Source organism: Bubalus kerabau, chromosome 6 (assembly GCF_029407905.1).
Source record: "Bubalus kerabau isolate K-KA32 ecotype Philippines breed swamp buffalo chromosome 6, PCC_UOA_SB_1v2, whole genome shotgun sequence".
NCBI lineage: Eukaryota > Metazoa > Chordata > Mammalia > Artiodactyla > Bovidae > Bubalus > Bubalus kerabau.
Genome location: NC_073629.1, coordinates 17,877,494 through 17,949,582, shown reverse-complemented (window position 1 = coordinate 17,949,582; position 72,089 = coordinate 17,877,494). Strand labels below are relative to the sequence as shown.

Sequence of the window (72,089 nt, the reverse complement as noted above, 5' to 3'; positions counted from 1 at the left end):
AGGACTATAAACGAAGAGATGTGTTATTGGGACAAGGAATAGCAACTTTATTTAGAAAATCAGCAGACCAAGAAGATAGTGGAGTAATGTCCCAAAGAACCATCTTGCCTGGGTTTGGATGCTAGTTTCTCTTATGGAACAAATAGGGGCAGTTGAGGACATAGTAAAAAAAGGTAATAAGTTGTTGCTAATATTTCCTGGTTCTGGCCAGACTTGGAAGGAGATGTGTTCATTTCTTTCTTTCTTGAAGCTATTGACAGGTGGACCTATTCAGAATATTTCCTGTGAGCTGAACAAAGGAATTTTTGCTTAATTGTCAGGCATGGGAGGCAGGGATCCTGGAGAGGGCCACTATGTATACTTGAATCTATCAGCAGCATCCTTTTACTAATTAACTTATAACAAAAGCAATAGAGTACAAAGATTAAAGTAAAAGAAACGGATCCAAGATGGAGTCAGACTTGTTTCCCGATTACATTTCCAGTGCCATCTTCTCTCCCTTCCCAGGCCTCTCAACTCTCCAGCCCTGTATTCCAACTCTCAGTATCTACATCCATCCCATGACTGTGTGCCACAGCTTCAGATAACAGGCTAGCTCCAATATCTTCTTGAATCCTGAGTCCACTAAACAACTGACAGCCAACCAATGCTCCATGAGAGAAGACTAGGAATTATTCCTCACTCTGCTTTACTTTCCACCTTCCAGAGGCTATCAAGATTCCTTGACTTACAAAATTGTGCTCAAATCATAAATGTAGAAGCTATGATCTACTTCTCCAAATGACCTCACTTTACTCTTTTCCAGTAGCCATTTTTTTAATTTATTTTATTTATTTTTGACTGCACTGGGTCTTCTTTGCTGCATGTGGGCTTTCTTTAGTTGTGCCAAACAGGGGCTACTCTTTAGCTGTGGTGTGCAGGCTTCTCACTGTGGTGGCTTCTCTTGTTGGGAAGCCTGGACTCTAAAGTGTGGGCTCAGTGGTTGTGGTACATGGGCTTAATTGCCCTGCAGCATGTGGGATCCTCCCAGACTAGGGATCAAACCTGTGTCTCCTGCATTGGCAGGCCGATTCTCAACCACTGGACCACCAGGGAAGTTCCTCTAGTATCCCTTTTTATCCTTCAAAATCCATATAATTCCTTTCTGACTATACCAGCAAAGTACAGGGGTCTGGATTCATGGGGCTTACTTTTGCAAAAGCATTAAAACATAAGTTAAACTGGAAATACAAATTGTTTTGGTGGGGAAAAAAATGTAAGTTAACATCTTCCACTTACTTATGAGGCCCCTCATGTGCTCCTCCCTCTCCTCAAAGGTCCTGCCTCCCTTGGCCCATTCATCACACCTTCCCATGGTTACTCATCACCCACTGAGAGCCCAGCCCCTGTGTCCCATTCCTCCCAATTGCCCTTCCCAAGGAGATGGAAGCATTGTTAGTCACTCAGTACCTGCCAAACTGGAGATTTCTAAACAAAGAAGTAGTTTCACAAGTCATTTTAGTACCTGAAGGGAGACACCTAAGAAACAGGAAACTGGGAGAAACCCTTTTGTTTTCCTTAAGTCTGACTGAGCTTGGTATCAGAGGTACAAGATTAAGGCTGTCCTCAATGCCTCTCGAATCCTCTGAGGCAGGAAGCAGACTGGAGAGGTAGGTGATAAAGTCTCTCTCTCTGCAAAGAGGGAAGAGTCCCCTTAGGGACTGGTATGCTGCTGCTGCTAAGTCACTTCAGCTGTGTCTGACTCTGTGTGACCCCATAGACAGCTGCCCACCAGCTTTCCCCATCCCTGGGATTCTCCAGGCAAGAACACTGGAATGGGTTGCCATTTCCTTCTTCAATGCATGAAAGTGAAAAGTGAAAGTGAAGTCGCTCAGCCGTTTCTGACTCTTAGCAACCCCATGGACTACAGCCTACCAGGCTCCTTCGCCGTGGGATTTTCCAGGCAAGAGTACTGGAGTGGGTTGCCATTGCCTTCTCCGTAGGGACTGGTATAGCCCCTTCCTTACCTGGATGATCCTGTGGTTGAAACTAGAGTGAAGTTTCCTTTGAGGTAGAGTTTTAAAGGAATAGGATAGCTAGGTATATAGACAGATAGGCAGACATAATGTTAATTCTAGGATTAACTTTGGAAATCTTCATATCCAAATCTTTCATTTTAGAGATGAAGAAATCAAGTTATGAAGATATTGAGTGTTTTGAGTAAGATCACACAGCTGGTTAATGTCAAAGTAAAGCTAACATCCAGATCTCCTTGTTTATATCTCATGTTCTTTCTATAATATCAAGAAGCTTTTTTTTCACTCAGATTTGAGGCCAAAGTCCAGCTGTTGGGAAACAACAAAAAAACAGTCTTCAAGTGAGGACACAGATCTGACAATTTGAACTCAGGCCTTGGGATAGAGGATAAATATTCTGGAAATCCTACATTTGTGATACTATGTCACTACCTGACTCCTCTTTCAGGGCTTGTAATTTGGTAAATGAAATGGAAGAGAGAATTTATAAAATATCCTGTGGCAGATTCATTTTGATATTTGGCAAAACTAATACAATTATGTAAAGTTTAAAAATAAAATAAAATTTAAAAAAATATATCCTTAGGGTGAGTAATTACAGTTTGTCCTACTGAAAGAGGAATTAATAGAAGAAGACGGAGGCCCTAGAAGGAAGTCAAAAACAGAAACTAAGTCTCAGGAGAGACAAGGCATCACAGAACCAGAAGCACATTTTGCACAAATATCTGCTCCAAAGTACCTCCTAAGAAATAGTCTTTCCTCCTCTGCTCGAACCTTGCCAGCAGCAGGGGATTCAGTGTGTTGTAAGCTGCTGGTCTTACTGCAAATAAATTACTCAGGAGCTATGTTCTCAATTGGACTGAAATGTGCTTCGCAGTCACTTCTGTTTCTTTAGGAGACTTCTGCTCTAAGTACACAACAGATTTACTTTCTATTCCTGTTATTTACACATAGCTCTCAGTTCAGTTCAGTTCAGTTCAGTCGCTCAGTTGTGTCCAACCATTTGTGACCCCATGAATTGCAGCACGCCAGGCCTCCCGGTCCATCACCAACTCCCAGAGTTCACTCAAACTAATCTCCATCGAGTCGAATCAGTGATGCCATCCAGCTATCTCATCCTCTGTCGTCCCCTTCTCCTCCTGCCCCCAATCCCTCCCAGCTTCAGAGTCTTTTCCAATGAGTCAGCTCTTCACATCAGGTGGCCAAAGTATTGGAGTTTCAGCTTTAGCATCAGTCCTTCCAATGAACATCCAGGACTGGTCTCCTTTAGGATGGACTGGTTGGATCTCTTTGCAGTCAAAGGGACTCTCAAGAGTCTTCTCCAACACCACAGTTCACAAGCATCAATTCTTCGGCACTCAGCTTTCCTTACAGTCCAACTCTCACATCCATACATGACCACAGGAAAAACAATAGCCTTGCCTAGATGGACCTTTGTTGGCAAAATAATGTCTCTGCTTTTGAATATGCTATCTAGGTTGGTCATAACTTTCCTTCCAAGGAGTAAGCGTCTTTTAATTTCATGGCTGCAGTCACCATCTGCGGTGATTTTGGAGCCCAAAAGAATAAGTCTGACACTGTTTCCACTGTTTCCCCATCTATTTCCCATAAAGTGATGGGACCAGATGCCATGATCTTTGTTTTCTGAATGTTGAGTTTTAAGCCAACTTTTTCACTCTCCTCTTTCACTTTCATCAAAGGGCTTTTGAGTTCCTCTTCACTTTCTGCCATAAGGGTGGTGTCATGCACATATCTGAGGTTATTGATATTTCTCCCAGCAATCTTGATTCCAGCTTCTGCTTCTTCCAGCCCAGCGTTTCTCATGACGTACTCTGCATAGAAGTTAAATAAGCAGGGCGACAATATACAGCCTTGACATACTCCTCTTCCTATTTGCAACCAGTCTGTTGTTCCATGTCCAGTTCTAACTGTTGCTTCCTGACATGCAGATAGGTTTCTCAAGAGGCAGGTCAGGTGCTCTGGTATTCCCATCTCTTTCAGAATTTTCCACAGTTTATTGTGATCCACACAGTCAAAGGCTTTGGCATAGTCAATAAAGCAGAAATAGATGTTTTTCTGGAACCCTCTTCCTTTTCCATGATCCAGCAGATGTTGGCAATTTGATCTCTGGTTCCCCTGCCTTTTCTAAAACCAGCTTGAACATCTGGAAGTTCATGGTTGAAGCCTGGCTTGGAGAATTTTGAGCATCACTTTACTAGCATGTGAGATGAGTGCAACTGTGTGGTAGTTTGAGCATTCTTTGGCATTGCCTTTCTTTGGGATTGGAATGAAAACTGACCTTTTCCAGTCCTGTGGCCACTGCTGAGTTTTCCAAATGTGCTGGCATATTGAGTGCAGCACTTTCACAGCATCATCTTTCAGGATTTGAAATAGCTCAACTGGAAGTCCATCACCTCCACTAGCTTTGTTCATAGTGATGCTTTCTAAGGCCCACTTGACTTCACATTCCAGGATGTCTGGCTCTATTTGAGTGATCACACCATCCTGATTATCTGGGTCATGAAGATCTTTTTTGTACAGGTCTTCTGTGTATTTTTGCCACCTCTTCTTAATATCTTCTGCTTCTGTTAGGTCCATACCATTTCTGTCCTTTATTGAGCCCATCTTTGCATGAAATGGTCCCTTGGTATCTCTAATTTTCTTGGAGAGATCTCTAGTCTTTCCCATTCTGTTGTTTTCCTCTATTCCTTTGCATTGATCGTGGAGGAAGGCGTTCTTATCTCTCCTTGCTCTTCTTTGGAACTCTGCATTCAGATGCTTATATCTTTCCTTTTCTCCTTTGCTTTTCACTTCTCTTCTTTTCACAGCTATTTGTAAGGCCTCCTCAGACAGCCATTTTTCTTTTTTGCATTTCTTTTCCATGGGGATGGCCTTGATCCCTGTCTCCTGTACAATGTCATGAACCTCCGTCCATAAGGGACTAGATCTGATAGACAGAGTACTTGATGAACATAGCTCTCATATCAGCTCAAATTTTGATTCCCCAAGTTAAACATCTTCATTTTATTCTCTCAATCTAAAAGCTGCAGCACTCAGGAAGCTCTAGTCAATGCTGGCTGAACAAAAATGGCACAATTTCTGGAACTTTTCCATCCTACCCCAAGGACTAGTCTTGACCCAGGAGTCAATGTTCTCCTGAGAGTGAGGGGTCAGATCAGAACACCAGCAATCTGAATGGGTCTGATGTAATCAGACAAAGGAATACCCCCAACCCCAAGCTACGTAAAGAGTCACATTTGAGCAGCCTAAAGAAAATCTTTCTCCTGACAGCCCCTCAGGACAGTCCTGAGAGGCTGCTGCTGCTGCTAAGTCGATAGAGGCTAGGGGTTGACATTTGCTAGAAAAGCCTAGGGGATATGTGAATGTTAAGAGTGCTGGCTCTGAGGTAAGGGAATTCAAACTTGGTTCCTGGTTCCACAAGTTACTAGTTATTACTCTTCAGGTAGGTCAGTTAACCTTTCTGTAACTTTTTTTCACTATGTATAAAATGGAGGCAGTGGCTCTTCTCATCTCATAGGATTATAATAGGGTTAAATTAGAAAATCATGCAGCATGCTGAGCATAACACTAACTATATAAACACTCAGTAAATGTTAGAAATTATTGCTATTATCATTATATTAAACTGGGAAAATCTGAATCATAGAATATGATAATGGAAACTATAGGTCAAGGGGGTTTTGTCTACTCTCAAAGTTAGAATTTTGGGGGTAATTGCTCTACTTTATCTGAATGCCAAACATGAAAATAGTTCTTTCTTGTTTCTTTCAGGTTCCCTTAAACTTGGGTATGATGTCCCATCTGTAGGGGCAACAATGCAAGCCTCCTCCCCATGGCCCTGCAACCTGCCCTTCTCCTGGGCAACAGAAGTGCTCTCTGCTCAGTGCCGCCCATGCCAGCAAGAATACCTGGAAAAGCAGAAGTCACATCTGAAACAGGCTTCTTTTCCCAACTGGAACAAGGATTGTCTCCCAACCACCCAACAGACACTGCCACCATGCGCACCATCTCCTCTTCTTCACCACTTCTACAGACTTCTCCCTCCAAAGCTTGGAAGTCACCAAGGCTTGAAGACAAAGGTTTTACTACCCCTTATTTTGCAGAAGCTCCAGTTCTGAAGGAACAAACTAAGGATGGTTGACAAAGGTTCTTTTCAAATGACTTAGAACTACCTAGACTCTACAGATACCTCTTCTTCTAACATATATGTCCTTGGTGAAACCATTGAAGTTGGACCTGACACATCGGTCCTTCTCAACACTTCTACCCTTCTCCTCAACCCTTCTCCCTTATCAATGTGAAGAAGAGCTGATCCCTCCCTCTGAACTTTTCCTCTCTATTCCTTTGATGAAAACATGTATTGCTGAGAGACCCTAGACAGTCCTCACTTGCTAGAGGTGAGGGATGCTATGAGCAGAAGGAGTAGGGAGGTACCCAGTAAGGGGAATGGATAAATCCCTGGAGGGGTAACTCTAAGGGCGGAACAGGAGCCACAAGGAGTAGGAGTGTGTTTGAGGATGAGAGACTGAGTGGTGTTCAATTCCTGTCCAAGAGCATCTGTCCCGACTGCCTGCTTTCCATACCCCACCCAGCCCATCACTGTCACCCTTGCCATTCGAGGGGTACACTACAGGTGAAAGAAGTGAGTGTCACCAGGAAAGCAGTAGCACCAGGGCTGCAAAGAGGGCTAACAGGGAGGGACTTGTGCTTTCCTTCTGGGGCCACTTAGGCCACAGCAGACATTAGAGAGAGGCTTGTGCTGTGCTGTGTGTTGTGTGAGGTTGCTTCAGTCATGTCTGACTCTGCGACCCTATGGACTGCGGCCCGCCAGGCTCCTCTGTCCATGGGATTTTCCAGGCAAGAATACTGGAGTGGGTTGCCATGACTTCCTCCAGGGGATTTCCCTACCCAGGGATTGAACCCACATCTCTCACACCTCCTGCATTGCCAGGCAGGTTCTTTATCACTACCAATACCTGGGAGGCCCCCAGAGAGAGGCTCACTGATAGCTTTTTAGTCACTTATGTGAGCAGTCCTTCTTCTGAGCATCAGTTCAGTTTGATACTTACTAAATTCTTATTATATGCCAGATTCAGTGTTCCCTTCTGAAACGTCAAAGTATTTCTGCATAATTCTAACAATAGCAGGGATAGCCTAGGCACTAGAATAGCCGTTCATTTATTGCACTGTCACGTGTTAGGCTTTTGAGAAGCAGACATTGTAATGGAATTTGGTGTGTACGATATTGATTGGCTATCAGGGCCTGTGAAGGCAGGAAGAGAAACCAGGACTGGGCAGAGGGAGAAGTCAAACTGCCATATAAGGCTGATAAAGATTCAGCTAAATGCAAAGGAAACCTGAGAGCCTATACAGCTTAATCATTGTCCTGGCCTAGATGGCCAGGCTGCTATATCTACATCCTGAGCAGTCACTGGGTGTGGCCCAGCCTGGACTGGAATGTTCTTGAAAGAGGCAGCTCTCTGAAGCTGAAGCCAACCCTGAAGAAGCTGAGGGCTCCCAATAGTTGGAACAACAAATCATTTCTTTAAGGGAAGTCTGGATAGTACATCTTTGTTTTACCACGTTCATCTCTCCTAGTAAAGATTTTTGTGATTAAATTGTGATAAAGATTTCACAATTTTATGAGTCAGATAATCACGTAATGGTTGATCAAGTAATCCTCATGCTTCATATGGTATGAACTGGAATTCCTTGGTGGTGTTCACCTGTTAGCTGATCAGCTCTGCAAGGTTCAAGACAGATTCATCCACATTCACCCTGCCTGATGCCTTGATAGAAGAAAGGCTAGACTCACCTAGCCTCCTCTTTTTCCCTAGGTAATTTCAAGGTCTCTCCAGGACAGTGGTCAGATTCTTGCACTTTGACTCAAGACATCAAAAGAAAGAAAATGGAAATTGACCTAGTGTCACTTCTGTCAAAGCGATCATAAAACTGCCCATATTCAAGAACTGAAGACATAGACTTCCTCCCTTAATACACACACACATATCTAAATAGAGAAATATTTAATAAACTGTGTCCATCTTTAATGTCACAGATTTTCACCCTACAACTCCAAACCCTGCTATCTTTGTCCCCAATATGCTGAGCCCTCTCCCCCATAACCTGATTTTTGGCTTCCACAGAACTTTCAGCCCAGTCCCTTACAGATCCCACATTCCTGACTCTTGTCTTCCCCATACCACAAAACCCTGCCCTCAACATAACCCTCTCCCCACTGCTCTCCCAACAGTTTCAGACACTACACTCCCTGAAACCCAAATTTTGCCATCCACATATTCCTGAGCTGTACCCTCCCAAAGAATTTCTCTCTTCTCCAAAATCATCCTTCTTTGCCTGTACCATGATAAGGGGTCTGGGCTTTACAAATATTCCTCTTTTACCAGTTGTCAGCTATTCAGTTTTGTCAGTAGAAGGCACTGGAGGGACATTGCAAGAAAGTTTCTCTCTTTCTGGTTTTAATGTGTCTCATTTACAAAATGGGAAAGGAGGAATAACAATTTGACACTACAGTCTACTCATCTGTTAAGGTCAAAATAACCATATGTGTCATGAATTTCAGACTTTTTACACCCTGCCATATAATCAGCAATAAGACTATAGGTTCTAACCCTGTTGCTGTGCTTTTTCCCTTTTAATTTCCTTTTAATATTTCAATAAAATCTTACATAGAACTGCAACATACTGAAAGGTCGCTGCTGCGAGCCATGAATGATGCCAGGATTTGTGGCCTCCAAGGAGAAATTCGATCTGGGGCTAGAGACAAGGCTTGATCACTTGGAGCTTTTTATGTGAAAGAAACTTGGACTTCCCTGATATCTCAGCTGGTAAAGAATTCACGTGCAATGCAGGAGACCCTGGTTTGATTCCTGGGTCAGGAAGATCCCATGGAGAAGGGATAAGCTACCCACTCCAGTATTCTGGCCTGGAGAATTCCATGCATTGTACAGTCCGTGGGGTCACAAAGAGACACGACTGAGTGACACTGGGATTTGTGGCCTCCAGAGGAGAGGAATTCTATCTGGGGCCAGAGATGATGCTTGATCACTCCGAGTTTTTTGTGTAGCAAAGTTTTATTAAAGTATGAAAAGAGATAGGGAAAACTTCTGACATAGACATCAGAAAGGGGCAGAAAGAGCATCCCATTGCTAGTTTTTAGCAAGAAGTTATATACCTGTTAGCAAGCTGCTAATCAAATAAAGCAAACACCTCAAAACTGATCGAGTTGCACCAGCCACTCGCCCACAACATGCATTTTCAGATAGCATTGGCCCAAGGTGAGCCAGCCCCAGCCATATAACAATTGGCATGAATTTTGAATAAAGGCAGATTTCCAAGTAAATACATAGTTCATTAACGTAGCTTAAGAAATACATTTCCACGAGAAAAAATGCATTGGTTAGCTCAAAGTTTGAGATAAAGTTAAGTTCAGGTGGAATGAGGCATTGCTATGACAACACAGGATCAGAAGAGGAAAGAAAAAATCAAGTCTGCCACTTGCAGTTTATTTCCTCCTGCCATTTAGGGACCTCTGGCCTCCCTACCGAGGTTGTTAACACTCTCCACACAAAAGAGTAAACTTGGGCTACTCAAGCTGAAATTCATAGAAGGGTGATGTAGACCTGCTCTGTTAGCCTGTGAAATATTTCTTAAAATCTCATTTCCTTAGAACTTGGATTGGAGGCAAATACTCTAAAATATGACCTTATTTTGTCTACTTTCCTCCATTTTCACTGACAAAACCCTAAGGCAAGCCAACATCATTTCTTATTTGAACTAATGAAATGGCCTCTTAACTAATCCTGCAGCTTTCTTGTCTGTCTCCAAATAATTTATTCTTATTCAGAATTCAAAGAGATTATCTATGATAATCTCTTTAAGTATAATTATATGATGTCACTTAAATTATCTAAAAGGCCCTACATAATCTGTTCCTGCCTCTTCCATCTTGTCTTCCCCCAACCCATCCATCCAACTCATTATATTACACCAGGCTGCCTCATTCCCACTTCTCCAACAGGACAAGTTCATTTTCTTTGCATTTCCCTCTGCCTGGAATATTCTTCCCTTGAAGGATGCTCCGCATCACTCAGGTTTTGGCTCAGATGTATTTTTAAGGATATTATACCAAGGAAACATTTCATGCAAAGATGGACTCGATAAAGGACAGAAATGGTATGGAGCTAACAGAAGCAGAAGATATTAAGAAGAGGTGACAAGAATACACAGAAGAACTGTACAAAAAAGATCTTCATCACCAAGAAAATCACGATGGTGTGATCACTGACCTAGAGCCAGACATCCTGGAATGTGAAGTCAAGTGGGCCTTAGGAAGCATCACTACAAACAAAGCTAGTGGAGGTGATGGAATTCCAGGTGAGCTATTTCAAATCCTGAAAGATGATGCTGTGAAAGTGCTGCACTCAATATGCCAGCACATTTGGAAAACTCAGCAGTGGCCACAGGACTGGAAAAGGTCAGTTTTCATTCCAATCCCAAAGAAAGGCAATGCCAAAGAATGCTCAAACTACCACACAGTTGCACTCATCTCACACACTAGTAAAGTGATGCTCAAAATTCTCCAAGCCAGGCTTCAGCAATACATGAACCGTGAACTTCCAGATGTTCAAGCTGGTTTTAGAAAAGGCAGAGGAACCAGAGATCAAATTGCCAACATCCGTTGGATCATCGAGAAAGCAAAAGAGTTCCAGAAAAACATCTATTTCTGCTTTATTGACTATGCCAACGCCTTTGACTGTGTGGATCACAATAAACTGTGGAAAATTCTGAAAGAGATGGGAATACCAGAGCACCTGACCTGCCTCTTGAGAAACCTATCTGCATGTCAGGAAGCAACAGTTAGAACTGGACATGGAACAACAGACTGGTTGCAAATAGGAAGAGGAGTATGTCAAGGCTGTATATTGTCACCCTGCTTATTTAACTTCTATGCAGAGTACATCATGAGAAACACTGAGCTGGAAGAAGCACAAGCTGGAATCAAGATTGCCAGGAGAAATATCAATAACCTCAGATATGCAGATGACACCACCCTTATGGCAGAAAGTGAAGAGGAACTCAAAAGCCCCTTGATGAAAGTGAAAGAGGAGAGTAAGAAAGTTGGCTTAAAACTCAACATTCAGAAAACTAAGATCATGGCATCTAGTCCCATCACTTCATGGCACATAGATGGGGAAACAGTGGAAACAGTGTCAGACTTATTCTTTTGGGGGCTCCAAAATCACTGCAGATGGTGACTGCAGCCATGAAATTAGAAGACGCTTACTCCTTGGAAGGAAAGTTATGACCAACCTAGATAGCATATTCAAAAGCAGAGACATTACTTTGCCAATAAAGGTCTATCTAGTCAAGGCTATGGTTTTTCCTGTGGTCATGTATGGGTGTGAGAGTTGGACTGTGAAGAAAGCTGAGCACCGAAGAATTGATGCTTTTGAACTGTGGTGTTGAAGAAGACTCTTGAGAGTCCTTGGTACTGCAAGGAGATCCAACCAGTCCATCATAAAGGAGACCAGTCCTGGGAGTTCTTTGGAAGGACTGATGCTAAAGCTGGAACTCCAATACTTTGACCACCTCATGTAAAGAGTTGACTCATTGGAAAAGACCCTGATGGTGGGAGAGATTGGGGGCAGGAGGAGAAGGGGACAACAGAGGATGAGATGACTGGATGGCATCATCAACTCAATGGACATGAGTTTGGGTAAACTCCGGGAGTTGGTGATGGACAGGGAGGCCTGGCGTGCTGCGATTCATGGGGTCGCAAAGAGTCAGACAAAACTGAGCAAGTGAACTGGACTGAACTGAAGTACATATAATAGAATAAAACCTGAAAGTCAGTTATTTAAACTTCCATCTCAAGAAACTAAAAATAGAACAAATTTAACTCAAAAAAGTAGAAGAAAAAAAATAAATAATATAAATAAGGAAACTATAAAGCAAACAGAAAACAGAAAAATCAGTAAAGCAAGAAGATGGTTTTAAAAGGTGTTAGTAACAATAATAATTTCTTAGACAACTGACAAAAGGAAAAACATAAGTAACTAATATTAGGAATGGAAAAAGTGGTATCACTACAAACATTCAAAAAATAGCAATAGAACATTATGAGTAATTTTATTCAAATAAATTTTTAAAATTGAATTAAAACAGATCATAAAATACAAAAACTAGTACAAAGATAAACTTAAAAACTGAAGAGTCCATAAGTAGGTGAATCAGTTATTAAAATTTTTTCCACAAAGAATACTGACCCAGTAGTCTTCACTATGAATGCCTCCAAAATTTATTTTTAAAATTTGTATTATAAAAATGTATCACACATTTAGGAAAGTATATAAGTGTATATATGGAGGAAAAGTACACACATTCTTTTTTTAAAAGTATACACATTCTTTTTAAAAACAAATGAACATTCATATATCCAGGTTAAGAACATGGTTCCCTAAGATGCCCAGTCTCCTATTCATTTGGCATCCATCCACAGCATGATGTCTTACAGAAAAGCAAAATTTAAGGCTAAGAAGGGCAGATACTAATGAGGAACGAGTGCCTAGTCAGGGAAGAGAGATGGAGAAATGACATAGGAGGGACCATAAGGGACGCTAGAGATCCAGTTTAAAAAGAAAGAAAGAAAAAGGAGGAAGAAGAGCACTCGTGGAGATAGAATTGAGAGCTTGATGGAAGAACTTCTGCTGACTGCAAGGTAGGGCAGGTGCCAAGTCTTGATGGACAGATTCGAGAACGTGGTGAGAATTGTGGCAAGTCACTTTGTATTGCTCCTGCTACTACTACCGATAAAGAAACTTCCCCCACGATAAACAAAGAAATTATTAAAACCTTTTTTATTTCAATTAACATGTTCTCATTTAAACTGTATTAAGCTTAAATATAAACAGCACTCTGTTCTTTCACCTCCTTTTTCTGTCTCAGAGACTTAAAACCTCTCTGTCATGACCATTAGCCACCTAGGAGCTACCACATTCTGGGAGCAATAATGACATTCTGACTATTGTTTTTGGAGCTCTTACTCTGAGCTAGGTCTTTACTCATGTTAAATAATTTAATCTTCACAATCACTAATGATTGATCTTTTAAATAATTTATGGCTTTGCATTAAATAATTTAAGATAAATTACACATGTAGAAAAGGTAAGCTTAAGATATGAATCAAGTAATGGGCTGGGAGCATATTGCCTTTCTAATAAATGCAATTATCTTGGAGATTAGGTTATTTGACCTAGGTTATGTATCTAATAAATAATATACAGTGTCTGACTCCAACTCTGTCAATACTCTCTGGGAGGAGAGAAAGGTCATCAGATTGGGTCATATGTAGAAATGCAAAGGCAACAGAATTGCTTAATCTGAAGAAAAGAAGATTTTGATAGGAAAGAGAAGAGAGTCTGATGCCTAAAGTAACTGTAGGGAGATGCACAAGTTCTTGATGAGGTGCAAGTGGTAGATGTAGGAAGAGTGAGTAGAAGTTAGAGGATACAGGTTTCAGTTCTGTACAAGACAGACATTTCTCAAAGCAGACCTTCTCACAGTGGAGCTGCTGCTAAGCCACTTCAGTCGTGTCCGACTCTGTGCGACCCCATAGACGGCAGCCCACCAGGCTCCCCCATCCCTGGGATTCTCCAGGCAAAAACACTGGAGTGGGTTGCCATCTCCTTCTCCAATGCATGAAAGTGAAAAGTGAAAGTGAAGTCACTCAGTCGTGTCCGACTCTTAGCGACCCCATGGACTGCAGCCTACCAGGCTCCTCCGTCCATGGGATTTTCCAGGCAAGAGCACTGGAGTGGGGTGCCATCGCTTTCTCCACACAGTGGAGCAGCTTCCTTAAAAGCAGTTACCCCTTGTCACTAGAGGTGTTTTAGCAAAGACTTGTAGTCCTGAGTCTGAGATGCTCCAGAGGGCTCCTGGGGGTGACGGTACCTGAACTGAAGTCTCTCCTTGGCTTCTAGAATTCTTCATGGATCTTCCCCACTGGGGCCACTCTCTCACTTGCTCATGACTTCCTCAGGAAATTTCATAGTACCTTCCTCACCATACACACACACATCCACACACACTTGGCAAGAAAGATTCACTTTGTAATTCAGAGATATGTACATTTTTTGTTTTGCTTTATTTTTATTTTTAGCAGACAGGTTCAGGAATTTATGTGATGGCCCTTTGAAATAGTTTCTTTGGACTCATTCAGAGACGTGCATTTCTCTTATTTGTTATAAATGTTTGCCATAACCCTAATGTGAGCCAAATATGAACAGAAGCTGTGATTAGACCTACTTTTCTTGTTCAGTCATACCTCTGAGGACCTCAATCTCATGATTTCATTTCAGGGAATGACTTCATACTGTGTGATTAATAATGTCTAGTTTTATATCAGTTGGGGATATTAATTATAAGCAACAGAAGCTCACTCTGGCTGAGTAAGCAGGAAAAAAAGAGCTTATTAAAAGGCTATTGGGTGGATTACCAAACTACTGGGAGGGCTTAATGAAGAAGTTTGAAACTGAGTATCAAAAAATTATGCCCAAAACCACACCTGGTAAGGAAGCTGCTGCCAACACCACCTCCACTCCACCAGTGCAACACGTGTGCCAGGAACACACCCTTGCATCCTCAGCCAACAGCAAAAGGGAGCCACCACCCTTGTCAGAAAAATATGTTCTACAAGGAGACCCCCTTCCCACTGCTCCTGTCTACAGCAAATTCTAATTTGTAGAGCCAGATTGTAAAAGGCCCTGTGAGACTGGTTTTCTGGGTTCTACTTGGGGAGAAGAGATGCATATGTTTATAACATAGACCATACATAGTAAGACATTCAAAGGGTATTGGAAAATGAGGAGAGGGATTACATATATTTGCCACAAGCTCAAATTGGTACTGGGTTTATATCCAGACCAGTTGCGATGACACCTAGCAAAGTCAGATATTTGAAACATCTGTCAGGGAGTTCAGTTTTGCTAGGTGGAAATCACCCTGATAAGCATTTGAAAACAAAAATGGAACACTGAATATCTCAGGCAGGCTGCACCCATGTAGGACAGTGAGAGAGTGAAAGCAATAGAGTCATGTCCAACTCTTTGTGACCCCATGGACTGTATAGGCCAGAACACTGGAGTGGGTAGCCTTTCCCCTCTCCAGGGCATCTTCCCAATCCAGGGATCGAACCCAGGTCTCCCGCATTGCAGGTGGATTCTTTACCAGCTGAGCCACAAGTGAAGCTCAAGAATACTGGTGAGTAGCCTATCCCTTCTCCAGAGGATCTTCCTGACTCAGGAATCCAACTGGGCTCTCCTGCATTGAAGGCAGATTCTTTACCAACTGAGCTACCAGGGAAGCCCATATAGGACAGATTTAACTATATTTTTCAGTTGTGTACTGGAGAAGGGAATGGCAAACTACTTCAGTATTCTTGCCTTGAGAACCCCATGAACAGTATGAAAAGGCAAAAAGATAGGATACTGAAAGATGAACTCCCCAGGTCAGTAGGTGCCCAATATGCTACTAGAGATCACTGGAGAAATAACTCCAGAAAGAATGAAGGGATGGAGCCAAAGAAAAAACAGTACCCAGTTGTGAATGTGACTGATGATCTGAAGTAAAGTCTGATGCTGTAAAGAGCAATATTGCATAGGAACCTGAAATGTTAGATCCATGAATCAAGGTCAATTGGAAGTAGTCAAACAGGAGATGGCAAGACTGAACATTGACATTTTAGGAATCAGTGAACTAAAATGGGCTGAAATGGGTGAATTTAACTCAGATGACCATTATATCTACTACTGTGGGCAAGAATCTCTTAGAAGAAATGGAGTAGCCATCATAGTCAACAAAAGAGTCCGAAATGCAGTACTTGGATGCAATCTCAAAAACGACACAACCATTCAGGTATGACCTAAGTCAAATCCTTTACGATTATACAGTGGAAGTGACAAATAGATTCAAGGGATTAGATTTAATAGAGTGCCTGAAGAACTATGGACAGAGGTTTGTGACATTGTACAGGAGGCAGTGATCAAGACCATCCCCAAGAAAAAGAAATGCAAAAAGGCAAAATGGTTGTCTGAGGAGGCCTTACAAATAGCTGAGAAAAGAAGAGAACTGAAAGGCAAAGGAGAAACATAGACCCATCTGAATGCAGAGTTCCAAAGAATAGCAAGGAGAAATACGAAAGTCTTCCTCTGTGATCAATGCAAAGAAATAGAGGAAAACAATAGAATGGGAAAGACTAGAGATCTTTTCAAGAAAATTAGAGATACCAAGGGAATATTTCATGCAAAGATGGGCTCAATAAAAGACAGAAGTGGTATGGACCTAACAGAAGCAGAAGATATTAAGAAGAGGTGGCAAGAATGCACTGAAGAACTGTACAAAAAAGATCTTCATGACCCAGATAACCATGATGGTGTGATCACTCACCCAAAGCCAGACAGCCTGGAATGTGAAGTCAAGTGGGCCTTAGGAAGCATCACTACTAACAAAGCTAGTGGAGGTGATGGAATTCCAGTTGAGCTATTTCAGTCCTAACAGATAATGTTGTGAAAGCGTTGCACTCAATATGTCAGCAAATTTGGAAAACTCAGCAGTGGCCACAGGACTGGAAAAGGTCAGTTTTCATTCCAGTCCCAAAGAAAGGCAATGCCAAAGAATGCTCAAACTGCTGCACGATTGCACTCATCTCACATGCTAATAAAGTAAGGCTCAAAATTCTCCAAGCCAGGCTTCAACAGTATGTGAACCATGAACTTCCAGATGTTCAAGCTGGCTTTAGAAAAGGCAGAGGAACCAGAGATCAAATTGCCAACATCTGCTGGATCATTGAGAAAGCAAGAGAGTTCCAGAAAAACTTCTGCTTTATTGACTATTCCAAAGCCTTTGACTGTGTGGATCACAATAAAATGTGGAAAATTCTTCAAGATGTGGGAATATCAGACCACCTGACCTGCCTCCTGAGAAATCTATATGCAAGTCAAGAAGTAACAGTTAGAACTGGACATGGAACAACAGAGTAGTTCCAAATCAGGAAAGGAGTATGTCAAGGCTGTATATTGTCACCCTGCTTATTTAACTTCTATGCAGAGTACATCATGAGAAACGCTGGGCTGGAAGAAGCACAAGCTGGAATCAAGATTGCCGGGAGAAATATCAATAACTTCAGAAATGCAGATGACACCACCCTTTTGGCAGAAAGCAAAGAAGAACTGAGGAGCCTCTTGATAAAAGTGAAAGAGGAGAGTGAAAATTCTGACTTAAAACTCAACAGTTAGAAAACTAAGTTCATGGCATCTGGTCCCATCACTTCATGGCAAATAGATGGAGAAACAGCAGAAATAGTGTCAGACTTTATTTTCTTGGACTCCAAAATCACTGCAGATAGTGACTGAAGCCATGAAATTAAAAGATGCTTGCTCCTTGGAAGAAATCCATGACATACCTAGATAGCATATTAAGAAGCAGGGAGACATTACTTTGCCAACAAAGGTCCGTCTAGTCAAGGCTATGGTTTTTCCTGTGGTCATGTATGGATGTGAGAGTTGGACTATAAAGAAAGCTGAGTGCAGAAAAATTGATGCTTTTGAACTGTGGTGTTGGAGAAGGCTCTTGAGAGTCACTTGGACTGCAAGAAGATCCAACCAGTCCATCCTAAAGGAGATCAGTCCTGGGTGTTCATTGGAAGGACTGATGCTGAAGCTGAAACTCCAATACTTTGGCCACCTGATGCGAAGAGTTGACTCATTGGAAAAGACTCTGATGCTGGGAAAGATTGAGGGCAGGAGGAGAAGGGGATGACAGAGGATGAGATGGTTGGATGGCATCACCGACTCAGTGGACATGAGTTTGGATAGACTATGGGAGTTGGTGATGGACAGGGAGGCCTGGATTGCTGCAGTCCATGGGGTCACAAAGTGTCAGACATGACTGAGCAACTGAACTGAACTGAACTGATCAGTTGTGTTATAATTTTGACTGTGTAGATGTTATCACAGGTTTCAGACTCATGGAATTATTAGAATAGTTAGAGTTAATATTTTTATCTTAACAGTTCTACCTGATATTGCCTCTATTTCTCCCATCCATCTTTCTCCATCTCACTCATGTTGCTGCTGCTGTTGCTGCTGCTAAGTCGCTTCAGTCGTATCCGACTCTGTGCAACCCCATAGACGACCACCCACCAGGCTCCCCCGTCCCTGGGATTCTCCAGGCAAGAACACTGGAGTGGGTTGCCATTTCCTTCTCCAATGCATGAAAGTGAAAACTGAAAGTGAAGTCGCTCAGTCGTGTCCGACCCTCAGCGACCCCATGGACCGCAGCCTTCCAGGCTCCTCCGTCCATGGGATTTTCCAAACAAGAGTACTGGAGTGGGGTGCCATTGCCTGCTCCAAAGAACACTGTTACATTCATCCAAATACCCTCACTTCTTGCCTGGCCTAACTGTAAGAGCATCTCAAATGGTCTTCTTCAACCCCTGATGCCCTATAAACCATTCACCACACTGCAGCCAAACTACACGTGAGACTACATTATTTGCTTGATATCCTTCTGTGGCTTCCTTTTAGACTTAAAAACATTCTGACCTCCCTAACATTGACCCATAAGGCTCTGATTGTTTGACTATCTCCTCATATTTAATTCCATGAAGCATGAGTCGCAACATGCTCCCCTGGCCTGGCTTAGGAGCTCTGGTCACATTGGCCTCTCTGCTCCTCATGTGATCCAGGTTCCTTCCCTCTGACCTCTTCCCTCCTCTCAGCCAGGAGCTGTCTTTCCCTGATTGACTTTGATGCCCTATACAGCATTCAGGCTAACTCTGATGGATTATTCTGTTTGGGCAAGGTTAGTTCCTCCTGTTTTATGCTCTTTTTACCCTGAATCACTCTTTCATGACACATGTAGAATTATTAAAGAATTATTCATGTTACCACTTGTTCAATGTCTATTGACCTTGATGAATTTAAGTTTCATGAGTTAGTCACTGTTTTATGTCCAACACCTAACAGTTTCCAGGACAAGTGAGGTCCTTAATTAATATCTGTGGAATCACTCTTTTCCTCTTCTCTCCCCTCTGGAAGCTAAGATTAGGCCAAGCATGAGATGAAAACTGATAATGCCTCAGAAAGAATAGGGTTCTGTCAACCAGGATAGTGAAACTAGAGTGTGCATGCATGCTCAGTCATGTCCAACTCTTTGCAACCCCATGGACTGTAGCCCACCAGGCTCCTCTGTCCATGCGATTTCCCAGGCAAGAATACTGGAGTGTGTTGCCATGCCCTCCTTCAGGGGATCTTTCTGACTCAGGGATCAAACTCTCATCTCTTTTGTCTCGTGCATTGCAGGAGGATTCTTTACCACTGAGCCACCTGGGAAGCTCCCAGCCAGGATACTGGGTTCCAATATTCACTGTGCAGCCCTAGACACATTACTTCATATTTCTAGACTTTGATTCAATGGTTGGAACATAGAAAAAGCAAACTTTGACTTATTGATTGAACTTCCTCTATAGTCTATTAGTTCATTGCCTACACATAATAATACATTTATCCATCCATCCATGTCTGCTTATCTGTCTTAATTACCCCCCAGGTATTCTGTCCCATACCTGGCCAGAAAGAATCACTCCATCCATTGTTCTGTCTAAACTGCCCTTGTCCTCAGAAGATCCCAGTACATGAAGAAGACTGACTTGATGCCTCCCAGCCCACGTGTAGCCGGGGTCTGGAGCAAATAGCTAGTATTTTCACAGCAGTTCTGATTCATGTCAGTTCCTGAAAACTAACTCCTGATTTTCAAAGGAAACTCCACTTTGGTGGCTGAATAGACGCTAACATTTTCCTCTCACCAGAAGAGCACCCATGAAGGAGAAATAAAATAATAAGACTCCTTTTTCCAGAACCTCTGGAGCTTTCCAAGAAAGCACTCATTGATGGTCAGCAAAGCTGATTCCAATTTTATACAACCAGTTTTTGCAGCCACTGTAAGTAAAAGTGAAAGAATAAAGCAATAATACCAATACATCTTTTCATTATGACTAATGTGGATAATCAGAGAAGGAGATGGCACCCCACTCCAGTACTCTTGTCTGGAAAATCCCATGGACGAAGGAGCCTGGTAGGCTGCAGTCCATGGGGTCTCGAAGAGTCGGACACGACTGAGCGGACTTCACTTTCAATTTTCACTTTTCACTTACATGCATTGGAGGAGGAAATGGCAACCCACTCCAGTGTTCTTGCCTGGAGAATCCCAGGGACGGGGGAGCCTGGTGGGCTGCCGTCTATGGGGTCGCACAGAGTCGGACACGACTGAAGTGACTTAGAAGCAGCAATGTGGATAATATAATTCAAGAATGTAGATATCTAGGGAAATAATTTTAGAACTTAGCACGATGTGTTAAGTGGATGGATAACCTGATCTTATCATAACAGTCCCTGTAATATCCGAGAGCGAGGAGAATATAGAATACTTGCAATACTCCTTTCTACTTACTTCTTCCCAAAGGCATCTCCTGTTCAGATTCCTATCACCACGGGTGAGTTTTGCTTACTCTAGAACTTCATGCACACTGAATCATACAAAACTCACTCTGCTCTGTTTGACTTCTTTTGCTGAACCTGTTTTGATATTTGTCATGTTATTGTTTAATCAGTAGTTTTTTTAGGTATTTTTTAATTGCTTGGCATGTTCTGCTGTGTGAATTATCTACAATTTGTTCATCTATTTGTATGTTGACAAACATTTGCATTGTTTCGGTTTGGTGTTATGCAAACAAAGCTATTATGAATATTTATGTACAAGTCTTTTATGAATATATGTTTTTATTTCTCTTAAATAAGTATTTAGAAACAAAGCTTCATGGTCATAGCAGAGAAATATGGTTAACATTGTAAGAAACTGCTAAATTGTTTCCTAAATTGACTGTGTCATTTGCATTCCCACCAGCATTGTGTGAGGCTTCCAATTGTTCCACATCCTTATCATGCTTGTTTTAGTCACTTACTTATCTTTAGCCATTTTCATGATCTGAAATGGTACCTCATGGGGCTTTTTAACTTCATTTCCCTGATTAGTAATGTTGTTAAGCATGCTTTTTGGTATTTATACATTTTACTTGACCATAAATGTTGAGTCCATCTCTGGATTCTTTATACAGTTCCATTGATCTATATGTCTATTACATGACAAAGCCATGCATTTTGATGGATGGACATTTGTAGTCTGTCTTGAAATCAGATAATGTGGGGCCCTCAATTTTGTTCTTTTCCAAGATTGTTTGGTTTAGTTTATGTTCTTTGTATTTCCATATAAATGTTAAATTTGGCCTGTTGATTTCTCCCCAAAAAGTTAACCAGAATTTTTATTGGGATTATAAGAACTCAATAGCTCAACTTAAGGGGACTGATATGTTTTAAAGAATGTGTTATCCAATGTATAAATCCTGTATATCTCTTCATTTATTTACATCTTTTTGAAAATTTCTCTGGATTATTCTATAGTTTTCAATATAGACATCTTGAACATTTTTGTTAAATATATTTCTAATACTTTATGACTTATATGCTATTATGAGTTTATTTTTTACTTTATTTCCAATTGTTTGGTGATGGTATACAGAAATAGATTGGCCTTATATTCTGTGGCATTGCTAAAATCACTTAATTCCAATATATATTTGTGTAAATTCCTTAGATATTTCTACATAGGGAGACTGAAACTCTCTGTCATGGTCTGAAGTTATTGTTCATGCATGGAATTTCTTCAGGGACGCTTCAATCCTGCTCTTAAGGTCTTTCAACTATTGCATCAGACCAACCCAGCTTATCTAGGATATTCTCCCCTATACAAAGTCATTTAATTAGGAACATTAGTCACATCTGCCTCTGTGCAACACCTAGATTAGTGTTTGAATAACTAGGGATTGTAGCCTGGCCAAGCTGACACGTCAGATCATTACAGGGCTATTCAAATTTTCTTCATGTGTTAGTTTTTGTCACTTGATTTCCAAGGAGTTTGTCCCTTTACTATAAGTTGTAGAATTTATTGTTATGAAGTTGTTTATGATAACTGCTGATTATCTTTTTTGTAATAATCTCATGCCTATCATTTGTGGAACATTTTCTATCCATCTTCAGTATACACAGCAATGTCACCATGTGTATAAAGACGCTCAAGACACAACTAAATAATAATAATATTTTTTAAACCCTAGGATTCATCTCTGATTTCTTGTGTTATCTCACACAGATAATTCCTTCCAAAGCCCTCAAGTTCTGTACTAAGAACGGAATCACTTCTCATCTTTTCATTACCTCCCGTGTTCTTATCCCAGTTGGAGTCAGCATTATTCTCTCTCTGAGCCACTGCAAAAGTCACCTGTCTTGTCTCTTTCTTCTTATCCCGTGCCACAATCCCTTATCAGAACTGCAGCAATCATATCAAGACATAAATAACATAATGCTCTCTCTTTACTGAAATTGTCAAATATCATCCCATTTCAGAATAAAATCCAAAGTCCTTACTGTCCTAAAAATATTCCATGCTACGGTCCTTAATATTTTGCTATTCTCATCATCTCTCACTCTCTCTTTCATTACATTGCAGGAATATTGACTTTAAAATTAACATTTAATTGGACTAAATTTGAAATATAAATAAATAAAATTACAACTTAAGTACACAGCTCAATAAACTTTCACTAGCTAAATAGCCATCTAACCAATACATAGACGAAGAAATAGCTTGTTACCAGCATCCCAGTGGTCCATCCTATTGTGCCCCCTCCCAGTCACTAGCTACCCATAAATAGAACCACTCTCCTGACATCTAACACCACAGATTAGCTTTCCTTATTTTGAAATCCATAAAAAGGAAATCATACAGTAGAAATTCTTTATTGCCTGGATTTTTTTCCTTCAAAACTGTGTTAGTGAGCTTCACTCATTTCCCAGTGTGTAATTGTGGATCATAGTTTAGTTCTTTCTCATTGTATAGTTTTTCACTTCCAGAATATACCATTATTTATGTATTTTTATTTACTGTTAACAGCCATTTTACTAGTTTCCAGTTTAAAAAAAATTTAAGTGGTGCTACTGTGAACATTCGTGTTTATATATTTTTGTTACAATATGCATATACCTCTGTTGGGCGCTCTGCTCTAGTAGATACTGCTAATTTTTCCAAAATTTTAATACAACTTTTACTCCTGTCAACAGTATATAAAAGTTTTAACTGTTCCACACACTAAGCAATCTTGATGGTGTCTTTTTCACATTAGTCATTTAAGTGGTGATATAGAGATAATATGATTTCAACTTTCAATTCTCTTGTGATTGATGAGATTGAGCACATTATTATACATTTATTGGAAATTTGAAAATACCCTTCCATCAACTCCCTGTTCAAGTTGTTTGGACAGTTTTCTATTTCTGCTTCTTGTTTTTTGTTGATCTGCAGGAGTGTGTGTTTGAGTGTGTTGGGTTGGGGGGGGTGGTTCTAGACACAAGTTCTTTGTGAGATATATGTATTATAAGTAGCTTCTCCATCTCTGTGGCTTGCGTTTTTACAATCATAATGGTGTATTTTAAAAACCAGAAATCTTATAATTATGCTTTTTATGCCTTGTTTGTGGACTCTTTGCTATTGACAAGATCATAAAGATTTTCTTTCCTTTTTTTTTTGAGTCTATCATTTTACCATTCAAATGTAGATCCATCACCAAAAGACAGCAGCATTCTAGACTTGGGCACTACTTCCCACCATGTATCTGAAAGTATGACTTTTCAAACCTTGAGATAGGTAGAAAGATAGCTGAAGGTGTCACTTTTATTGTTGGGTTTCTATTTTTTAAACTAAATATTAATTTCGCTTACTTTAAAATAAAATGATTTTTAAATTTAACTTGAACAGGTAATAAAATCATCTTTCAAAAAGAAAAAAATGTAGATCTATAATCTACCCAGAACTAATTTTCATTTACGATATAAGGTAGAGGTCAAGATATATACAAATCTAAATTCTGCTGAAAGACCAAGAATATTTGAAGAAAGTACATTAATCCCTATATCCCTCTGCCTCACTCATCACACACACATATTAAATCCTTTCAGAGGAAACAGAAATGTGGTTATTCACCCTAAAGCTGCCAAACCAGAGTTTTTAGTGCAAAGAGAGGATCTAGCAAGTGTTTTCAAGAACCAAGTGAGACATCGTTTACCACGAAATGGTGGGCAAGCCCCTTTGATCTCCTGCCAGGCTGAGCCCAGAATAAAAGGACCCTGTTCCAAGCTTCTTCACTGCATTTGAATTCCACAAGCCTGGAACAAGCCAGAGAGGCAGGTGAGCAGGGAGACTCTGCTCTGTGGGAAAGGAAGCCCTCCAGGATGCCATCCATAGGTTCTGGTAGGAGGGAATGAGAAGGTTGTATAGAGCCATGGGTTGGGATGGAATACAGAAAAAGAAAGACAGATGACAGAAACAGCAATCAGTTCAGTTCAGTTGCTCAGTTGTGTCTGACTCTTTGCCACCCCATGAATTGCAGCACGCTAGCCCTCCCTGTCCATCACCAACTCCCGGAGTTCACTCAGACTCACATCCATCAAGTCAGTGGTGCCATCCAGCCATCTCATCCTCTGTCGTCCCCTTCTCCTCCTGCCCCTAATCCCTCCCAGCATCAGGGTCTTTTCCAATGAGTCAATTGGAACAGATAAATAAAACAAACCAGAAAACAAAAACCAGCTGGGACAGACCTCGAGCAGGGAGAAGTGTGATACAGAAAGTTGGGGTCTGAATCAGGTGTCAGTAAACTAGAGCTCACCTATTTTGGGAAATAACATTTCATTGGAATACTCTCATGCTCATCTGTTTACATATTACCTATACCTGCTTTTAGTTTTAGTATTTTTTATTGATGTATAGTTGTTTTACAATGTTGTGTTAATTTCTGTTCTAGAGCAAACAAATTCAGTTATACATATGTATATATTCTTTTTTTATATCCTTCTCCATTAAGGTTTGTCATAGAATATTGAATATAGTTCTGTGTTATACAGTAGGACCTTGTTATTTATCCATTCTATAAATAGAAGCTTTTATTTGCTAACCCCAACATCCCACTCCCTCCTTCCCTCAAGCCTCTTCCCCTTCACAACCACCAATCGGTTCTCTATGTCTTTGATTTTCTGTTTCACACATATGTTCATTTGTATCATATTTTACATTCCTCATATAAGTGATGTCACATGGCATTTGTCTTTTTCTATCTGACTTTCTTCACTTAGTATGAAGTGAAGTTGCATCAGTCTAGTTGCATCAGTGATTCTTACCTATGCCTGCTTTTATGTCACGATGGCAAAGTTGGAGAGTTGTGACAAAGCCTGGTCAGAAAAGCCTAAAATTTTTATTACCTGGCCCTTTAGAGGAAAAGTTTGCTGAGTGCTGTTCTAAAACAGAAAATAATTTGAGATGAATTTGAATAAAGTTACAGATGAGAAAGCTCCAGATCAGCCTACCAAATGCTGATAAAGCTGAGGACAGAACTTAGCTTACATAGCCCCCAGGCTTTGTTCTTTCTTATGCTCCACCTTGAATCTTCCTATTGTTTCAAGGTCAAGCTTTTGACCCCAGGCCAGAGCATGATTTATCTAGTGAGGACCTGGGCCAGATGCCTGCCTGGGGTTTCCTACTGAGTCTGACCCTGCTCTGGATTCTGATTTTAAGACAGCCAATGCAAAAGAGCAGTAATTATCCTTGAAGAAGCAGTGATCAAGTTTAAATTAGTCAGGAATAATACAAAGGACTAGAGATGTTGCCAAAAATGGCAAACTGAGGGGAAGAAGAGCCTCAGCAACAGATAGGGGCCCAGTCTCTGAGAAAGGAACTACCCCATGGTATCTGGAAACAACATAATCTAAACTCTCCAAATTCATCTCTCTGCTTCAACACGTCTTATAAACTTTAGCAAGTGCTCTCATGTCCTCCCAAGCTTTTTTTCTTCAAACTGACTACTCTAAAGACATTTTGTCTTTTATTTTCAGGCACATTTTCCAAACCCATTCTTTCCCCTGACTCTTTGCAGAGTCGGAACATGCTCCTTTTAAAGGAAAGAGTACACAGTCCAGGCACCAGTGCTCGGGTGCAGCAGAGTAGGCATTGGCAACTGCAGGCCAGCCCCCAAGAAAAGTCCCTTTTTGGCCACTGTGATCTGTGGAGGCTCCTGTAGGGTGGGAAGAATAGGGAGGAAGTGAAATAGGGTGGTTATAGTGTTGATCTTAAAGAAGAAAGTAACAAGTGACAGTACTTCTCTCTTGTGTGTGTTTGGAAATAATCTCCTCCACTGATGTTGTCTCATTCTCAGTTCAGTTCAGTTCAGTCACTCAGTCATGTCCGACTCTTTGCAACCCCATGAATCGCAGCACGCCAGGCCTCCCTGTCCATCACCAACTCCCGGAATTCACTCAGACTCACGTCCATCAAGTCGGTGATGCCATCCAGCCATCTCATCCTCTGTCGTCCCCTTCTCCTCCTGCCCCCAATCCCTCCCAGCATCAGAGTCTTTTCCAATGAGTCAACTCTTCGCATGAGGTGGCCAAAGTACTGGAGTTTCAGCTTTAGCATCATTCCTTCCAAAGAACACCCAGGGCTGATCTCCTTCAGAATGGACTGGTTGGATCTCCTTGCAGTCCAAGGGACTCTCAAGAGTCTTCTCCAACACCACAATTCAAAAGCATCAAGTCTTTGCCTCATTCTAAATGGCTTTTTTTTCTTTCTTTCTTTCAATTTATCTTCAGTAAAAGGAAAAGGTCCTGTCAGCAGCAGCAATAATACAAAGTCCCCTGCCAGGTCTACCCAGGTTCCTGTGAACTGCCCTCCCCAGGTTCCTTCATGCGGTCCTCCCAGGTTCCTGTGCCCTGCATTCCCTAAGTCACTGTCACCTGCCCTCCCCGGGTATGCGACCCTCCCCAGGTTTCTTGGTACTGCCCTCCCTGAGCTCCTGAACCCTGCCCTCCCAAGCCATGTCCCCCTTCCCCGCCAGCAGGAATACCTGCCAAAGCAGAAATGACACCTCTGAAGTAACACCACCCTCTACCACCTGATCATGAAGACACTGCATCCAGCACCATCCCCTCACTTCCAATAAACAACTGAGAAGACACTGCCTCTCTTCAGACTCAAGGAGAAAGGTATCATTACAGTGTATTGGATTTTCCTCTCCAGTACATTCCTCCCAGCTTTTCCACCAGGAGATTGCATGGTGTGGCCAGAAGTGCCATGCTCTCCAACTCTTCCCTAGAGGCCAGACCTGTTCCTGCCCCTCTCCTCCACTCCTTCCACTCCTCCTCCACCTTGTCCAGGTCAGGACAAGGCCACACTTTCTACCTGCTGTCTCCTCTACCATGCTTCCCCCGGCTGGTCATATGAGGTACCTACAAGGACACAGATATTCTTGATCACCAACTGGCCTCACTAGGAGTTGTAGTTGTAAACTGTAAAGTTTTCCAGGAGCAAACACAGCTGAAAAATTAACAACAACAACAACAAAATCTGCTTAAGCCAATCAGAACTTCTCCAGACTTCTTCAGAGCAGACTCCACACTCCTCAGTGAAGACAATGGACTTTTCTGTTTGTATTTCCTTCCTACACTCCCCACAACCCCTAAGAAAGCTCACCCTGCCTGCTAGACTCCAAGTCCATTAAAAATTTTCCAAACTATTTCATGTTCTTTCCTGCATGCTTCTCAAAAAAATATCTTATTCCCTTATTTGCCCTGTCTCTGTGTTATCGAAAGTCGGGGTATGGCTGCTCTCTCCTCAAAGCCAATAAAGAGGTCAGGTTTGTGCAAAACGAAGTTTGCTTTATTTTGGATGCTGGCAACCGGGAGTGGGGGCGGTGAGGGACATAAAGGCCCATTCTCCCCATCCGCTGACTCCCCCCTTCCTGATTCTACTCCAACGATGGGGGGTGGGGTGGTGAAAGGTTTTATAGACAGAAGGAGGGGCTGCTTGCAGAAACAGCAGTCAGCCTTGACAGTCATCTTCAAATTGGTCATCAGTGGTCTGACCAGCATCAGCTTTGCTGTTTTAGGTGCAGTTAACCTTCAGTTCCAGGGAGAGTTTGTTTCCAGTTCTTTGAGGCCAATTCTCAGAATTATGGCAGCTTATGTTGGTGGGTACAGTCTGGTCATTATGTAGTTAACTTATTTCACCCGGTAGGGGCTTCAGTATCTATAAAACAGCTCACCAGATATGGCTCAGAATATTATTGATAGCCCTTGAGGAGGAACTAAGGGTCCTTAACTACGGATCAATGATTACATTATTATTATTTGGTCTCCTTTGACTGTTTTCCTTTGTTTCTGCATTTTCTAACTCTTGTGATTAAACTTATTCTTTGGCTAAAGTTTCTCCACAGACAAAAGGCAGGCTGAGGACACGGCGGGGAGAAGGGCAAGCCATAGGATCCTGCTCCATTTCTCTACTCTCTTACTGGGGTTGGGAGAAGGACACAGAGGGACAAGTCTGGGCCTGAGAAAAGAAGCTTCTGAGACCGAGTGGAAAATCACTGGGAGCTCCAGAGAGCCACTACGGGGCAGGCATGGGAGGTCCCTGAGTCAGAGACAGCAGAGTAACACAGGTGAGGAAACATGAAGGAAGTTCTCCTGGGGGTTTAGCCTCAGCTTGCTGGGAGGTTACTCCATCAATCAACTACTTCACTAGTCAGTCTCTGTACTTTCATTCAATAAACATTGATTCGTGTCAGTACAGTGTCTTGCACTAAGACCTAGAGGAAAAAAAGAGAAGGAGATAGAAGCTTTCTGGAGAAGACTGCTCAGTGGTCTGCTGGGTGGGCACGGACGTACCACATGGACCATTAGATTGCATCTGACAAAGGCACATCAGTGGTGATGTACACTCACTCACCCAGGGCTGAGGGGGTGTATGAAACCCACAGAAGATGAGGAACCAAGTACATTGGGGATGACTCCTTGATTTCCTAACCAGGCTCCTTCACTGGCTGCTTATGTAACTCAGGCAAGACCTTCTTTGAAGCCAATCATATTCCGTGATTATGGATTTTTTAATCTAATCATAGTCCATGAATATCCCAATTTTCATTTTCCCACCAATCACACCACGCTGCTGCTGCTGCTAAGTCGCTTCAGTCGTGTCCTACTCTGTGCTACCCCATAGACAGCAGCCCACCAGGCTCCCCCGTCCCTGGGATTCTCCAGGCAAGAACACTGGAGTGGGTTGCCATTTCCTTCTCCAATGCATGAAAGTGAAAAGTAAAAGTGAAGTCGCTCAGTCATGTCCAACTCTTCGCGACCCCATCAACTGCAGCCTACCAGGCTCCTCTGTCCATGGGATTTTCCAGTCAAGAGTACTGGAGTGGGGTGCCATTGCCTTCTCCGAATCACACCATAGAGCCTCTCATTTTCATGAAGGTCCATGTCATACACCTGAAGGGTATGAAATTTTAAAAATAAAAAGTAGGTGTATAAGAGAGAAGGAACTAATGTTTGCCTACAGTAGGAAGACTTGTCAGACTTCCCCAGTTTCCATCCATTTCCTTTTCTTTCAGTGGATTGTAGGTTCCTAGGTTGTAGATTCCCCTCACTGTGCCCAGGAATGTCCCCACTGGTTGATTCCAGATTCTGAAACCGGCCAAAGGCCAACCGGTTCTCTTTTTTAATCTTGATATAATCTCTTCCCTTGTTCCTAAATGTTTCTCAGGTTACCACTGTTTTGTAGGTGTACTGAATATATTTTCTCCACAATTTTAAAAGATTGGAGTCTTTTATAAACTATTAGCAATTTCTTAACATCTTAACTTCCAGGTAAAAACTATTGGCTGGTAGGTAAAGGCTTCCATTCATTCACCTCCCTGCCCAAACCACAGAGGTGTTTCATCACATGGGAACTAGTATTAATAATAGCAGAAGCTCAGAGACTCCTGGGCTATGCCTAGGTAAGGATCACAAGGTGAGTGCTTTTTGTGAAGCAGACTAGGGTGAGGTTTCCACTTCTTTAGGTTGCATTATTGGGCATAAGAAACCTTCTCCTGGTCCCCTGTCCAGTCCAGGAATACTTCATGGTGAAATGAAAGAAAAAGGATGCATTGTCCCTGTGTGAAGCCAGGAGAACGGAAGACTGGGTAAACTTGCATGAGAGGGTAAACACATTAAAAAGTTTTAGGAAGAGACATAATCCCCTCTCTATCATCCCTGGATGATTCCTGTGACTACCTACGCACCCTAGCTGGGCTTGTGAAGTCACTCAGTCGTGTCCGACTCGTTGTGACCCCATGGACAGTAGCCTGCACCAGGCTCCTCCGTCCATCAGATTTTCTAGGCAAGAGTACTGGAGTGGGTTGCCATTTCCTTCTCCAGGGAATCTTCTCAACCCAGGGATCGAACCCAGGTCTCCCGCACTGTAGACAGACGCTTTACCATCTGAGCCACCAGGGCATGTTAATCATAGTCTTTGAAGAAAACATGATCCTGCATCATGTAAGTGGACCTCATTCTATGAGTTGAAAGCCTAAATACAAAAGAAGCCCCTGGAGTTGAAGAGGTTTAAAAAAAAAAGTTAAGAAGTTTTTAAAAAAACAAAACCCATGGACTATACAGTCCATGGAATTCTCCAGGCCAGACAGAATACTGGAGTAGGTAGCCTTTCCCTTCTCCAGGGGAATCTTCCCAACCCAGGGATCGAACCTAGGTCTCCTGCTTTGCAGGAGGATTCTTTACCAGCTGAACTATGAGGGAAGCCCAAAGTTTGGCCTGCTGCATTGGCCAGGAATCGAACCTGGGTCAGCTGCTTGGAAGGCAGCTATGCTCACCACTATATCACCAATGCTGAAGAAAACATGATCCTACATTATGTAAGTAGAGCTCATCCTATGAGTTGAAAGCCTGAATACAAAAAAAGATTGACCTGTCCCAAGGGAATTCTATGACCAGGCTGGCGGTGTGTTCAAACTGCAAACTTCCCTGGGTCTCCAGCCAGCCTGCCTGCTCTGCAGGTTTTGCACTTGCTGGCCTCCATGATCACATGAGCCAATTTCTTAAAAATATACATATTCACTTCCTACTGGTTCTATTTCTCTGGACATTCCTGACATATGCTTATTCAAACTGCAGGATGCAGAGACGGGGGCTTGGCTAGAGGTTTAAAGAGAACCGTTGGACATGGCACAGAAGCAGAAGCACAGGGGGTGTGGAAGATTGAAGAGACTGAATGGCGTGACCCAGCCTCCCAGAACCCATTGCTGTGCCGCCCCTCCACCTTGGGTTTTCACACTCAGTCGACTGCTTTGTTGGAGCACGAGGAGATGACAGTGGACTGACGTGCACGTGAAACACCCGTCTCATACTGGGCTGTCCTTTCTGCACAGAAGGAAATGCCATTGCACACCAGCTGGTGACAAAGGAGGATCTTCTATACAAAGAAGGGGTTTGACAGGTGTTTCAGGAAGTGGAGAGCTATACCTGGAGCTGGCAAGTCACAGTGGATTCCAGGTATTGTCCCAGCCTGGGCTGACTCCATCATGAAAGGGCTAGGGCTGGAGTCTCTTCAGCCCACTTGGCTTTATCCTCACAGGTCAGGTGTGCTTGGAATTTCAGGTAAGTGAAATAGCTCCAATGGATGTGAAGAGCCTGATATGCCAACCCGGGCTCCCTCTAGAGTTACAGACAGGGGATGCCCAAGAGTGACTTTCTCAGGGCAGAGAGAGGGGCCATTTATAGGAAAAAAAGTACTCCTACAATCCTTCCCCAGCAGCTGCTGCAAGTGCAGGGTCCTGGGATGTGGCAGATTTGCCAGAATCCCTGATGGGAAGTTTGCCCCTGAGGGTAATGGTAGAGCGGTGGTGGTTTAATTAAGAAGGTGTCAACATCAACAACAGAAGATCTTCTCTTGCTTATAGATTCTTTTCAAACAAGAAAGATGTCTTATACAGAGTGAAAAAGTCAGAAAGAGAAAAATAAATATCTCAAATTAACGCATATATGTGGAATCTAGAAAAATGGTACTGATGAAGCTATTTGCAAAGCAGAAATGGAAACACAGATGTAGAGAACAAACATATGGACACCAAGGGGGGAGGGGGGTGCGGTGGGATGAATTGGGAGATTGGGGTTAGCATATATTCACTATTACATCTAAAACAGGTAACTAATGAAAAGCTACCATATAGCACAGGGAACGCTACTCATTGCTCTGTGGTGACTTAATGGGAAGGAAATCCAAAAAGTACACACACACACACACACACACACACACACACATGGGTATCCCAGGTGGCACTGGTGGTAAACAGTCCTCCTGCCAGTGCAGGAGATGCTAGAGACCACCAGTCAGTCCCTGGTTGAGAAGATTCCCCAGGGAGAAGGAAATGGCAACCCATTCCAATATTCTTGCCTGAGAAATCCCGTGGGCAGAGGAGCCTGGCGGGTTACAGTCCATTGGGTTGCAAGAATCAGACACGACTTAGCGACTGAACAACAACAAAATATATGCATACATTTATTCCTTCTTTTTGGATTTTTTTGGATTCACGAAGCTGATTCACTTTGCTGTACAGCAGAAATTAACACAAAATTGTAAAGCAACTATACTGCAATAAAAATTTTCAGAAGAATAGAAAGATGTCTTAGCAGCAGCAACAATGCAAAATCCCATGCTGGCCCCCTCCCCAGGACCTTAAGCCTTGCCCTCCCAAGCTGTGTCCCCTACCCCCAGCCAGCAGGAATCCTGCCAAAGTAGAAGCGACACCTCTGAAGCCACCCTCCACCATCTGATCATGAAGACACTGCATCCCTCTGCCCAGCATCATCCCCTGACTTCCAGCCAAAGCAGGGAACACAAACAACTGAGAAGGCACGGCCTCTCTTCAGACTCAAGGAGAAAGAGATCATCACAGTGTATTGAGTTTTCCTCTCCAAATCCACTCCTCCCAGCTCTTCTACCAGGAGACTGCACGGTGTATACAGAAGTGCCATGCTCTCAAACTCTTCCCTAGAAACCAGACCTATTCCTTCTTCGCTGCTGTGGTCAGGACAAGGCCAGACTTTCCACTTGTAGTCGCCTCTACCATGCTGCCCCCTGCTGGTAATATGAGATTCCTACAAGGACACGGATTTTCTTTTTTCTCAATTGGCCTCCCTGTGAAGCAACAACTTTGTTAAGAATTTTCAGGAGGGGCATTGGTGGTTCAGTGGTAGAATTCTCACCTCCCACAGGGGGATCTGGGATTGATCCCTGGCCGATGCACTGTGCTCAAGTTTGTTTTGGAGAAGAGCATGGCAACCCAGTCCAGTATTCTTGCCTGGAGAATCCCATGGACAGAGGAGTCTGGCCGGCTACAATCCATAGGGTCGCAAAGAGTCAGACAAGATTGAACTGACTTAGAACACATGCACCAGGAACAAACACAGCTGAAAATTTAAAAAAAAAAAAAAAAAAAAAAAAAAAAACAGCACCATCTGCTTAAACCAATCAAGATTTCCCCAGAGTTCAGAGCACAACTTCTCCCAGCTCCTCTGCCAGGAGACTGCATGGTATAGACAAAACTGCCATGTTCTTAAACTCTTCCTTATCCCCAGCCCACAGGAGCGCCCCACTGTGCAGCACTCCCTGTTCCATCAAGGCTCACACACTGAAACTGCCCTCCCTGACTTGTTCATAAAGCACCTGGATTCTGTTCCCTATTACCATACACTCTATTTTAATCCAAAAACTTGAATTACATTCAGCCCCAGAAGAGACTACTTCCCCCGGGCTGAAGGTGGATCATGAAACTCCACAGTTAATCCAAACAGAGAGCAGAGGGTGGTCAGATGTGTTCCAGGGAGCTCCTGGGAGCCTGGGCAGGTGTGCGCTTCTCTAGGACCATCACCTTAGCGGGCAGAATACTGGCACTCTCCTGTTGCTACACCCTCTTCCCACAGTGCTCTCAGTCTCTTACCAGCAGCTTTCACCTCTGGAGGCCAAAGAAAAGTCCCACAAAGGGAAGGAAACATGAGCTTTCCTTCAAATTTCCTACAGGAAAAAAAAAAAAAACCAGGATTCTCCCAAATGATTTTAAAATTACAATGAGATATCACCGCACCTCAGTCAGAACGACCATCATCAAAAAATCTACAAACAATAAGTGCTAGAGAGAGTGTGGAGAAAAGGGAACCCTCTTGCACTGTTGGTGGGAATGCAAATTGATCCAGCTACTATGGATAACAATATGGAGATTCCTTTAAAAACTAGGACTAAGACTACCATATGACTCAGCAATCCCAGTACTAGGCATATATCCTGAAAAAAAAACAGAATTGAGAAAGACACATGCACCCTCAATGTTCATTGCAGCACTATTTACAATAGTCAGGACATGGAAGCCACCTAGATGTCCATCTGCAGATGAATGGGTAAAGAAGCCGTGATACATATATGCAATGGAATATTACTCAGCCATAAAAAGGAATGCTTTTGAGAAAGTTCTAGTGACGTGGATGAACCTAGAACCTGTTATACAGAGTAAAGTCAGAAAGAGAAAAATAAATATCATATATTAATGCCTATATACGGAATCTAGAAAAATTGTTCTGATGAACCTTTTCTGAGTCTGAGGAACATAGACTCAGACATAGAGAACAGACTTATGGACATAGCGAGGGCAGGAGAGGGTGGGACAAATTGAGAGAGAAGCATTGAAATACATGCATTACCATGTGTGAAGTAGATGGCTAGTGGGAAGTTGCCGTATGACTCAGGGAGCTCAATCTGATGCTCTGTGACAACGTGGAAGGGTAGGATGGGGTGGGAGGTGGGAGAGAGGTTCAAGAAGGAGAGGACATATGTATACCCATGGCTGATTCATGTTGTTGTATGGCAGAAACTAACACAACATTGTAAAGTGGTTATCCTCCAGGTAAAAATAAATTTTAAAAAAAAGTCATGTCAGAATCCATGCTCCTCTCCTCCATGCCACAGAGAAGTTGTTGAAGCCTCCTGTCTTCCCCACTGTGCACACCTCATCTCTTATTGCTAATTAGGCTCTTTCCAGGACCGACACTGCAGCCTCTACCCCCAATCCTGCTGACTCATGACCCAGCCTCTCTGTTTGAGCTATTAAAAACAATATCACTGAAGAACATTGACTTTTGTTCAGTTAATGCCCAGACCACTGTGGGTGAGTTTAGAGGGGTGGGGAATGGCAGAAGTTACAAGAAAGAGATACTGTCTTATCCAAGGAAAACAGACACAGGGAAATGACTTGGAACACCTTCCTCCTGGGGGCCCCCATCTGGTGAATCTCCAGAATGTGTTCTACCCTCAGCTCCTCAGCCTCCTTCCTAGAGAAAGACCCATTGAGTTGAGATGGTGAAGCTCATTGGCAAGGGTGCTACTGAACAGCTGAGGATATGCGGGCTTCCTTTTATTTATATTTAGATTATTATACAACACTGAACAGAAGAGATTTGAGTTGGGCACTTTGCAGACCTGTGACAGTGACAAGTTCAATGAAGGCAGCAACAGTGAGAGAGGTGTTCGCTGGGCTCCCAAACACCAGCCTGGGTCAAGGACCTGTGATTTGAGAAATAGAACTGGCAGATCCCAGCGGCACATTTGGTGCAGTTGAGTGGGAGGCAGGAGGCTAGGATGATCTCAGGTTTCAGGTCTTGGTGAAGAGAGATGCTATTCACAGAGTTGGAGCACACGAGAGAAGCATGTTAAAAAGATGCAGAGGGTGATGAATTCTGTTTGAGGAACCAAAGTATATCTAATGGAAAGAGGCGGGTAAAAGAGGCCAGAGAAATGGGACACCATCTAAGTAACAGAGGAACCCAGGGGGTGTTGTTATTTAGTCGCTAAGTTGTATCCAATAGTTTTGCTACCCCCAAGGACTGTAGCCTGCCAGGCTCCTCTGTCCATGGGATTTCCCAAGCAAGAATACTGGAGTGAGTAGCCATTTCCTCTTCAAGGGCATCTCCCCGGCACCAGGAATCAAACCCAAACCTCCTACACTGATAGGCAGATTCTTTACCACTAAGCCACCTGGGAAGCCCAACTCAAGGGGATATGGGGTTTTAAAAAGAGAGAGAGACAAAAAGGACACAACAGTGTCAAATACTGCAGTAAAGTCAAATTGGGTAAAGAGCAAACTATGTCCATGATGTCGTGGAACTAATATACACCTAATACACAATGTATAAGCAAAAATACATAAAAATCACCATTGGGAATTGATGCACAATGAAAAGGGAAGATTGTGTTTCCCACGGGCCACAGGAGAGGAAGAACTGGCTCTCTGGGCTGTGTAAAATCCAATCCAAGAGGGCCACCTACAGGTGAAATTCCAGTGGAAAGAACCTGGAGGAGAACTGCTCAACCCTCGGGTGTGTAGGAGTGGGAGGCAGGTATGCTTGCCAATACTGAATAATGCTGCAGTTAAAACCTCAACAAGGTGGGTGACAGAAGGGGCTGAAGAACATATTCAAGTTTCCCACCCGAGAAAAGGTCACTTAACCACCTGCCAAATGCAGAAAGGCCCTATGCCAGTGCAGAGCAGTATCAGACAGATAAGAACCTTCCTGCCCCTCGTCTCTTCTCCCTTTTCAAACCCTCCCCCAGAAACCAGAGGTGGCCAGGTGAGTTAAGAAGGGGAGTGGAAACTCTGAATAGAGAAATAGAGAAGATGCTCTCTTTTCTGGTCCCAAGTGGGAAAGAGAAGGAAATATAATGTTCTGGGAAGTGCACCTTCCGATTACTGAAATAAGATTGTTTAGGGACTTCCCTGGTGGCCCAGTGGTTAAGAATCCACCTCCCAGTGGAGGGGACACAGGTTCAATCCCTGTTCAGGGAAATAAGGTCCCACATGCCACAGGGCAACTGAGCCCATCAGCCGCGACTACTGAGCCCGTGCCCCACAACTAGAGAGAAGCCTGCACACTGCAACTAAGACCTGCTGCAGCCAAAAAAATAAATAAGTAAATTTTTGTTTATTAAAATAGGAACCAGAGAATTCCTTATTGTCTGAGCAGGATCCTAAAAGTTAATGGCATCTGCTAGAGATTCCATCCCAAGAGGAAGGAAAGAGACAATCCCACAGAGAGAATTTGAAGAGGCACCAAGGGAAGGAGTAGAGCTCTTTTCTGACTTTATCCTATGAGTCCTGCTTATTCAGTAAGAATCACATGAGAGACAGGAAAAGAGAGAGAAGAAAAGAGCAACTTCACCTAGAAAACAGAAAAGGGGGAACCAAGTGAATTTAAAAATTCTGACACAGCAACATGGGTGAACCTAGACAGTGTCATACTGAGTGATGTAAGCCAGACAGAGAGAGAGAAATATTGTATGATATCCCTTATATGTGGAATCTAAAAAGAAATGATGCAAATGAACTTACCTACAAAACAGAAAGATACTCACGGACTTAGAAAACAAACCTAGGGTTGCTGGAGGGGGGATAGAGAAAGGGATAGTTAGGGAGCTGGGAAGGTCATGTACACACTGCTGTATTTAAAATGCATAATCAACAAAGACCTGTTGTATAGCGCATGGAACTCTGCTTAATATTATGTGCCAGCCTGGATGGGAGGGGTTTTGTGGGAGAATGGATACATGTTTATGTATGACTGAGCCCCTTTGCTGTCCACCTGAAACTACCACAACATTGTTAATTGGCTATTCTTCAGTCACTAGCCCATGTCTGACTCTTTGCGATCCCATGAACTACAGCACTCCAGGCTTCCCTGTTCTTCACCATCTCCCGGAGTTTACTCAAACTCACGTCCATTGAGTTAGTGATGCCATCCAACCATCTCATCCTCTGTCTTCCCCTTCCCCTCCTTGATCTCAACCTTTCCCAACATCAGGGTCTTTGCCGATGAGTCAGCTCTTCATATCAGGTGGCCAAAGTATTGGAGCTCAGCTTCAGCCTCAGTCCTTCCAATGAATATTTAGTGTTCATTTCCTTTAGGATTTTGGTTTGATTGCCTTGCTGTGCAAGGGACTCTCAAGAGTCTTCTCCAGGACCACAGTTCAAAAGCATCAATTCTTTGGGTTTACCCCAATACAAAATAAGAATTTTAAGGTTTGGGGAAAAGAAAAGATTTCCCCGGCCTGGTACAATATCCAGACCTATGGGGCCTGCAGGCTCACAAGGAAAAACCATTGAATGGTCCCCTGACTTTTCTGGCCTTAGTGAATGTTTAAAGTACTGGCTTTTATCACTAACATTTATATCAACTCTCCTTCCTCAAAACTGAAATCATCCATTAATAGCTAATATTGAAATACCTAATCTTCCTAGATTAGATGACCAGGAACTTTGGCTGGAAGACAGGAAAACATAATATGGAGAAACGGAATTTCAGAGTCAAAATCAGGAGGTGAGACAGAGAGAGAGAGAGATCAGAGACAGAGGCAAAGAGAGATCTAACAAGCCCAGTGATGACAAAGCCAGGAATGCACTAAAAATAATAACCCATATGTACAGAAGACTTTTACTGGGGGCTCGTCATACGTAGAGCCTTACTGAATTTGCACAACCTACAAGTACTATGAGGCAGGATGACGGATGGCACTGCAGGCTTTGCACTTGGAAATACGCCTGGTATGTTATAAGCTCTCAGTATAAATCACATATTATCCTAAGATGGGTGCTATTATTTTCACACTTTATTGTTGAGGGAATTGGAACTTAAAAAGTTTAAACCAGTTACTAAGTGTCATTTCTGCTCCCCAGATGTCTCAGCAGTAAAGAATTCGCCTGCAGGGCAGAAGACTCAGGAGATACAGGTTCAATCCCTGGGTTGGAAAGATCCCCAGGAGGAGGGCATGGCTACCCACTCCGGTATTCCTGCCTGGAGAATCCCATGGACAGAGGAGCCTGGCAGGCTGCAGTCCACAGGGTTGCAATGGAAGTGACTGAGTACACACACATAAGAGTCATTTATTAAGTACGAAAGCAGGACTTGAACCCAAGGCTCTGGATCCAAGGTCCTCGTTCTTAACCTGGGGGCTTTGATGTCCCCTCATCTCCCCTTCCAGCCACTTTCCTTCTGAGATCCAGCCCCTCAACAAGTCTGTTCTCTCTCTGATGACCTAGAGGGATGGGTTTGGGGTGGAGGTGGGAGGGAGGCTTAAGAGAGGGGACATATGTATACTTATAGCTAACTCACATTGTTGTACAACAGAAATAACACAACGTTGCAAGGCAGTTATCCTCCAATTAAAAATTTTAAAAAATTTTTTAAAAGAAACCTGTTTTGTGTTTCATCTCAGGAGCGCCTTGCTGCTAGCTAGCTGCCAACCAAACTCTAACCCAAACATAAGCAGATACCTATTAGTAAATGTAACCCTTTAAAGAAGGGGGTTAAAGACTAAAAAGATGATGGACAAATGTCCAGTTGACAATTTAATGAGTGATAGACTTTTATTTAGTGGTAATTTCTTAAGCAAGAAATAGGAGAGAGGAGAAAGGAGAGAGTGGAAGATGACAACAGCTGGTAGAAATCATTACATCTTCTTTCATCATGGTCACAGATGACTGACTCCTCCATATCCACTTGCTAGCTCTGATCCAGAGCTGAACAGCAGGTGGAGCTGGGATTCTTGAGGTGGGTGTAAGAGCTGCCTTTCAATAGCTTTGAAGAGATAGAGCTCTTGAACAAGCTGATGGAGGTAAGAAAATGAAGATTGGGCTACACCAAGACAATGCATCTAACACCAATTATCCCAGGGACGGGGGCTCAATTCTGGCCCACCCTGGACTTTCATTTAGGTTCATTTGGGTTTTATGACATTCTTTATCCACTGTGAATACCAAATAAACCCTGCACTGGGACTCCCTATCCTCCCCAGTATCTTTACTCCTCTCTCCCCCAGTCCTCTCTTCCTGGACCAGCTCACTCTCATCCACTCAGTAAACATATATTGGGCTGAAGTGAACTCAAGCTCTCAGGTCTGCCCAGCAACGCAAGAGTCAGAGCCATCTTTCCAATAACCACTCAAGATGCTCTACTGCAAACACAAAACTCTTAGATTCAAACTCATTTTCTTCCAACACAAACCTCTTATGTTTCCTCACTGCCCATTAACAATAGAATTTCCCCGGTGGCTCAGTGGTAAAGTGTCTGCAATGCGGGAGACCCAGGTTTGATCCCTGAGTTGGGAAGGCCCCCTGAAGAAGGGTATGGCAGCCCACTCCAGCTTTCATGCCATGGAGAATCCCATCGACAGAGGAGGCTGGTGGGCTACAGTCCATGGAATCACAAAGAGTCAAACATGACTGAGCATGCACTGCACACATTAACAATGGGAGCACCGGGGAGTCCTCTTTCTTAATTTTCTTCTTAACTTTCCACTAACAAATCCCATAAATTTGCCTCTCTGATGCTGTTTGTCTCATTGGCACCCTCTTTCTTCCACACCACCACTGCCTTCCTTCAGAGTTGGAAATTTTTCTGATTTCTTTGAAACAACCTAGTTCAACTTTCACTCCACCACTGCATTCCCCAATGTACCCTACATTGCTGTCAGAAATATCTTTCAACACCTTAGGCATGATCATATCACAATTTTAGCCAAAAATCACTCATGATTCATCAGTGAATGATGATGTCCACTCATCAGTAAATGCCAAGATGAATTTCCTGGACCAGGGTTCAAGGTATCATGTGTGTCTGAGCCCTAGTTGCCTTTCTTATTAATCCTATTACTACCCTAGACACACCCCTATTGCAACCACAAAGACTCCCTGGCCAGGTCTTTGAAAAACCAAGGAAAGAATTTCTTAGAGGCAACCTTGTCTACTCTAGCATTGGAACAGGGCTTAACCCAACAGGTCAGAACTGGTCAGGGGCATCAGACTCAATTTCTTTAGAATAGGCAGGATTTACCTTAGATTTCAAGGGATGGCCACTCCTTGATTAAAAAAAAAAAAATCATAGAATCCAGAAAACTGTGAATTTCAGGGAGAGATACTGAGAAAAAGTGCTAAGGTAATCCTTGAATTTGAACCAGGGAGTATGGAGCTTTAAAAATAGATTTCAGAATCTCATGCTAAAAACACAGGGAGGACAGGAGAGTCAAAACAGCTGTGCTAGGTCCTGGGAAGCTCTCCTAGAAAGATAAACAACAGCCAAGTTCAAAGGAGTTAAGATTTGGGAGGCTAGGGGAGGAAAGAGAGACCAGGTGCCAACAGAGCTTTTCTGCCACCAGCAACAATAAGGTTCCCTGTCCTTAGAGTTCAGTACCCTTCACCATAGCCTGATTTCACCAGCATGAATTTTGAGGGTTGGGGAGAGGACGAGAGAGCAAAGGAGGTATTGATCATAGACTATTCTCATGTTCAAAGACTTGAGTGAGCTGGGAGCTCTGGAGTCATACAACAATCGCTACTTGATGATGTAGCAATGAGGTCACAAGTGGCTGTCTCCTTCTCTCCTCTTCTGGCTTCCTCAGAGCTGGGCAGAGGAACCAGAGGGGAAAATACATCTTCCTGGGCACAGCCATAATATCCACCTCACTCGACTACTTGTCAGCTTCAGTAACAACACAAAGGGGTGAGTTGCATGTCAACAACTGGAAATGCCCCCATCTTTTACCTCTCCTTTCTGGGGAATGACCCACCACAGCCCAGGCACTGAACAAGGTTGAAATGACGGCTGTGTTTGGGTGAAAGTTTCCTCTCATTCTCAGTAGCAAGAGCTAGCTACAATTCATTTGCAAGAGTGATTCTTAACCATTTTGGAGTTCAATGTAATTATCTGTCTCTTCAGAAAGTCATACTGACTTTAAAACAAAAGTAGATTTAAACATTTATTTTTATACTGTTAAAGGAAATCCAAGATGTGCCAAGTTTATCCAACTTGCAAGTATTGTTAGAGACTTAAGAGCTCTGTCCATATCCAGAAGTCAAACAGTCTATAGAGGAAGACTTAGCTCAGGGCAAAATTTAACAGAGGGGGAAAAGGAATTCCTCCTGAAAATCACGTTTTGTGGCTCTGACATTCATATTTTCAGAGAAACTAGAACTTCCCCGTTTATCTCCTCTTAACTTCTTCCCTCATCCTAATCAACTAGGAGAGGAGTTTCCAGAGTGGTCCATGGGAGCCCACTCATGGTGGGGATTCAACTCTTTCCATCCTCATTGCTCAAATTAAAAAAAAAAAAAGTCAATTCTTAAGGTTTTGAGGGCTTAGACAGGACATAGAATTGAAATAAGTGTCCTGGGTCACTAAGCCCACTAATATATCCTCCCATTCAATTTCCAGAGGGATGGGGAGGTGTTCTTACAAGAGCTCTTTAACACGATTGTCATGTCATGGATGCCTTTAGAAATGTGGACTTCCAAACTTATGGACTCCTTGGAATAATGTTTTTAAATGAATGAAACAAAATACATGGGGTTATGGCAGATACTGATTACACTGGTAAATATATGGTTAAGTATGGTTCTTATGTTGAGTTTGGGCAGGGTCCCAGGACCCTAGGTTAAGAACTCCTGCTCTAGGAGCTATGGAACGGAGACAAGGATAAATGCAGAGAAAGCAAAGTAAGGGCGACGAGATCAAGAAATGTTGTCACTAATGCACTGCAAGGACAAGAAGACAACCCCTAGATAGGAATTTGGTCTAGAGCCTGAACGTGTCCCAGGAAAGGCTTTCTTAAGAATAAGGCTGGGCACAGGGCAGGACGCGTGAGGAGCAGGAGGCCCCCCTCCAGCCCTGCAATATGGTCTCCCACAAACAACCTGTCATGTATCTCTTTACAGGGCTCAGAGAATCAAGAAGGAATGTCGAGTGATGATAAAAATAAACCTGGTGAGCCCAAGAATGAGCCCAAGCAATGTGATCCCGAGTGTGAACAAAAGTGCGAAACGAAATGCCAGCCCAGCTGTTTAAAGAGGCTGCTGCAGCGGTGCTCTGAAAAGTGCCAGCCACCAAAGTGCCCACCTCCAAAGTGCACCCCGTGTCCCCCATGTCCCCCATCGTGCCCCCCACCCCCAAAGTGCCCACCACCCTGCCCACCACCCTGCCCACCACCCTGCCCTCCTAAGCCATGTGTCAAGTCCTGTCCTCCTAAATGCCCACCTCCCTGCCCACCCCCAGAGTGAGGCACCAAGGGCACCACCCAGCCCACTAATTCCACCATCTCATCATGTTCACCACCAAGGGGCTGAGAGCTGAAGCCATGAGCTGACAAGTAAACATGTTCCTCTGCTGTGCAAGACTTCCTTCTCCTGGTTTCTTGGCAGTTGGGGGTTTGTTTGTTGTCTTCCAGCTTTATACCAGTAAGAAGCAATCCCCTGGGGGAGTGAGGCTAGGACCCAGGCCCTCCACACTCAACAACCTTGGAAGATGGCCATGCATCTGACCCCACCTGCTGCATGGAGGGATGCGGCATCTTCTGAGGGGTGCACCCGGGGAACATGCCCCTGTTAGAGCACCACCTGAGAAAGCTATAAACATGGCTATCGAAGTGGCATCCCCGGGGCACACACTGAGCACAAGGCGGGAAGCGGGCATGAGGGGGGAAAGGGAGTGGACACTGGGGAAAGATCCAGCAAAGTCAAGGAAAGAAGTCTGCCATGGCTTTTAGTCCCACTGCATGATGCTGGGCCGGGACATTCTGAAAACAGGCTGCATGTGTTTAAACTCTAGCTCTGCTTCCCTCCGGCTTCCCTGCTGGCTCAGACGGTAAAGAATTTGCCTGCAATACAGGAGACCTGGGTTCAATTCCTGGGTCAGGAAGATCCCCTGGAGAAGGGCATGGCAGCCCACTCCAGTATTCTTGCCTGGAGAATCCCCATGGACAGAGGAGACTGGTAGGCTACAGTCCATAGGGTTGCAAAGAGTCAGACATGACTGAGGTGACTTAGCACACACACAGCTACAAGGAGTGCACATCCAAAGTGGCTCAGTTCACCAAAGGGAAGTTATCATTTGTATTGCTGGGAAGGATATTAGGATGAGGAGGGGGCATGTAAAATTAAAGAGAGAACTGTAGGAACCAGGACTTCAGGACCCGGGAATGTGGACTCACCGCCACCATTTCAATTTCCCTCATCTCCACCAGTCTCCACTCCTCTTCAGGATGGGTCTCCTCACCCCTTAGAGGCTCCTGAATGTGCCCTGGTCCTTGACCAGGAGGACCCAGCTTGTTGATGGATATGCTATGAGGCACTCCTGTTGTTTCCAGAAAAGAAATCTGATTGCTTCTTTCCAAAAACAACGTCCCAGCTCACAACATCTGAGCAGAAGTAGGTTTAGGATTCTCTACTATCACATAGGTAATGAAAGAGGCCAAATCTGAGGTACTTCCTGTAGAATCATGGCCCATAAACATCTTTCTATCCCTTTGAGTCTGGAAAATGGTTCAGGACAGCAAAGGGTACAGTAAGTACAAATAGTTCAAAATGTGCCCAAGAAAAGACATCTGGGGCCCCCACTAGGCCAAGGTCATATAATCAGCTGGTTGCAGAAGCACTTTTAGGGCACAAGAGCCAGACAAGGCCTTTAGGGTACAATCCCCTCATTTCTTCAGATGTCAAAATGACTAATTGTCTTCTCTGACATGCAGAGCCTTGAGGGTCTCAGGGTCTCCTAGCAAGAATGGGAGCTTGGCACCCACACTGTAGGGTCCTGCAGAGAGGTTCCTCCTGGACGCAGGAACCTCTGAAAGTCTGATGTAGGGAATCGGGGGGGTGGGGCACATTCAACTGTTGGTAACAGGTGGGGAACTCTTCCACCCACTAGAAATCCAAAAGAAAAGAGGGAGGAGAGAGAAGGAAAATAGAACAATAAGGTATCATTCTTATTCACATATTTAATGGCCACTTTTTGATGCTAGAATAATTTTTGTTTAAAAATTTAAGTTAATCTTTTCCCTCTCACCAAAACAAATCTCTGGAAGATAAACACATCAAAAAGACAAAACATAAAAGCACCAGAAGAAAACTATTCAAATAATCTGGGTATGTGATGGGTCTTTGCAGGCATAACCCCAAGGCAGAAACCATATTTATGTATCTAAACTTATATAAATACATAAATATGAAATTATACATAGAATTTATAATGATCATTTTTAAATAATAAACCCCAGAACCCCAATGCTAAACACTGTGCCACTATTGGAGAAAGTGTAAATAGACAAAATTCTTTTAGAAAATAATTTAAAGAATATGATATGTATCAAAAGCATAAAGTGATTCAACTCTTGGACCCAATTGTTCCTTGTCTTGGAATTCATGCAAAGAAAAATAATTCCAAATTGAAAAAAAAGTCTATATAAAGCAAATTATCACAGTGTGACTTAGAGACAATTCAATCTAACAGAGATTTGGATAAATAGATTTGGACTTATTATTTAATGAAACATTAACATATGCAGAGTACATCATGAGAAACGCTGGGCTGGAAGAAACACAAGCTGGAATCAAGATTGCCAGGAGAAATAGCAATAACCTCAGATATGCAGATGACACCACCCTTATGGCAGAAAGTGAAGAGGAACTAAAGAGCCTCTTGATAAAGTGAAAGAGGAGAGTGAAAAAGTTGGCTTAAAGCTCAACATTCAGAAAACAAAGATCATGGCATCTGGTCCCATCGCTTCATGGGAAATAGATGGGGAAACAGTGGAAACAGTGTCAGGCTTTATTTTGGGGAGCTCCAAAATCACTGCAGAGGGTGACTGCAGCCATGAAATTAAAAGATGCTTACTCCTTGGAATAAAAGTTATGACCAACCTAGATAGCATATTGAAAAGCAGAGACAATTGTCCATCTAGTCAAGGCTATGGTTTTTCCAGTGGTCATGTATGGATGTGAGAGTTGGACTGTGAAGAAAGCTGAGCACCAAAGTATTGATGCTTTTGAACTGTGGTGTTGGAGAAGACTCTTGAGAGCCCCTTGGACTGCAAGGAGATCCAACCAGTCCATTCTAAAGGAGATCAGCCCTGGCTGTTCTTTGGAAGGAATGATGCTAAAGCTGAAGCTCCAGTACTTTGGCCACTTCATGCAAAGAGTTGACTTATTGGCAAAGACTCTGATGCTGGGAGGGATTGGAGGCAGGAGGAAAAGGAGATGACAGAGGATGAGATGGCTGGATGGCATCACCGACTCGACGGACGTGAGTTTAAGTGAACTCCGGGAGATGGTGATAGACAGGGAGGCCTGGCGTGCTTCGATTCATGGGGTCGCAAAGAGTCGGACACAACTGAGCGACTGAACTGAACTGATATAAACATTAATGGAATGTATGGCATAAACAGTTATGTTTAATCCAAAATTTCTATAATAATGATAATAATAGAAGGAAATTTGTCAGCATTCTAGTCACTTTAGGACAATGGAGTTATGGGTAACTGGTGAAGTAGTTTTATTTTCTGCCTTTTTATTAATAGGCTTCTATTTCTTTTGTAATAGGAAAAAGTGATATAATCATGAATGCCTCAGAGACCCTCAAGCTCCTCTCATTTGCTCAAATGAACAAAAAAAGAAAAGGAAAAGAAGGAAGAATGTCTTTCTCCACCTCTCCTCTCCTGAGCACGCCTCTGCTCTGGTGCCTGCCTCCAAGGCATAGGATCATAGTCCCACAGCCAAGCGGCTCCATGGCAGTGTGGGTCAGGGACTGGGGCTCTCCTGGGGGTCCTGAGGATATGGCACAGACTGGATGGAGGCCAGCTCTGAGAACATGAAACCATCCATCCGCCAATTTAGTTCTCTTTTCTACTATGTAAATGAAACAAAAGATAGACATCTCTTAATGGCTACTTTCCCAGCGGGGCAGGGGAAAAAAAACCTGGATCAAAGGCAATTCAGCTGGAAGATGGCTGGAACATGATGAGTGTGCCATCTCCCTGCAGAATGCCATAATTACTCCCAGCTCCAGCAGCAGTCACCTGCTCCAAAGGTAGAGGGTTGTGTAAATAAGCAACACCTGAAGAGTGGCACCCTGAGAATCTGTGCAGTGCCAGGCTGATGGCTCTCAGATAATGGGAGTGGGCAGGACCAAGCCTTCTCCTTTCCTGGGAAAGCCATTCTGAGGGTCCTTCAGAAGGGCAGAAAGAGGATACTCTACCCTAGACTCCCTTGCATCACGGTTTCTCTAGAACCAGGGCGTGTACCGTCAGTCTTGGAAAAGCACTTCTAAGTCTTCCCATGAGGCCAGCTGGGGGCAACAGGCAAGGTGAGCCAGTACTATGAAAAGCTGTGCACGGAATACAAGGATGTCTTGCTTTGAAGCTGAAAGGAACCTTAGCGATCATGTTCACTAATCCCCCACCTCTACACACATGGACCTGGGGAGATGGCAGGAAGTAACCAGTTACCAAACCTGTGCTATTTTCCCATTCTGCTTCCATGTGACCAGATATTCCAGCCAGGTTCACATACAGGCTCACCCTGGGAGGCTTTATTGATGACGACAAGTCATAACTGCTTCTATGTCACAGCTGTTAATGGTCAGCAAACAGATCAGTAAATACAGAGAGTCAAATGCCAAATATTAATACATAGGGATTCTAAGATACAAACTGATCATAAAATGCATACTGGGGTATTTTTAGTTGCACCTGTCTTCCAGGTACAGGAAACCTCAAATATCTCACCTGGAGAGCTCCATACTCTCTCCCAGGCTAGGAGGAAGTGATGCTCAGCCTGAAAGCTATTCCCCAGCTGGGACCCGGGAGATCACGAATCACAGTAGGCGTCAGAAGCGGACTTTGTCATCACTGGATATGAGAGTTGGATGCGGCATTTAACAGGCCCTCAGTGTCCAGGTGAGGAAACAAAATTCCAGAGAGGAAAACAATGTACCCGAAGTCACAGTGGCCTGGTTGTTGGAAGAGTACAGGATTTCTGACTCTATTTTATGCCAAGATAATCCAGAACCCAGACTCAGAGGGAAAAGGACTGAAGACCAACATCAAGCCCAAACAACTTGGGAACACTATTTCCCCCATTTTCTGCTAGTGGTCTTTAACCCAGGGGTCATGAACCCTCTGAAAGTGAAGGTTTGTATATATAGATACATCTTCATGCATGAGTGAGTGCTCAGTCGTTCAGTCATGTCTGACTCTTTGTGACCCATGGACTGTACCCCACCAGTCCATGGGATTCTCTGTCCATAGAATTCTCCAGGCAAGAATACTGGCGTGGGTTGCCGTTTCCTTTTCCAGGGGATCTTCCTGACCCAGGGATGGACCCTGAGTCTCCCATGTCTCCTGCACTGGCAGGAGGATTCTTTACCATTGAGCCACCTGGGAATGGCTTCATCACTCCCAAACTGTTAAGAACTACTGACTGGTCTGTGTCTTTGTCACCTCCTTAAAGTTATAAAGAATCCCCAATACAGTAGTTTCCTAAATGTTTTTACATGGACAGGTCCCTAGCCCAGACACGAGCTCACTATATAACCTCGAACAAGGCCACACATAATTTTGCACCTCAGTTTCCTCATCTTAAAAAAATGCAGCCAAAAAAAAAAAAAAAAAAAAAATGCAGCCAATAAATGATTCCTTGTCTCCTGTTTAAAGCACATGCTTGGCTAAAACAAGCAGGTGGAATCCAGTGGCCCCTCATATCCCCTCTGGGCCCATGGCCTGTGATCCAGAGCCCCTCCCATGACCTCTGAGTCAGACTCCCTGTGTGGTGACACAGGAGGGAAGGAAGTGAGAAGAGAGGTGGACTCGGCTCCAGGAATCCACAAGCTCCTTAAGCTCTCCAGAAGCACGTGCTCCCCAGGAAACGGGACGAGATACATTCAGCTTTATCAGAGCCACTGTCTTATGATAGGCTGATGGGATCAGCTGAGTGATTCAGAGGAGTCTGGGAACTTTTACGATATGAACAAAGGAGGTAGTTATTTGATGGGAAAGGGGAAAAAGCAATGTCCTGCACACACCTGACTCTCTTCTGCTGACCCTGTTTAATTACACCCTTGCTCCCAATAATGACAGTTACAGAAATCTAAAATCTTCAATCTCAGGTGGCATTGAATCAGACTGTCCCCAGTCTCGCTGGAGGGCTAGGGATGATTAGAGAAACTACTTAGTCACCATATCTTAAGATGTGGGCTGGGACACCTTTGGGGAGATTGTCTGATCCAAATACTGGGCCACTAAGGCTGATTTTTGAGGGTTCAGACTCCAAATACTCCATCTCTGTACCAAGGAAAAGACAGGTCACCTAAGGTCGCCCAGCCACCGGGCTAGATCACTGCCACTTGCACAAGATAGAACACTGGGCCTTCCTGTGGGTGGATTGTAACCCAGTCGAGGAGGAAGAGCCCGCAACACACATGCACAATTCAAAGTCATGTAGCTATGCGGCTAACCACTCATGATCACATGTATGGTATCACCGAATGTCAGAATTGGAATGGACTCGACTGATTTCTAATCTAACTTTCTATTTTAAATATGATGAACATGAAGCCAGAAAGGGCCAGGGACTTGCCTGAAGTCACACATCTTGCTGGGGACAGAGCCAGGTCTCTGGAGTCTCTGTGCAGAAGTCCGTCTACTGCACCTCAATGCATAGAAAAGTACAAGTCAAAGACCAGGTGCTGGGGGGACTCGGAAAGGAAATAGGACAAGGAGGACTGGGGCGAGTCAAGAAGGCTTCATGGAGGAGGTGAGTCCTGGACAGATTCAGATTGCTCTACAATTCTGTAAGTAGCTTGATGGCCCTAAGTGTTGGTACCTATGTTTTCTAATTTATTTGTTACAAGAAATCTGTGAAACAGTATTATCCCTTTTCAACAAAAGGAAACTGAGGCTCTAAGAAGCTAAATAGCTTATCCAATATTACACACACTGTATGTCATTGACCCTAAGTCAATGGGATCCCGAGTCCATTCTTTCTCCATGCATTATTGAAAGCAAGTCTTTGTCTGATACGCTTAAATAAAGGAGTATTAAACTGGGAATTTAGTTCTTCACTTGAGACTTCCCTCCCCAGAGTCTCCAAGAGCCTCAGACACTGGGAAGGCATGCTAATTTTCTGTTACTGCTATAATAAGTCAACACAACTTTAGTGGCTTAAAACATCAGAAATTTATTATCATCCAGTTCTGGAAGTCATAAGTCTGACATAGGTCTCTCTGGGCTAAAATCAAAATGCCAGCAGCTCTACATGTCTTTCTAGAAGCTCTAGGGGAGAATCTCAGATCTAGAGGCTGTCCACATTCCTGGGCCAGGGTCTCCTTCAGCATCTACACAACCTGCAGAGGCCAAATCTTTCTCACATCACATCACTCTGACACTGACTCTTCTGCCTGCTTGCACTGAAGTACCCTTGTGATTGCACTGGACCCACTTCAATGTGATCGGCTCAGAGTCGGTCCTTTTCAAGGAGTTGAAATCTGCGCTCCTCCTAAGTGCCTTCACCCTCCTCCATGAGAAGTTTCTCCATTGTTCTGCACATCTATTTGTCAGCTCAGACAAAGACACAAAAATCATTGTGCGTGAGCAAGGTCTTCTGGGGCATCCTGCTGTAGAAAACTTGGAGATCTCAACCAAGCAGGCCTCCTCCCCTAATCTCTCACCCATCCCTTTCCTGCATCAGCCTCAGCCTCTCCTCTCAAAAGGCTCCTAATGAAGATGCCTTCCTCCAAGCTCCCTAGAAGGTCCCTACCCACCCTCCTTGCCTGGTTAATTCCTACTGTCCAGTAAAACATGGCATAGACATCTCCTCCTCTGGAAGCCTTCTAGAACCTTCCACTCAAGGCTAGTGTAGCGGCCTTCTTCTGGGATGTGGGGGCTTACCTCTGTCCATCTTTCCCATAGGACTGTGAGCTGCTTGAAAGCAAGGCCACAAATGACTGAAAGAAGAATGAATCAATGAATAAACTCAACGACAGAGAATGCCTGGCTTCCTAGGACTCCCAGGGAGTGTCTTTGTCTCTTAGACCAATGGCCCTCAACCTTTTTGGCACCAGGGACCGGGTTCTTGGAAGACAATTTTTCCATGGATGGGGATGGGTTAGGTGGGGGGTGGTTCAGGCAATAATGCGAATAATGGGGGAGGCAGCAGATGAAGCTTCGCTAGCCCGTCACTCACCTCCTGCTGTGTGGCCTGGTTCCTAATGGCCACAGACCACGGACCCCTGTCTTAGACGGTATTCCACAGAAAAGATAAAGGAGATGAAGAGGGAAAGGAGAAATGGAAGGAGGAGATGAAAAATGGAGAGAAGACAAAGGAAGAGGAGAGCCCCCCATTCTACATCCAGTTCCCAGATTCCCCAAATGATCTCTCTCTTCAGATACTCCCATAGGTCTTCCAAATCCTCTCCTGGTCCCCCGCACCCCACGCCCACTGCAGCCTAGAGGATTATGTCCTCACAGGAACATCAGCACCACTCCCCTGGCTGGCCTCTGTCCCCTCCCACTCCAGCATCTGTCCCTCCCCAGGACATTGAGGGGGCCAGGCTGGTGCTACATCAATTCTCCATGTACCAGTCCTAAAGGCCAAAATGTCACCTGGTCTCCCCCAGTTCACCTTTTGAAAACTTTTTCAGGAACAAGCATCCAAAAACTATATAAATCTTTGAAGCTTTTCTGATTTTAGCCTCTTTTAGGAAATGACCTAAACCTATCTCTTCAAGTTTTACAGTCCCTAAAAATTGGTCAACTTTAGCAAACAAGCACAAGTCACCACATTGTGATTGAAGGGCTTCTTGTACAATGAATGTTTTACCATTTTCCAAATCCTTCTCTGCCTCCCTTTGTCTCCCATTCACTTTCTTCCTTCTTTAATTAATGTGTTTACTCCATCAATAATCATTTCTCTTTCACTTACTCAGTTGTACAGCCCCCACCACCTAATAACCTACAACCCAAGACAGAAGTAAGATCTTGTTCACAAACAACTGGAATTCCTAAATAACAATCCATGCTAAGTCACTTCAGTCATGTCCAACCCTTTGCGACCCCATGAACTACAGCGCGGCAGGCTTCCCTGTCCTTCACCATCTCCCAGAGTTTGCTCAAACTTATGTCCATTGAGTCAGTGATGCCATCCAACCATCTCATCCCTTGTTGTCCCCTTCTCCTGCCTTCAATCTTTCCCAGCATCAGGGTCTTTTCCAATGAGTCAGCTTTTTGCATCAGGTGGCCAAAGTATTGGAGCTTCAGCTTCAGCCTGCCAGGTTCCTCTGTCCAAGGGATTCTCCAGGCAAGAATACTGAAGTGGGTTGTCATTTCCTTCTCCAGGGGATCTTCCCAACCCAAGAATTGAACCTGAGTCGCTTATGTCTCCTGAGTTGGCAGATGGGTTCTTTACCACTAGTGCCACCTGGGAAGCCAATAACAATGGTAAATGTCATATAAATAACACAAACAAGATACTGTGAGAGTTCAGAAAGAGACAAAAGTGTTTCTAGTTTAACCAGGAAAGGCTCCTTGGAAGACAGAGGACTAGAGTGGAGCCTTGACAAATGCTTAGGATTTCAAAAGGCCCAGGAAAGGAAGGCACACAAGATGGAAGTGACAACCCAAACAGAGACTTAAAGTAGAGCAAACTAGGTGTGCTTGCTTTGCAACTTTTCCTTTCATCCCTGTAACTTTTATTAACCCGAGTTCTAATAAAAGTTTTTCCAGAAGGCAAGGTGACAGATCCTTGGTCCATCCTGTTTTCTTGGTCACTGTAAAAACTCTGAGTAGCTAACTCCACTCTTAGAAGTGTCATAAATCAAGGTTGAGAAGATGAAGATTATCTGCCTTCTCCCTTTTTTTTTCTTCCCTTCCACCCTATTTTACAACCCAAGAGTGACAAAAGACTCCAATTGCCCTCCAGATCTCCTTTCAAAAAATCACTCTCTGCAGGAGGCCGTAGGTTGTCTGTCTGTTTGGGCCCTATCTTCCTCATGTCCAAAGGAGTGTGACTTTGAAGAAGGATCTAGTAGAAATGACTGAAAGGGTCCATATGTCCCTTGACCCAGACAGACTTCAGACTTTAGGCATGAGTTCTTACATGGCTGAAGATGAGATGAGCAAGGCGGATCTTATCTCACCACATCCTGAACCAGTTTGGGCAGACAAGGGACCCAGTCCTAGTTCTGAGGCTGAGATAACGTTTTATGAACATTCTTTTGCGGCTGCCTCTAATGAGAGAGATCTGATGGGAGCCTCTCCCTGCTGAGGTCTGGTGAGGACCCAGAGGCCAAAAGAGAGGCTGATTAACAGGCATCCCAAGCAATGACTCAAACCATGGGCAATTTCAGACGAAGCTCGTCATGGTGACTCCACAATTAAGATCTCAGCCCACGTGGCCAGTCTTGCAGGAGGCTGGACCAAGCACTGTATAAAAGTCCCTACCAGACTGGGCTCCTCCATCCACATCCTTTGTAGAGGCTTGTAGAAGATCAGGTAAGTGGGACATCTGTGCCCTCTCTCTCCCTTTCGGTTCTGTCTCTGGGAGACTACTATTCTCTTCCTCCACTGGACTGTACTTTCTATTGATTTTTTGAAGTGATTTGCCACTTCTTAGGGCTTCCCAGGTGGCTCATTGAAGAATCTGCCTGCCAATGTAGGAGATGCAGGAATCATGGGTTCAGTCCCTGGGTGGGGAAGATCCACTGGAGGATGAAATGGCAACCCACTCCAGTATTCTTTGCCTGGTGAATCCTATGGACAGAGGATCCTGGTGGGCTACAGTCCATAGGGGTCACAAAGAGTCAGACACAACTGAGCATGCACACACCACACCATTTCTCGGGCTTCTCAAACCATTCTGTGTATTCGACCTAGTCTCTTGCAACTCAATTTCAAAAGGATTAGTCAAATAGAATAGAAAGAAAGATCTACAACAGGACTGGAGTTTGGGGGTTGGGGTCTATAGATATTTACAAAAGCTATGAGAATATCCTCAACTAGGAGATGGGCATCAGAAAGAGCTGAAGTAGGGATAGAAAGAGAAAGGAATAAAAATCAGTGAGAAATGAATTCTTAGGGTTAATAATCATTTACTCCCCATTCCCCTCTCTCAGACTTTCATTTTCAGCCTTTTATGGTTAATGCATATATTTTCAAAGCTTATGTTTGTTTCAGGTCCTGCCAATCACCCTAGGATGTCCTTCAATGAGCAGCAGTGCAAACAGCCATGTGTGCCTCCTCCGTGTCTTCAAAAGACCCAAGAGCAGTGCCAGGCAAAGGCTGAGGAGGTGTGCCTGCCCCCATGCCAGGACCCCTGCCAAGAGAAGTGCACAACGAAAGTTCAAGAGGTGTGTGTTCCTCAGTGTCAGGCATTAAACCAAGACAACTGCCCACAACAAAGCCAAGACCCATGTCTCCCTCTATGTCCAGACCAATGTCCATCTCAGTGCACGGAACCCTGCCAGGAGTTATCTCAGACAAAATGTGTGGAGGTTTGCCCACAGAAAATCCAGGAGACGTGCTTACCCCCTGGCAAGGGGAAGTAGGTGCTCGTAAGGCTATGTGGGGGTCCAGAAGATGATCCCAACCCCAGCCCACACCATGGTGACCTTCTCTTATGGGTACCTCTGTGTGCACCCTGCTCTCGCCTCCTGGCTTCCTCAGGACTTGGTCTGTGTCTCTGAAGACAGTTCTCTCCATATTTCCTCAACCTCTGTGAATACATATGGTTGTCAACAATCTATTAGAAGATCTTAGCTGTCAGAATGGTGTGGTTATCAAGGAAGACCACAGAAGCCCAGCTCAGCTCCCTTGGGGCAAAAATTCACCCTACCCTGGGTGTGTAACAGCCAAGGATGCCTCCATTCATCTTTCAGAATGTCAACCTCTCACTTGAGTCTCAAAACAAACTGAATTTTGATGGACTTTGCACCAATCACCACCATCACCACCAGAAGTGAGGAGAAGACATTGGTGGTGTTGCAAAACTAAAAAATGGGGTAATTTTGTATCTATATCCCAAAACAATGACAGAAAGTGATTAGATGTTGGAATGTTGGCTTTGTTTTAAAAAATGAAACTAAATGAAATGTAAATGGTTGATTCCAAATAGCAAATAAGGAAAGATGTGATTAGATGTTTGGGGTCCTGGTGATTGATCTTTGTGCCTCATTGTTGACCTGCTTTAGGCCCTTAATTTCTGCCATGTACACTCTTAAGAGATGGATTTGTGACTGTGTGGTGCAGGCTGCTGTCCTCCAGATTCTTTGCCTTCTTCTCCCTGGTGAAGGTAAAATGCAGAATAAAGCTGATTGTAAAACATGCCTGACTTGATGTGTGCTCATTCCTGCTGTTCTTGTGATGATTATTTTCTCCTTTTTTGACAAATCTCAAATAGGAATAAAAAACAGCCCTCCAAGATGTACAGAACAGCCATGCTGAAAGAGGCCTCCTTAAGGGGTACCCAGACCATCCCACTCCCATCCACAACATATCATAGGTCCACCTGTGCCCATATTTCATGCCTGAGAAAATCCAGCTGGGACTGGGACTTCAACACTTCAGGTCCAGGATTCTTTCCACAACAGCATCTTTCCTCTCTGACCCTTGCTTTCCAGAAGAAAGGACTAATATGGGAGGAGGGGCTTTCAATGGAAGAGACATGATACCCACAAGCATAGCATCCCTCTCTGAAGGAAAACCCAGGTGTGCTTCTAAGATGAACACAAACTTGAGGGCCAGAATTGTGTGCCCTACCATCTGGCCAGATTTCAGAAAAGCCAGGCAGGCTGGTTCACCTCCCAGCACCCTGTTACTGCTCCCAGTTGTGGAGGAAACACAAGGCTGTGAGCTCTGGGTTTGCACCAAAGGGCTGAGGAGACTCCAGACTTATAGGCGAGAATCAATGGTGGCTTCTCAGCTGTGCCTGGAGGTCTGACCTGGGCCCTGAGACTTGAGTCAAGGGCCAGGCTCCTGAGGGCTAAAGGGACTCCTCCTTCATCCTCAGGGACCCCCTCCTCCTCAGCCTGTATGGCTATGTCCCCATGGACAGCCTGGCCAGCCCCTCCCTATAGGCTGTGTGAAACCTGAGGCCTCAGCTGTTTGGCTGAACTGGGGCCTTCCAGCAGCTGGGATCACCGAAGGTCTCAGTCTGAGATTTTTCTAAGGTGAGAAAGAACTGGAGGATGACCCGAGGGAGATTTCAAGTGGCAACATGGAGCCCTCAGACACTCACTGAGTCTACAGGTGGCAAGTGCCAGGACCTGCAATCTACACACATTCTCTACAGGAATCCTGACAGCAGGTGGAGTATATTGCCCCTTTGTTAAGGAACCAGTCTGGCTTCACAAAGCTAGCAAGTGGTGAAGTCAGCATTCTAACCAGAGTTCTTCTTGACTTCAGAACAGACTCTTACTTGCATGAGGAAAGTGTGCACGGCACACAGATGAGATTTCCAGAAGCTGTGTTATTCTCATTCATTCACTCATCCGCCTATCATTTGCTCACGATCACCTACCAAGTGCTGAAGATCCAAGCAGGAGGCACCCCCACATAGGGCTAGAGAGCTGTCTTTCCACGAGGCACACGTGCCAAGGGAAACGTTACAAAACCTCCCGCACCTATCAAGCCCCTGAACATCTCCAGAGGTCTGAATCCATTCTCTTGCCTCTTTGCCTGCTTGGACTAAGTTTTCTCTTCCATTTTCCAATTGTGGAATAAGCCAGCTGCTCCACAGTGCCCAGATGGCTCAGCAGATAAAGAATCCACCTGCAGTGCAGGAGACACAGGGGACACAAGTTCAATCCCTGTGTCAGGAAGATCCCCCTGGAGCAGACAATAGCAACCCACTTCAGTATTCTCGCCTGGGAAATCCCACGGGCAGAGGAGCTTGACAGGCTACAGTCCGTCCAGTCGCAAAGAGTCAGACACGCTTGACACTATGGAGAGACAAACACTTTCTGCAACGCTTTCCCCAGGGCCCCAGCTTGCAAGGAGAGCCTTGCCAGTAGTGAAGCTTCTGACTGGGCTGAGGAGGCTCAGGGACATTCCTCTAACCTGGCTCAAGCCCAGGGAATGTCTTTGATCTCTGGCACTAAAAGTGTGTACAGAATCAAGTCCAAGATCAGATGCTCAGGTGCTGAGTGGAAGCATGAGGCGGATGAGCAGGGAGAGTCCAGCAATATCAGAGAGAGGACAACCCGCTGATTACAGGGGAGGCCTCAGCAGATGGGGGAGGCAAACCTGCAGATCGCAGATAGGGGAGCAGACATCAGGGAGCCAGCAGGCCCTCATCAAGCTCTGTCATGGGAACCGCCACACCAGGCTCCTGCTCATAGAACTCTGCCCAGCCCTCCCTGCACTGCTGCGATGCGGACTGAGGCCCCAGTGACACAACCCGGGCCATGGAGACAGCCAGGACCAAGCCCCACAGCAATCACACTTCCCCAGCTGTTTGCATCTGAGGTGAAGCCTTTCAGAAAGGGGTGGGGGGAGGGGATCACCAGGGAGATTCCCAGATGCTACAAGTCCTAGTTGACAATTGCTAAAGAAAACCAAACATGAATGCCATAGGCTTTTTGTTTTTGTTAAGTCCTTACTGAATTTGTTACAATACTGCTTCTTGGCTGCATTTTTTGGCCATGAGACATGTGGGATCTTATCTCTCCTACCAGGGATTGAACCCACACCCCCTGCATTGGCAGGTGAAGTCCAAACCACTAGACAGCCACAGAAGTCCCTGAGTGCCATCGTGTTAATATTCCCCTCCACCAAACACCCACAGCCACATAACCAGAACTAAAACTACCCTGATTCCCCCAAAGTGTTGACTTCTGATCATTAGCAAACTTAAGCCTTCCTCCTGTCAGCATGATCTCACAGTTTCCCAGCCAATCGGCTACAGAAGAGTAGTTTTGGGTGGCACTGTTACCCAAAGAGAGTAATTCCACATAGCACTGTTACCACTGCAGGCTTCTGGTGGCCAGGCGTGATAAACAGGAATGTACTTCCTCACTTTAGAAACTGAGCTGTAACCCTCATTTTCTCAGAGTCTTGCCATTTTCAGCTTGAAGCCTTTCCAGTTCTACAAACTGTTCTTCTGTACAATTAATAATCTTTTACATTTTCCCCCAACTTGATTTGGTTTTAATTTTTGACTCAGTTAACTCAGTATGTGGCACGTGTGGCCCCATGGGCTCCGGGTACCAAGAGAAGAAGCTGCAGAGTGTCAAGAGCACACAGGAGGTGGTGGGGTTCACCCAGCCCTCGGGTAACTGTTTGTGGAGAACCGCCCTATGCAGGAGGGAGGGGGACGCGTGATGGAGCAGCAGTCTGAAGACTCTCACTTCAGTGAATATTGAAATCTATTTAGTCCAGAGCACCACTGCTCCCAAAGGAGCAGGATAGTGGTGCTCAAGTATTTTAAGTGACTTTGTGACGAAGGAAATGGATTTCTATGAGGTTACAAAGGATGGAGTTGGAACCAATGGACAGAAATTACAAATTTGGGTTCAGTTTAGTTATTTAGTTACTTTCTGCCACTGTGAAAGTGAAGTCGCTCAGTCGTGTCCGACTCTTTGCAATCCCATGGACTGTAGCCTACTAGGCTCCTCCATCTATGGGATTTTTCAGGCAAGAATACTGGAGTGGGTTGCCATTTCCTTCTCCAGGAGATCTTCCCAACCCAGAGATTGAACCCGGGTGTCCCACACTGTAGGCAGATGCTTAACCCAGCTCTCATATAATGAGATCTGCTTGCTGGCAAGAGGAGCTGCCTTTGGACTTGCCATGCTTCCACAGATTGGAGGTGTGCAACTAGGGAGTGAGAACTACTGTGAGAACCATGCTTCCTTCCACCTGTCCAGTGCTGAGACTCACCTCACTCATCTAACTGTCCTGGGCAGAGTGGGGATCAGCGGGCAGAGGAGCCTAAGGGGACAGGGAGACTCAGGAGATCTGACCCTGAGGTCAGGAGACAGAGGAAATTACTCTGGCCTCTAATACACCCCCAGAGGCCCTTTGGGAACCCAAACTTCTGGGGAACAGCAGAGTGTGGACCACAGCTTGAAGCAAAAGGAAAGGAGAACAGGTAAGTGATAGGAGGTGGCTCCCCCAAATTTAGGACTTTTAAAATATGGAGTGGGGCCCAAGCACTTCAGCCCTGAGTGGCACCTCACAGTAATTCCTCACTGCCTTCCAAATCCAGTCTCCCCAGCCAGGGTTTAGCACACCTCTCTTCCCTTTATTCCTTACTACTTGGCTTTCTGGAGCTTCTTTCTCTCCCAGGCCAGCATGGTGCATCTGCTCCAGGCATACGTGCACCTAACAACCATCGAAGCCTTCTTTCCACTCGTATCTGCCTCTCTCCAACCCAGGATTCCCCCATGGCTTGTGTCTATAAACCTATGCATTTCAAGCTCACCTCCTCCAGGAAGCCTTCCATGATGTCAAGTCTACTTCCTAAATGTACAGAGAGACTTCTGCAACACTTCAGCCTGGGCGCCATGCTCCCACACTGGTCCCTAGGGCTCTGTGGCCCCTTGCAGCTGCCTGGCATGTGACTGGCCTCTATCTCCTGTCAGTGTGAGAGCCCCGGATGATGGCCCATGAGCCTAGCTGTGTTCTTTGCCTCTCTTCACTGGACCAACCACACAGAGGTCTTAGGCACTGTCAGAGTCATCCAACCACCATGTCCTTTGAGGCAAAGATGAAGGAGGCTTCTTTTATTGTTAGGGTGACCAAAATCATCCTGGCTGTCCTGGAACTGAGGAGGTTGCCAAGATGCAGGACTTTGATGTTAACATTAGGAAAGGCCCCCAGGAACCAAGACAAGCTGATCACCCTAACCAGGTACCTGCATGTACAAGACACACTGTCTAACGATACAGGAGTGTAGATGCAGAGCAGATAGGACTCCCCGTGTTGGAGAAGTTCGCAGACCAAGCTGGGAATAGGAAAACCTCCCAGAAAAACTGCAAGCCCAGACTTATTGTCTACTGCCTGCCCACACTCTCTCTGGCCCCACTGGGTGTGTGTATGTGTTGGATAGGGGACACTACTCCAACAGGCAGGTGCCCAGGCCAGGCCTGGATAAACACAAACTGGCAGGTCCTGGCTCAGAGAAGTAGTACAGTTAGGCGGTATCCCATATCTTCCCACTCCATCCCCACTACCGTCATTACCCCAGGACATCTCAGTCAATGGAAAACAGGTCTGGACTTGCCCACTCCTCTTCCTTCTCTCCCACAGACACTGACCTCACACCTGAAAATGGCTAGAAGTAAAGGCAGGCAGGCTGGCAGGGCCATCTAACCTGAAGTTCCCCATCTCTCTTCCTCTCCAGCAGTCTCATAACACCTGGCCCTCCTTTAGAAGTCCCTTTCTCTTCCCAACAGCACCATCTACTGGCCATGTAGGCACTGCGCCTGAGTCAGAGATGGCTGCTCACGCTGGGGCCCAGCCAGCCAGTCTGCTGAGCAGAGTCAAGAGCACAGAGATGGGAGGAAGGCTAAATGTGCAAGACAAAAGTTAAATAATGTATGGGGTTAAAGTGCATAACGGTTCAGAACATAAGCTCAGGACTCAGATTGCAGGGATTTAAATTTGAACCCCACCACTTCTTTTCCTTTAAAAAAATTTTCTGAGGACCTTGTATGGGCCAGTACTGTTCCAAGCACTGGATATACAGTGATGAATTAGAGGTTCTGCTTCCCAGAGCTTACGTGAATGGAAGAAGACAGACAAAAGGCAACTAAGCAAATGTATAAATAAGAAAATATAGAAAACAAAATAGGGTGAGGAGACAATATCTGTTGAGGAGGTCTTTTTAGCCAGGTCGTCTGGAAAAGCCTGCCTTAGCAGGTGAGGTGTGAATGGCAATGTGAATGATCTGAAGGAGCCAGCTGTGTGGAGGATGGGAATGAGTGTTAGCACAGACAGAGCAGCATCTGCAAGGAAGCTGGGTAGCCTCTGGAGTCTCCTCTGGACACTGCGGTTGAAGGTGAACACTGACCAAATTTTAGTCCATCCAAGTGAATGTGAGCAGAAGGGTAAGGCCTCTTGTCACAGGAGCCCTGAGTGAGAAATAGGAGCATTTCACACAAAGATGAGAAGTCTTAGGGGACACAGGATGGCTGTCTTCAGACTTTCAAATGTGATCCCAGAGGAAAGAGCATGGGTGAATTCAGGGTACAGGAAGGCAGATTTCTGTTCATTTCAGGAATAAAATGTCCCAGTAATGAAAACGACTGCCCATGCCATAGTGAGTTCGCCATCACTGAAAGTATGCAAGAAGAGGCCAATGGCTGGCCCAGAAGGTTATAGACGTTTGGACTCAATGCTTTATTAGTCTTTTAACTTATACTCAAATTCTTAACAGGTTGCTCTGAAGGTAGGGAAAACAGCCTTGGTCAGCAGCCAATCACTGAAGACATCTGCCCCGTCCCCAGGATGGCGAACACACCACATCAAGGGAGAGAACCTTGCTACAGAACAAGTTTCTCACACCCAGCACCGACCCTGGTGTGCGAGGAGGAGGACAAGCCCTTGTGTTCCCTCGTGGTCTATGCCTGCTCCCTCTCCCCGCCACAGCACCCGAAGATGGGCACTTCCTCCCCTGCAGCAGCCTGAGGAAAAGGCAGTCCAGGTTCTCAGAGAAAATATCCCACTCTTCCGGTCTCGAACCTCTTTATGTTGCACTACCTCTCTTCATTGCACTACAAAATATTTGCCCATAATAACCAATGCATACATGAAAAAGGCATGTTCACCTCATTATTCATCAGAGAAATACAAATTAAAACCTCAAGAGCACACCCACTGGAAGGGCTAAAATTAAAAAGACAGAATGTGCAGAGATGAGAGGCTGTGAGAGCGCACACCAGTGCAACCAGTTCGGAAAGCTCTTTGACTCCAGTTTACTGAAGCCAAATGTCTGGAGAGCCAGTGACTGAGCAGCTCCTCTCCTAGACATATTCTCTGCATATGGTCACTAAAACTCAAATATTAAAATGTTCACGCTAGTATGATTCATAATAGCCAGATATCAGAAACTTCCAAAATGCCCATCGATGAATACAAATTTTGAATATAAACAAAATGCCCACCAATGAATATAAACAATAATCACATGATAGGATACAGTGATGTGTTCGAATGATGCGCAGCTACACACCTCAACATAGCTAATTCTCACAAATATAAATTAAGTGAGCAGGAAAGGAAACACACACAAAATATTAAGGTGAACCATGTAAAATTGGCTTTACAGAGATGAAAAACTTAAATATTGACAATTCTGACAATGTCCTTTTATGTCATTCAGATAACATACAAGAATTGGCAAAGCAAATCTGGGTTGCAGAGACCAGGACAGAGGTTACAGGAGTTGGGGGCAGCATGATAATACATGGAAGGGAGCAGAAGAGAATATTCATTTTCTTGATCTGGCAGCTGCTTACCTTGGTGTATTTAGTTTGTGAAGATTCACTGAACTGTGCACTCATGATATTTACATTTTTTCAGATGTATACTTTAATGAAAAGTCTGTTCATCTTATTTGAATTCATCATGTAATACATACATATCATTTATAAGCAATCAATATGTACTATCATCTTAACATCATACAAGTTAGAAAACAAACACAAAATGTAGACTATTTAAAGGATGAGATAAATATGGGGAAAAAGAAAAATATTTTTTTTCTGGCCCCAGTGGATGGTTTTATGCAGCCTCAGTGGACCAGCATGCTCTCTGGAAATTTTTGTATAATGGAGCCTTGGTTTACTCAGTAGCTGCATGACCTTGGGCAAATCTCCCAGCTTCAGTCTACATCTGTAAAATTGAAATGTCAATCATTCACCCATACTTCCAGACAGCTACCCTCGTAATCAAATGAGATATTTGTGAAAATACTAGACTGTGCGTATGTTCTTCCCTCTGCTGGGTTGGTCTTTTCTCTACTTGTCTGCCAGGCAAACGCCTTCACAGCTCAGCCTAGTGTCATATCCTCTGTGCAACTGCTTCTCCTGACACCCTGAGGCCTTCTCACCCACGCTGGGATCCCGGTTCGCCAGTTCACACACATGCCGTCCCTTGGAGGTGACCCAACTGGATGCAGTGCATTTCTTGGCATGCCTGTCTCCCCTATCAGGCTGTGCACCCAGAGAGCAGGGCCTATTGTTTTCTTCCCTGCGTCCCAGAGGTCAGAATGGAGCCCGGCACAGTGGTGCCAAATGTAGGGCCTCTGGACTTGACTGCATTGGTTTGCAGTTCAGAGAAAGCCCCAGACCAGAACTCCCCTGGGACAACAGAGACCTTAATGAAGGACGTCTGGCTGCAGGTGTCATGTGTGGGCAAGTCACTGGGCAGAAGCTGGGCATCTGCTTGCCCAAACCAGGGACAAGCCAACATTGAAGCCTGGGTTGCCATTTATAGGGCTTCCAGGGGTGGACTTGGCACTTGTATGAACGCTGCACGCCAGTTATGGAGGCAGCCCCGCCTGGGCCTTTCACACCGCAGAAGCTGAAGCAGGTCCAAATGGCATTCATGCTTCAGGCCACGATCAGACTCCATGTGGGACTGCACCGCAGAGTCCACCCAGCTCCCACCCTCCTCTTTGCCTCTAGCATGTCCTCCTAGAATAGGGGGCTCCTCCTCCTTACCCTCCAGAGCTTCACGAACTCAGAGGTTGCACGCTGTACCCCTCACACCATATCACACACACACACACACACACACACATATGCCCTCCACAACACACACCACACAACATATATGCAACATATATGCACACATGTGCATACATACAAAATACACACACACACAGGCCCTCCAATCCTGAGCCAGTGCAGATGACTCTGGGTGCTGGGACCATGTCCACTCCCTTTGCCTTTTGGATAAAGCACAGGCCCTGTTGGCCACAGAGGCAGAAGAAAAGTGATAGTTCTGCAGTTGGAAAATGGATCTCTGCATTTGTGTCCATCACAGGTCCTTCACCTGAGGCCTGAGTGGCCCTAGATTTCAGCTGGTGTTGGAGAAATATCCCATCTGATGATCCAGCATTGATGGTCAAGGACCCCAATCTGAAGATAGGACACAGCTAATCTTGGGGACTACTGCACAATTGCACTCATCTCACACGCTAGCAAACTAATGCTCAAAATTCTCCAAGTGAGGCTTCAACAGTACATGAACCAAGAACTTCCAGATGTTCAAGCTGGATTTAGGAAAGGCAGAGGAACCAGAGATCAAATTGCCAACATCTATTGGATCATAGAAAAAGCATTCCAGAAAAGCATCTATTTCTGCGTAGTTGACTATGCCAAAGCTTTCGACTGTGTGGATCACAACAAACTATAGAAAATTCTTCAAGAGATGGGAATACTAGATCACGTTACCTGCCTCCTGAAAAATCTATATGGAGATCAGGAAGGAACAGTTAGAACCAGCCATGGAACAACGGACTGATTCCAAATCGGGAAAGGAATATGTCAAGGCTGTATATTGTCACCCTGCTTATTTAACTTATATGCAGAATAAATCATGAAAAATGCTGGGCTGGATGAAGCACAAGTTGGAATCAAGCTTGGCGGGAGAAATATCAATAACCTCAGATATGCAGATGACACTACCCTTATGGCAGAAAGCGAAGAGGAACTGAGGAGCCTCTTGATGAAAGTGAAAGAGGAGGGTGAAAAATCTTCCTTAAAACTCAACATTCAGAAAACTAAGATCATGGCATCCAGTCCCATCACTTCATGGCAAATAGATAGGGAAACAATGGAAACAGTGACCAACCTAGACAGCATATTAAAAAGCAGAGACATTACTTTGCCAACAAAGGTCCATCTAGTCAAAGCTATGGTTTTTTCAGTAGTCATGTATGGATGTGAGAGTTGGACTAGAAAGAAAGCTGAGGTCTTAAGAATCAGCTCAAAAGATTTAATGCTTTTGAACTGTGGTGTTGGAGAAGACTCTTGAGAGTCCCTTGGACTGCAACAAGATCCAACCAGTCAATCCTAAAGGAAATCAGTCCTGAATATTCATTGGAAGGACTAATGCTGAAGCGGAAGCTCCAATACTTGGGGCACCTGATTCAAAGAACTGACTCAGTGGAAAAGACCTTGATCCTGGGAAAGATTGAAGGGCTTCCAGGGGTGGACTTGGCACTTGTATGAACGCTGCATGCCAGTTATGAAGGACTGAAGGTGGGAGGAGAAGGGGATGACAGAGAATGAGATGGTTTGATGGCATCACCGACTCAATAGACATGAGTTTGAGCAGGCTCCAGGAGTTGGTGATAGACAGGGAAGCCTGATGTGCTGCAGTCCATGGGGTCACAAAGAATCAGACACGACTGAGCAACTAAACTGAACTGAGCTGAATCTTGGGGACAACCCCCCAGCCCTTCCCTCTGGACCCTCCCTAAAGATTGGAGACACATAGTTTGGCCTTCAGGCCACACCCAGTTTGAGGAGAAAGGCAAAGTCCCTGGCCTCAGAAGACCCCCACGTGCTCATGTCCCTACAAATTTTGAGAAGACTCATCTCACACACCTTTATCTTCACACTTTCCAAATTTTGGTCATTAGAAGATATGGTATAAAAAAATAAATGAAAAAAAACTGTATAACTTCTTTTCACATTTAAAGATCCCTGTCCAAAATATGGCTAATGTTTTCCCATCCATGTATTAGATATTCCACTGTGTTCGAGCCCAGTCTCTGGTTTAAACATTGATTCTGACACTTTAGCCTTATATCACTGCAGTTTAATAAGTCTATCATCAACACCATCACCCATATTTTAAATCTGACCCAATTTTAAATGCAAGAATTTTTGTACCAAAGATGGAGCAGTGGTCAAGAACCAAGGATGGTGCCAAGCTGCCCAGAATGGGGGCCTATCTGTGGTCACACACCCCAGCAAAGTCTTCATCAGGGCCACCATGCTTCTATTCTCCACCCTGCCCCAGCTCTTTAGACTCCAGGTGACTCTCTTGAGGCCACATCTGCTTGAGTGATGACGCTACTCAGTGGAGCTGACTCACAGAATGAGTCGCCCCAAGTGAATTTGAAAGAAGAGGACAATTGTGCAAGGTGTGTTTTGACAGGCTCTGAGGAGGGGCTGGATGTGAAGCAGCAAGAAGGACCAGCTGATAATTATCACTGCTCCTACTAGAACCTCCAGATGACAAATCCACCTTGGTGTCCACAACCCCACAGATTGCTAAAGCTTAAAGTAGGTGGGTCTCATTGACTATTCCACCCACATCCTCAAATAGTATAAAGGAATCACTCTGTTTCAAGAAATCAGATCATCAGCCCCATCTACTAGCCCTCTGGTTTCAGCTCTGGGGCAGGTTGCTAGAAGAGCCAGGGATATAAAGCCTGTCTAGCCTCCTTACCTGATGTCTTTTCAGGTCCTTTCTACCCTGGACATTAAGCAGTTCTAAGCAGAAGTCAGGGAGCACCCCGGAGGGGGAAATCACCATGCATATAAGAAACAATGTGAGAATCCAGAGTACCTAATTCCCCAGAGCACAAGGTCCCATCTACTGTATAGCACTGGGGACTCTGCTCAATGTTATGTGGCAGCCTGGATTGAAGGGTAGCCTGGGGGAAATTGGATACATATATATGTGTGGCTAAGTCCCTTTACTGTCCACCTGAAACTATCACAACATTGTTAATTGGCTACACTCTAATATAAAATACAAAGTTTTAAAAAACTTTTTAAATCCCCCTTCCCCTTCTAGTGCTAAAGAGCACCAGATCCCAAGAGAAAGGATCAAATCTCCAGCTCCAGACACTGCAGACTAGTGGTATATCCCTGGTATAAAGAATGCTTGGCAGCCAGCTGTGAATACAAAGATAACTCATGAAATTGACATGGCATGCCCATTCATCTGTTCATTGATTCAGTGGGCATCTAATGGGAGCCTTCTGTGACTGGTGATGAGCCAGGCCCTAGGAATTTATTTTAAAAATACGACATAGTTGATACCCTCAAAGGCTCAAAGTCTACTGGGTAAGGCAAACATAAAAACAGAAAAAGTTGAAATAGGACAAAAGAAGTTCAATGTTAGAAAAATACCTAGCTTAAAAGATGGCCATGGGTGGGAGGAAGCAACCCAGCCCAGGTGGGTGAGGAAGTTAAATCACAAAAGTAGAGATAGTTGAGCTATAACTTTTTTAAAAAACTGAACCTGAGACCCTAGCTTCAGCTTGATCTCTTAACTCCTGGACCTTCTTACCTATGTGGAAGTCGCTTGTGCTCTCAGTGCCTTGGTTTATAAAATGAAGGTACTAAAGTATATGCCCACAAAGCTTCTGTCCAGCTCACAGAGTCTGAATATCCATGAATCAAGACAATGACTCCAAGCCCAGGAATGGACCCAGAAACCCAAATATGATTCAGTTTCTACAGGTCAAAATCAGCCATAAGCTCAGACACTAAATAAGTTTAAAGGAAGTGTTGGAAGTGGTGGTTTAGTCGCTAAGTCGTGTCCAATTCTTGTGACCCCATGGACTGTAGCCCTCCAGGTTCCTCTGTCCATGGGGTTCTCCAGACAAGAATACTGGAGTTGGTTGCCATTTCCTTCTCCAATTCAAGTAAATGCTCAGTCCTTAATGTTTGGCAACACTCAAATCTCAATATGAGTGCAATTTTTTAGGTGTATGACACATCCAAGTGTTAGTAAATATGGCCATGTTTTTGCACCCCCTTCAAACTACACTAATAGTATAATAACACTTTTGGATGTAATGAACCTGGGCTGTCACGCCACACAAAACTGGAAGATGGATTATGTAGCTCTATATCTTGGTTCAGGTAAAGCCAGAAGACACTAGGTCCTAGAATCTAGCTGTTGCCAGAGAATATGCATGTGTGCATGGTCCGTCACTCAGTAGTGTCTAACTCTACGATCCCGTGGACAGTAGGCTACCAGGCACCTCTCTCCATGAATTTTCCAGGTAAGAATACTGAAGTGAGTCGCTATTTCCTACTCCAGGGGATCTTCCCAACCCAAAGATCGAACCTGCATCTCTTCTGTCTCCTGCATTGGCAGGCAGATTCTTTACCACTGTGCCACCTGGGAAGCCCACCAGGGAATATAGATCAATATTAATTGAACATTACTGAAAATGGTCCTCTTTCAGTTGACTCAACAATTCCTTGAAACCAGTTTGTACATTGTCCTCAAAGGGCTGGCAGTGAAGATGTTGATGGGAGACCATTTGCAGCTAATTCAGAACACAGGGATCTCGAGAGAAACCAGTCAGCTCAGAATCAGCTCAATACCTTGCTAAGGTATTTCTGCAATCAAACTTTCTGTTTTCAGGACAAATAATTCTGCCTGAACTGTGAGACAAAAGACCAGAGACTCAGTCAAGGACCTCTGGAAGGATAAGAGCTGACCCAAGCTGCTTCAAGACAAAATCTCACCTGTAGGTGGCCCCAAAGCCTGGCTCCACACAGAAGCAGGCACCCTTCCACTTAGCCTCCCGCTCCGGTTGGACTTCTCAGTCTTCATGAGATGATCAAGCTTGCTCCCTACTCTTCCAGTTTCTAAATCCAGAAGTACGGTCACCAGCATCGCAGGTGTGTATCTGAACGTGTGTCTTCTAAGCTCAGGGGTCCAGAAGCCAACTGGGGAGAACAGTAATGATGACCATAACCAGCACTGTTGCCCATTTGTGATGGGCTGTCGTCCCATCTGACCCATCCCACAGCTCCCTACTGTGGGATCTGGCGTTTCTTCCGTCTGAGATCAGGACTCCCCAAAGAAGTCACACCAGCACTCTAGGGAGGAGGTGGAGCCAGCACTGGCACCCAGACAGCCTGACTTGGAGTCCTTACTCCTAAACCCTGCAAAGGTAGTCTGAGGAAGTTCCTACCTAACTCCTCCCCTCTACGTTCTATCTGGAGCACAAGACAGACAAGTATAAGCTAAATGTGTTCGTACTCAGTCCAACTCTTTGCAATCCCACGGACTGTAGTCCGCTAGGCTCATCTGTCCATGGAATTTTCCAGGCAAGAATACTGGAGTGGGTTGCCATTTCCTTCTCCTAAGGCTAAACAGTCCAATGCATTAAAAAAAAAAAAAAAATGACCTTCCTTGGAATGAAATATCGTGTGCTGACCTGGGATTTTATGCAGATCTTAATGAATGGAGGCCATGAGAAACTATTTCTGTTTGTGTCCACCCTCTTGATAAAGACTGAGTGCTTCGTGTCACCCAATGCCTTTTCTGTAAGGTCCTACTGAGAGACATTTCTTTTTTAAAAAAGTCTCCTTTGAGGAAGACAAGAGCTCCATAACTATCTGACTTTCTGCTCTAACTATCATGACCTAGAAAACAATATTTAATGTGATCATGGAAAAAATCAGACAAAACCAAATTGAGGAATGCCCTAGAAAATACCTCTGACTCTTCAAACTATTGAAATCCTCAAAAGAAAGCAAAGTTTGAGATACTGTGACAACTTAAAGTAGCCTAAGGAGATATGACAACTAATGTGGTGTGCTGGATGGGATGTCAGGACAGAAAAAGTACATTGGGAGGAAACTAATGAAATTCAAATAAAGGATAGATGTCAGTTAATAATAACATATTGATATTAGTAACATTAGAGATGACAAATGTACAATGATAAAGTAAGATGTTAACAACAGGAAAAACTGGCTGCTGGATACACAAGAATGTTATACCATCTTTGCAGCTTTCCTGTAACTCTATTTTTTTTTAATTTTATTTTATTTTTAAACTTTGCATAATTGTATTAGTTTTGCCAAATATCAAAATGAATCTGCCACAGGTATACATGTGTTTTTTTATATATATACAATTTTTAAAGGTTACACCCAGGGATTTCCCTGGAGGTCCAGTGGTTAAGATTCCAGGCACCCAATGTAGGGGGCCCACCTTCAATCCCTGGTCAGGGAAAAAAGATCCTGCAAGCTGTGGGCATGGCCTAATAAAATAAATACAGCAGTGGGTGCTGGTGGTTTAGTAGCTAAGTAGTGTCTGACTCTTGGGATTCCAAGGACTTAGCCTGCCAGGCTACTCTGTCCATGGGATTTTCCAGTCAAGAATACTGGAGTGGGTTGCCATTTCCTCTTCCAGGGGATCTTTCCCAGCCCAGGGACAGAACCCAGTGTCTCCTGCAATGCATCTGGTCTCTTGCATTACAAGCAGACTCTTTACTGCTGAGCCACCAGGGAAGCCCAAATACAGTAGTAGAACATGTTTGAATTTCTTTTTAAAAAGTTACACTCTGTTTACTGTTATTACAAAATATTGGCTATATTCCCTGTGCTGTTTTGTACAATACACTCTTGTAGCCTATCTTACTCGTTCTGTAACTCTAAAACTATTCTAAAATTAAGTTCATTTTTAAAATATCTTATTTAATCAGAAACAACTTCTGTTTCTAGGTAAGAAAGTGCAAAAGCAGTAAAAATATCAATTCTCCCCAGATAAATTTATAAAATGAGTGTAATTCTAATCAAAATTGATATTATCCTTGGAAATGACAAAATTATTCCAGAGTTTGTTTATAGAAATAATCAGATAATAATAGCCAAGAAAATATTCCTCAAAAATTAGTGAAAGTGGAGTTGTATTAATAGATACTAAACAATTTAATAAAACTACAAAAAAAATGAAAAACAAGCATAGGAAAAGACATACAGATTATTGGAATAGAGGAGATAGCCAAAACACAAACCAAGAATGTATAATTTGGTTTATAATAATTAATTGATAAATAATTAAACAAAGAGTGGGAAAGTTAACTATTAAAATTGCAAATTAGTTTCATTTGAATTCAAAAGTTAAAAGTAAAAAAGTCATAAAAAAATTTAAATAGGCAAAATATAGGTAATATATCTCATGGTGGTCTTTTTGGTCTAAAAGTACAGGCAAAGACAATGAGGGAAAATACAACTTCTGTGCCCACAAATAGAAACAAAATTAAATAACACAAGAAAAGTTGGGGGAAAATACGTTTATAACATACATGACCAGCGAAAGATTAATATCCTTAATATATTAAAGAAATCCATAAGAAAAAGATGTACAAACCACCCAAAACAGGAATAAAATCATGAATAGGAAATTCACTCATGAATAAATAAATGCCAATAAAGACATCAAAAAAATTCTCAATGCTAGTAAACAAAAAAAATAAAATTAAAGCAACAAATTTGCCTACCAGGCTGGCAAACAATAAAATAAAAAGAATGAGAATATGCAGTGTTGACAAAGGTATGTGGAAATGAACATTCTCATACAGTGCTCGTGGGCGTTAAAATTGGGACACTTTCAGGAGGACACATTGGCAATGATAACAGCAATAATAATAGTAATAAGAGCCAGGAGTTCTGTGCTCAGCATGGGCCAGGCCATGATCTAAGGGCTTATCCTTTCATGTGTCTTGAGACACATTATCTCCTAACAACCCAATAAAGGAAGTCCTGTTATTATCTACATTCATCAGGAAGGAAACTATTTTCTGTGAGATCATCTAAGGCCATTCAGTTAGCAGGTGGCAGAACTGAGAGTCAGTCCCAAGTGGTCTAACATCCAAGCCTGTATCCTCACCTGTGATAGATGTGCTATACCCTAGGGATTCTGCTTCTAGGAATTCATCCTAAGGAAACAACTGGCAGTATTTCCAAACTTAGATGTGCAAGGATGTTTACTGCAACAATCTTATTTTTATAAAGGGAAAAGGCAATAATGTGAATCATCAGCAATAGAGAACCAATTAGAGTTTTACCTATTAATATACAATAGGACATTTATTATTTAGTCATTAAAATGCTGTGGACAAATAATGGCATATTATTGTTAGGTGGAAAAAAGTAGGCTTAAAAATAACAAATATGCAATTATATACTCTAAAGTCATGACAATGTAATTTAGGCCTATAGATTGCTTTTATTATTGATGTTTTCTACATTTTACAAATGCTCTAAGTAAACATGCATTGCCTTTGCAACAGCAAGCTGCATACTCTGTTCCTTGCTTTAAAATGATAAAGAAAAACTATTCTTTCTGATTCTCATCTTTGATGCATGTTCCTTTCCTTCATTCTGATTTCTATTTCTATGTCTCAAAACTTATAAGAAA

General features: G+C 43.8%; 2 protein-coding genes and 1 non-coding gene across 3 annotated transcripts; 2 read left to right on the top strand and 1 right to left on the bottom strand.

The window, feature by feature from the left end:
* Nucleotides 1-30,857: 30,857 nt before the first annotated feature.
* On the bottom strand, nucleotides 30,858-30,929 carry TRNAG-UCC (transfer RNA glycine (anticodon UCC)). The gene has a single exon. It is a non-coding gene; the product is annotated as a tRNA-Gly (tRNA).
* An 11,938-nt stretch (nucleotides 30,930-42,867) lies between these two features.
* On the top strand, nucleotides 42,868-43,188 carry LELP1 (late cornified envelope like proline rich 1). Its single transcript, XM_055586832.1, has one exon. The coding sequence runs from the start codon at nucleotides 42,868-42,870 to the stop codon at nucleotides 43,186-43,188; it is 321 nt and encodes a 106-aa protein (XP_055442807.1).
* A 10,957-nt stretch (nucleotides 43,189-54,145) lies between these two features.
* On the top strand, nucleotides 54,146-54,496 carry PRR9 (proline rich 9). Its single transcript, XM_055586831.1, has one exon. The coding sequence runs from the start codon at nucleotides 54,146-54,148 to the stop codon at nucleotides 54,494-54,496; it is 351 nt and encodes a 116-aa protein (XP_055442806.1).
* Nucleotides 54,497-72,089: the final 17,593 nt, after the last annotated feature.

Bases quoted from the DNA above. Each gene is read 5' to 3' on its own strand.
- LELP1 (XM_055586832.1), top strand. From the start codon at position 42,868: ATGTCGAGTGATGATAAAAATAAACCTGGTGAGCCCAAGAATGAGCCC.
- PRR9 (XM_055586831.1), top strand. From the start codon at position 54,146: ATGTCCTTCAATGAGCAGCAGTGCAAACAGCCATGTGTGCCTCCTCCG.